We start from the raw sequence: 69,969 nt of genomic DNA on the forward strand, positions 1-69,969 counted from the left end.
AATATAATTAAATAAGATTATATTAATTTATGAAGTTGCAGATTCAAATTCAATATATACAAAAACCAGTATTTAGTCATTAAAAATCATGAGCTCAAGCTCATTTGACTTGGCATTTAATTAGTCTGTGAAAAGTGTATTAATTTATCAATGGATTTACCAGCTAAGTCTGAAATACAAGTCTTGATAGAATTGTTAGACTTGGAAATTTGATAGCTTTGATCTTATCCCTAACCAGATCATATGACAATGATCATTATGCCTCTATACATATCTTCTCATTTTCAGCCATGAATGCATGACTTGACTTAAATTTTTGACATATATATATATATATATATATATAATATAATCAATTAATATGATTTAGATATGTTTTTAGACAACATGTAAATGCCCCTATAAAAAAGACATAAGCTTTCTAAAATGAAAAGTCATAAATATGTTTTTTGACAACATGTAAATGCCCTTATAAGAAAGGCATAAATATGTTTTTCAACAACATGTAAATGCCCCCTATAAAAAAAGGCATAAGCTTTTTAAAATGAAAAGTCACAAGGAGAGAAAGACCAAAACGGTGATCACTATAAATTTTATGAAATAATATATCTAATATTAAAGACCAATATGGCAAGCTCACACCACTTTTTATTTTCTTTTTTAAAGTTTTAATTTTACTATATGATACATGTACTTACATCTTTATTTCAATGTACACAAGTTTATTTAGGGACAGATTCAGAATTTTTTTGTTTATTAGAGAGACAAAGTTTATAATATATTATTTTTTTATTTTTTTAAATTTTAGTAGGGATGAATAGTAAAAAATAAAAAATAATTATAAATACAATTTTAATTTTATGGGCATAGTGGGTATTTTAAATTTTAGTGGGGACAGCTGGCCCCCACTAGTAAACATGTAGATCTACCCCTGAGTTTATTAGTGATTTTTAACCAAGTATCTCTACATACCATAAATAATAAAAAAACATAAAAATTCAAGGAATTTGTAGATTTTATTAAAAAATATAAATAAATAAAATATTTTTTATTTAATATTAAAATAATTATATTTATGAATATTTTACTTTTTATTTAGTTTATGTAAAGGTAAATTATCTGAGTGACTACCGAACTTTGCTTTTATTTTAATTTGTATTAAAATAAACACTAAATTTTAATTTCATTTCACCAACAATGTAATTGGGGCTTTCCAATAAATCTTTAGTGACGATGAATACCGGAATCTTTAATGTGGCACACTCCATATAAATAAGTGCACATGAACAATAGATATCTATGCAGACATTCTGACTAACCTAAAAATCTCAATTATCCCTATCAGTGAAATAAAATCAAAATTTTAATATTTATTTTAATATAAATTAAAAATTAGTGCTGAAATTGGAATAAGAGCAAAGTTAACTACTCATATAAATAAATAAATAATAACCATGTAGACTTTCACATCTAATCATAACTCAACAAACGTTATTTGAAAAAAATAAAAAAAAATATATCTTACAACAAATTTTAAAAGTACATTATGTGCCACTTTGGTTGCCGGACAATTATTTCCTAGGTATCACCTGTGTTTCTTTTTACAGTAAACTTTCACCGTGCACACTTGTTCGGAATTAGTCTATTTGCTTTCCCATTTTTTTTTTAATAAAAATATAGTTCATATATTTTTACTAATAAATTAAAAATACTCACTTTTACATTAACAGTAGAGAAAAATACAAAAAATAAAAAATAAAAAACTTAACACCGTTAGCAATTTTTTTTATGCCATGTGGTATTTTTTTTTTGCATGAATGAATGATTTTGCCCCTGCTAATTTATTAATCAAATTATGCCACAATCAACTTTTTTCTCACAATAGTGATTAAGATAAGCGGTTTGTCTACCTTACTATTTGGCTGTAAAATTTAAAAATATGGCATAATTTTATTATGTAAGAAGTGCAAGTGATTACTATAGAAATTGTGGCATATTTTATTCTTATAGAATGAGTATTTGTAGATATCTGTAAATGATAAAAATAAAATAAAAGATAAAAAACTTGACAACCATAAGTGAGTTTACAATATAGAAAAAAAAAATCCAAATTAGAGTTTCCAGTTAGTGCGTAGTTTAGATATTAATCTAACGATGTCTACGGATGTTTGCAGATTGTAAATACGGGCTATATATATATATAAATATATTATAAAAATAAAAATTAAGAAAGAGAATGATTGAAGGTGGTACTAATTGGTGAAGAACAAAAGCGGTGGCATCATCTTGAATGGAAAAAGACCCGCGAAAGGTGTCACCTTGTCATTTTCCCAGGCACCCCCACCAAAATGGGCCCCACATGAAATCCCAACTTCATACCCTTCCAACCAATAGCATCACGCCCTATTGGATACCCTCCTCCTTCCCAACCAATCACCTTCCAGATAAACCCTTCTCGTGGGCCCCAAAAGCATCCTCCTCCTTGCCACGTCAGCCCAAAAGCACACTCTTCTGTGCCCCACCATCACCACCACACTCTACCAAACTATTATTATTATTAAATAATTAAGTTAATTTTTTTAAAAAAAATACACATACACACACTATATATATATTGTACACTCTTAAATAGTTTGATATTTTATAAAGTATATATGCTTGTCAAATGCTTAATGATGTTGACATTTTACTTAATTATTATTCCCTCCCCCTGATATTTACATGTACATCTTTATTTCTTAACTAATTCACATCAATTAACATAAAAATAATTAAAATTAATAATTATCTTAAATTCATAAAAAAAAATTATCAAATTTTGAAAATTACCTTATTTACAAACCCATGAAAATTTTCTTAATTTTTTCTCTCGAAATAGTATTTTAATTAAAAAAAATCATGACAGAGAGTGAGAGTATATATATGAGATAAAATTTACAAAAGGTATATTTGTAAATTTGGTATTTTATCAGGGCATATATGTAAAAGCAATATTACTTATTGCAAATAAATAATAAATAATAAATATATATATATATATATATAACAAGAACAGGCAGCGTGTTTGCAGACCAAGTGTTTGTTAATATGCGCGAATGAGTTCGCCCGAGATGCAGCAACAGCAGCGCACGGCCGGCGCACTCGGCAGCAAGACAGCGCGCGCGTGCGACGGATGTATGCGGCGCAGAGCGCGCTGGTACTGCGCGGCAGACGACGCGTTCCTTTGTCAAGCTTGTGACTCCTCCGTGCACTCCGCCAACCCACTCGCCCGGCGCCACCAGCGAGTCCGGCTCAAGACCTCGGCCCCGTCCGTTCTCAAGCTCGACGATGGCCCTTCCTGGCACCAGGCCATCACGCGCAAGGCTCGGACACCACGGCCGAAGCCTGGAGTCATAACCAGCGTCAAGTCGGAGCCTGTTGTACCTGACCTTGAAGCTGTGTCGGCCGATGAGAACAACGTTGGTGAAGAGGACCAGTTGGTTTACCACCGCGTGCCGGAGTTTGACCCTTTGCTTGCTGAGTTTCGCTCGCCGGATCCGGTAATTGGTGGGTTGGATGATGTGCATGGTTTTGGTTCAAAGACGGAGGAAAGAGAGTTGCCGGAAAGTGGAAGCTTGGCCGGGTTTCTTCCGGCGGATGATGACGTGGATTTGGCTGAGTTTGCTGCTGATATGGAAACGTTGCTGGGAAGAGGACTTGAAGAGGATGCGTTTTGCATGGAGAGTTTGGGAATTGGTTTTTCCGGCGAGGAAGACAAGACGATGACGATGATGATGAAGATGGAGATGAAAGAGGAGATGAATGAAGAAGAAGATGATGATGAAAGAATGGATCTTGATGGAAGAGAGATGGTGTTGGAGTTGAATTTTGATTCCGGATCGACGGCGCCGGAAGAGGTGGAGGTGGAGGTGGAGGAGAAGATCGTCGATGATAAAAGAATGAAATTGAGGTTGAATTATGAAGCTGTTATCGACGCTTGGTCTTCGTCTTGCCAGGGTTCGTCGCCGTGGACCGATGGTGATCGGCCTAAGCTCAACCCTGACGAGTGCTTACCTGAGTTCAAGGTAATACACAAATTGTTAGATGCAAACCAAACATATTATTAGAAAGTAGTAATACACTACTACGGTGTCATAGATCTTAGATTCTAGTATAAAATAATTAGAGAAAAACAAACTATTATTAGATGCAAATTAACCATATATAGACACATAAACTACATGCATATTATTTGTGTTTGATTTATTGTTTATTAGTGTTGATTTAGAAAATAATGAGAAAACTGTTAGAAACTCAAGTGTTGATCTAATTAACATGCTCATAAGATAATTGAATATTTTGTTTTTGGGCTTGATAAGAGTTAGATGCAATCCAAACATATATTATATGAACTACTAGATTTATGATTTATATATGTATGTATGTATGTAGGGAGGGATGTGGCCGGTGAGCGGACAAGTGACCGGACCGATAAGCGGAGGAGGAGGAGGAGGTGATGGAGGGAGGGAGGCAAGAGTAACAAGATATAGGGAGAAGAGGAGGACAAGATTGTTCGCGAAGAAAATACGGTATGAAGTTCGAAAGCTCAATGCAGAGAAGAGGCCGAGGATGAAGGGTCGGTTCGTTAAGAGATCATCGTTTCCTGTCGTCGGAGCAGGTGTAGGACCGAGCTTCGGCTTTTGATGGATTTGGATAATAGTAATGATAATGACGATAAATCGGATTAAATGGATCAAGCTAGCTTCACCATTGATATGTAAAGCTCTAGTGCTAGTATTTGATCCTTGTTTTAGTTAATAATTAGCTTTGTTTGATAAATGTAATCATGTAGCTTGAGTCTTGGTTTTTGTTGGTGGATTTCCATCCCTTTTTGGTCTTGAAGATGAAGATCAGTGAAGATGAGAGGATTGGTTTAGATTCATCCTGCTCCTTTGTTTGATAGATGGAGATCCACCAGTTGGCAATAACATAGCTAGTTAGTTGTAGATATATATATATATATATATAATGTATATGTTATGATGTGTATAGAAATTCTGATTAATTATTTATAAACTTTTTATTGTGTCTAGTTTTCTTGGTGTTTTTAAAGTGAATGATCATATGTTGCTTTTCTAATTTTTTGTGGTCTTTCTTTGCATGGTTTGCATGCACTACATTAAATAGCTCTACTCTTCCAAGCACTACTATTATGTGGCTGTGTACATATTGTGATGAAGAGTGAACTTGAATAAGATTTTAGAGTACATGTTAGATTAATTCTGTTCCCTTATTCTTTTGCACTTACTCATTGTGCTGTGTTTATAAAAAAAAAACATTGGAACTATAATGAGAACTACTTGTATTTTTGAAACTCGATCTAAGAAGAGATTTATTTGAGCTCATGAAAATTAGATTCTTTAAAACAAGCACTCAAAATTCTCCGAATCTTGATTAATTTCATTGCAAACAAAGACTGAAACTCACAACTTGGTTCGACTCATTTACACTGCTGCAAACTATTAATTCATCCCATTTCTGGAGAAGATAAAGCCTATGTTTAAGTGTAGACGAATTAAAGTTCATATCATATGTGATGTTTGTGTTCAAATTTGATACATTGATAACCATTTTACAATAATTGAAGAGAATGGATGAAAGGCAACATATCCCATGCTACTTGCTTAGCTTGAATTATGAGAAGCGACAAACTCGACAATCTACAAAAAAATAAAGTTGCAGAAAAAAAAAATTAAATAACATGTTCACTCAGAAACCGCGTTTTCCTTTTTCTTGGCAAAGTACTCCTCCGCGCGGATGAGGTTCTTTGCGACAGATGGTTTTACCCACTTCCTTCGGCCTGGAAGCACCGTTAATGTGCAACCGGAAGACTCAAGCTTTGCTTTTGCTGCTGCTGAAAAGGCTCGAGCCTTTATGTTCAACTTGACACTCAGATCACCGTCTCCCAATATCTACAACAAAATAAGGAAGTTGGAAACATCGGTCTCTGCTAAGATAATGAACATAAATACTTGTCTGATCGATACTACAACTGTTTGATCTGCTTATTTTGTGAACAACAGAAATGATAGTAAGGGAAACATAAGCAAATATGATGTGAGAAAGGAAAGGCTAATAGCTAAAAGTCAGATATGTTCATAGTGCCTCTTCCTTGAGCTATTAGGTTTAGTGTTTGGCATACACTGAAAAGAGTTTAGTATACTTGTAATTTGACCATGCTTCTTCTTTCAAACAATAGGATTGATTCAGGTTTCCGCCTGCTAAAACTGATTTTGTGATTTTCACCTCGAGTAAATTTGATCAACTACATTTATCAATCCTCTCAATGGAGGGTTTACTGAAAGCTACTTTCCTTGTGCTTGCTCAGAGTTCATAGACAATGCTACACACCAGCCAGATCTGTACCAGCCATAATGTAACATTACCTCAACAAATAACAATTGATCAAAATTTCTTGATAAACACTGGAGGAGAACATCAAGTGAATATCTAGCATTTCAAAGGAAAGCATTTAATTGTAAAAATGACACTATTACCTTTAAAGGTAGACTTCTTTCTCTCCCAGATGGATTTATTAAGCCCCTCTCCTTCAAGCTTTCTAATGACACTTCATCACCATCTTTAAACCCGGCAGTTTCAAGGTCTTTTATGTTAAAAGGAACATATTTTGGCAACCCTGCATGCATTCCTGATAAAAAGGAACCAAAGAAATTAATATTGAAAAGACTGTCAAGCAATATGACTAAAAGACACCTTCAAATAAATATTAAACGAAAAAAAATCAACGTAACCCTACTCTAATCATTAACCATGTAGACAGACATCGAGCTATTATATAACCTTTCCATATGGCAAAATATATCTACCAAGCCCAAGCATGAAACGTTCATGAATATTCATGATTCACAAATACAATTAGCTGCCAGATAGCTCAAAGGAATGATAAAACAGACAAAAAAAAATGTTAAATGTGAGAACCATTATGCCATCATTGAAAAGCTAAATGATTATATCAAATATCACTTGGTTGATTAGCATTAAGAGTAGTTGTACGTCTTTCCAAGTAAATTATGGACAGATAAAGGACTGGCATCAAGAATCAACAAGAGACCATGATATACTAATGAGAAAGAAGAAGAATAATGGAAAGTGCACATAAATAGTTATGGAACTGACTTGTGTAAGAGAGGAAAAACAAATGCAAACAGTTCTGGATGTGTGAGGAAAAAATAAATACATCCAAAATAAAGGATATACCACTAGATAAATGGTTGCACAAGAGCGAGGAAAAATTCTCGTTTTTGCAAACAGTGATAGTATCCTTGGAAGAAATGTGAAAGATAAAGTGCAGCTTGCCCATTATATATAAATATATATATTGTTGGTCGAATTCCTTAAAATGGGTTACAAGGGCCGCATGACAAAAGAAAAAAAACAAAATTCAAAGAAATCAGCCTTCATGGGTTAAAATGGTAAACTACTGTATGTGTGAGAAATCTAGTAAATATGGAAAAGATAAGGATCAATTTGATACTATTTAAAAAAAATGAAAAGAAATATATGAAATTCACAGATAAACACTAAATAAATCAATGCAGAAAAAAATATAGATCAGTTCAAAATGTAATAGGAATTGAATGATGATGGCAATAAAGATGCTACATAAGGCATCATTGCAGGCGGGTTTAGGAAAAATATGGCCTTCAAGAAATCCCCTACCCAAACAAGAGGAATAACAGGTGACAGAAAAGCAACAGTCAACCAAGCATGATCAATAAATGACTTGAAACTCCGTTAATGAAAGCAGAAGGAAAGCAGTCCACCAAAAATCTATATTCCTGCCATGCAGGGTTGGCAGCATGTCCGAAGACAATGTTGGTTATGATTCTCCAATAATGTAATAGATTGGTGTCTTAAAGTAAAATGTTAAAAAAAATCAAGCCACTTTTAGGTTTTATCAAGCAAGGAAAGCAAGTCCTTTGATGATAATAAGGTATTCACCTCCAGCATTACAAAACATGTGCCACTAGTAGTTTATTCTCCACCTACTAAACTAATGAGGAACAACCATCAGAAATGTTTGCTGAAAGTGGCTTCATCCATAACAATCAAGGGACTTCTTGTCTCCATCATGAGTTCTAAAGTCATCCTAATAAATCAAGCGCTTTATGTCTCTATGGTTCTAATCAATTTGAGTTTTATCAGCAGTCTACATAATATAGAAATTTATTTTTTTTTAGCAAATAATACAAACAAACATCATCCCAATATCACAAGAATGCAGTAAAACAGCTCAAAAACCTCACATTCAATAGTATCTATCTATTTCACATAATAGAAATTCTCTCAAAAAATAAGTTTTCGAAATAAAATCAAAATTTGAACCAATAATGGAGACGCAGCATTCATACCTCCAGCAATACCGCGGAGCTTAGGGAGGCGGCGATAAAGCGGCATCTGCCCACCTTCAAAACCCTTACGAACACCAGGACCGGACCTCGACTTCTGGCCACGCATCCCGAATCCGCAGCTGTTCCCCTGCCCGGCAGCGATACCCCGCCCCTTCCGCTTGTTCCTCTTCCTAGATCCCGGCTGAGGGCCAAGATTATCAAGACGGAACCTCGCCGGAGGAAGAACAACGGGAGAAGAAACAGAAGCGGCGGCAGCGCGGAGGGTGAAGGGCCGGCGAGAGGATTGAAGGTTTTGAAGGGGGAAGCGATTGAAGGTAGTGAGGAGAGGGGCTATGGTGCCCTTGAAGGGAGTGAGAAGGGGATGAGAGGAAGGGGATGGGGCAGAGAGAGAACGGAGGGACGCCATTGATGGGGCTCTCTCGAGAAGTGAGTTTAGTCAGTGGATAGAGCACGGATAAAGAAAAGGAAGTGAAGATTGTCCAAAATTGCTTTCCAGTCCCTCAATTTCTGAAAATTACGCACGTGCCTTGTACTTATTTTAACAATGGACCTTTTGAAGTTTGTAAAAAACATGAAAACGGGAGAGCTCACTCATTTTTTTTTTTTTAAATTATATTTTCACCCAATTTGCGCATTCGGATAAATAATGACAATATTAAAAACCTGAAGAGGCTATTATAATTTAATAATAATAATTTAATATCTTCATAAAATTCATATTTGTTGCACCAGCACTATATCTCAAAATTCAGTGAAAATACTTCAATTTATTTATTTATTTTTGAGGAAATACTTCTCTTTATTACCTTGGTGGTTTTTTTTTTAGAAATATGTATAAACACACACGCATTTTATTAGACAAAGTTATCCTCATGGGGAACCCAAAACAAAGACATAATTAACTATGGAAAAATTAAAAATTAAAAAAATAAAATAAAAGCGCATAAAACTACTAATAAGAAAAATAATACACAGGCAAGAGAAATATAAAAAAAAAAAAATCAAATATATGCATGAATAAAAGAATAGAGCAAAGTTTTCACCATCATCCATAATACAGATAATCCATTCCATTATTAGTGATTCCAGATTGCTGTGGGAAGAAAACCATGCAGTCCATGAGAGTTTCTACTTACACAAACATTTTTCATGATCAGCTTCTTTTGCTTGTAATATATCATTTTACATGAATACCAAACATCAACAAGAAAACCAGACTTTCTCATCACAAAAAATCAGAGAACTCTCAGCCTTATGTACACATGACATTGTTTATAGTCTTCATTAACATATCATCTCATACAGCATCCAGTTACCAGTATATATGTATATGACCCCAAACAGCTGTTCCAGAACTTACCAGGTTTACTAGTGTCAATGAGGAAGTGTGTGGTTACTGGCGTCGACAAAGGATTTCCTCATGTCCATGCGTTGTACTGCAGGTAATGTGATGTAGCTGAATTACATAGAGATCGTATTGATAAAATTAGTAAAAAGAAATGTTCAGTTGGTCAATGGATCACCTGAGATAGCTCAATGCTGACATTCTGTAGAGACATGTGAAAACCAAGAGGTGTAATCCAATGGAGTAGAAGAATATAAATGTTCGAGCGTACCTGTGCGTGAGAGCAATCAGTGAGTGGGATAACAGAAGTAAAATTAAGAATCAGAGTAATGTCACATTTGTAAAGCATGACAAAGAAAAAAGGAAATGAGTTTGATATCGATTTATGCTTCAATATCATTTCTTCAAGCACCAAAGAGAAACGGAGGAGAAACAAGATGTAATGCTTTAATAGATAGATAGATAGATAGATAGATATTGTGACATTTTGTCTCTTTCAACATGCAACATGACGGAAACTTTGGAAAGGAAATAATCATACTCGAAGAAATCATGGATTGAGTTAAAGGGTCTGAACTTTTATTGGTTTACATTTCTGTGTATTCATTAGTGAAACCATCCTAGAAGCTCAACAAAATATTGCTAAAACAGTAAGCTGCCGATTACTATATCCTAATAATTGTGGACCCATATTTTTGTGTTTCGCCCAGTGGTTTGGGGTTCAAATTAAGCTCTTCAGGGACTTTTAGTGATTTAATTGTTGTTTGGCTTCTCCAACAGAAAAGCTGTTTTAATCAACAACAGTCACAAACAACAAAGCTGTTCTGCAGAAGCTATATTACAGGAAACTACGTGAGAAATTCTTTTAGACAAAATAATGCAAGTCAATAGGGGCTTACCAGCATGTTAAAAGTTCTCAATTATAAAAGGAATAATATAATATCAAATTTCTTAATTTATCAAGTCGGTATCTGATAGTCCACTAATTGCTGTTTTCACAACTTCAATTATTGATGGGAATAAACTCTGTTAGACAGGGAATTTGGGATATATTAACTGAAAATCACAAATGCGCTTAAAAGAAAAATAAATAATCAGAGCTAAATGAAAATTAGAATGATCAAACATGAGATGAGAACCAATAGTATTAGTTATTGCTTTTGAAAGACAGATTTGTAAGAGCGTACTTGTTGCCAAGAAGGAATCGACCACTGGTAAGTGTGATTTTATCTCTAAAACCAAGTTCCTTATACCTTTGATCTCTTTCCTGATACAATTTGTACATAAGATTGACATATTAGAAACTTAACAAGTAACAGAGCTTATCACACAAGGAAGCACAACAAAATATCGCACAAAAAATGAAGAGACAACATGACTGCAACTAGCCACTACTTGAACATGCTGCTACAACGACAGCATCAAATGCAGAAAGCACGAGAAATTAATTAAAAAAAAAATCCAGCAAAACTTTACAAACTTTTCTTACCCCACTGGTTCTCAGGGGTAAACATCACAAATCAAGTTAAAAAAGCATAAAAAATAAAAAGAAAAATAAAAAGAAGAACACAACAACAACAACAACAACATGTAGCATACATAACTAAAGGAAGGAAGAGTTCAGTACCCTCTTTGAGAAAGCAGCAAAAGGATTTATATCATCCTCATATATCTTCTTGTACTTGGATTCAACATCTGAACTGAAACCACTCTCAATATCTTCTGCATACTGAATATATATATATGATGCAAATATTTATATAAGACCAAATGATCTTGAAATAAGGTAAAAAAAGGCACAAGCAGTAGTCATTAAAGGAAATCAACAAGAAAATGATAAAACTAACCCTTTTTGGTCCTCTAGAAACAATCTTCTCATGATTGTAGTCTTGTACATAACGAATCTTCCCATAAAGCTTTACATTATCTGCTTTTGTTTTTTCAAGCTCCTCAGTTAACAACCCTACTTTCTCCTTCAATTGTCTTACTTCCTAGTATAGTTTAGAATAGTAACAATTAACAATAACAAATCAGAACCGTGTGCAGAGGCAAAACAGAGAATGGTTTTCCAAGTAGTCTTAAAAGTCATACCTCTTCTGTTTCTCGCAACCGATTTCTGAATCGATCACGCTGACTGCATATTACCTTAAGCATAGAACTCTGGTCTTGATCAGATGATGCCTGTCTCTGCTCTGAACCCTGATCGTATAAGAAGAAATCAAGAGGAAAGAATAAATTCTGGTAGCTTAAACACTTGAATTTATTTGCTCATTGTGCAGTTAGAGGAGGAAATGCACAAGAAGATGTGAACCTTATAATAAGTTGCAAGGGAAATTGGAGAATAGAAAAATGTGTAGTCATTAAACTATGCCCACAACAGCAGTCTTCAGATCTAAACCAAGCCAAAGTTTAAAATCTTTTACAAACAAAACTTTCAGTTTATCTGAGACTAAACATGATATTAACAAATCAGTCATATATTCAAATTGATTTAAAATCACTATTTAGCTTCCTTAAAATGATATGGAGCTAAAGTCACATAATAGTTCTGGTATACATGGACGTGAAAATAAATTTCTGTCACAAGAAATATAGCAGTGCTCAGCAGTTTCCTTAACTATATTTGACACAAAATCTCAATGCACTCTCCTGGTGTTTATGTCTGCAAATGTTTTGTCTCTTAGAGGTGAAGATCACTGTATTTGGACATCTACATTGCATTCCCAATCCGACCACTGATCTTGATCCCTTTGTCTAATATAACTATAATTCACAAAAAATCATAATATTGACACAAATGGATTCAAACTATTTTACAACTGAGCACTTGCAGCACAACTCTAAACTTATTCATGCCAAGGAAACAAGAGGTTTGACTTTGACATCTCCATAAAGGATAAACCAGCCTATTTAATGAACATGAAAGATGGCCAAAGATCAAGACTAGAACAGATGAGAAGAAGAATAACACTGTCCCCATGGTGCTCAGGAACGATTAAGTTTACCTGACTAAAACAAAATTATATAATAAATATTTCAAAATCACTTTTCAAAAGCAAAGGACAAAAATAGCAGTAGACTTTTATAATAACTGCATCAGGGAAGCCATGACACACAGATGAAAAGCAATTAATAGAAAGTATCAAATGAAAATTACCCCAGGCACTTCAGCTGCACCAATATCCTGAAGATCCCAATCCGTCAAAACTGAACCCTTGCGTTCATTCGAGCTGTAACCCTATGTCAAAGACAACAACATCAGGAGCAAAAAAACTTTGATACAATCTTAGAATTCTAAGATGTTGATGACAGCAACAAATGGTTCGATAGAACAAATTAAGCTGTAGATTTGTTGAGAGTATGTCATAAAACAGATTGTGTAAGAAGCAAAACACGAACTGAGGTTAGCAGTTCATAGGAATGAACTAATCACTATGGCTGTTATACACTAAGAGCTTTTGTCATTGTACAAAACTAAACCTTTAATATATCATCCTCAAGCTTTACAATCAATCCTTGTTGTTCATTAACTTTGGCAGTTAGCTCCGCAATCTGGGCTTCAGCTGCTTCAAGCATGCTTGATTTTTCTGAAAGTTTAACCTTGAGGAAAAAAAAAGTGTTGATAAGAGAAGCAGCTAACAATCTAAAAATCAATGAGAAAAAATGTTGTAAGAACTGTTTGCAAATAATTGCAAATATCGCGTATAAATGACTCTTGTTATTAGGCAAAGAAACAAATAGTGGATTCATATGCCAAAGCCAGGTCAGACCTTCAATTGTGTCAATTCATGTTCCATTTTCCGATTTTTGTCTAATAAGAGGGACTCCAGCTTGCTCATTTCCTCTTCATTTGTAGCCAGTTCCCAGTCTTCAGCCTCAATTGAATTATATCCAACAGCCTATAGAAAGAAGAGTGAACAGTTTCTCCCATACTTTAGCAAGCAGAAGGATATACAACTCTTTGAGAAAGAATTCAGGAGGAAATGGTACTCAAGTTTTTTTGTTCAATAGCATCAAATGTAAAGAAGGTATTTTTGTCAAGCAATGTAAATCACATGAAACAGTCTGTCTTGGATGACCAAAGTAAATGAAGAATTGGACAAAGGTAATTAACAATAATTCATTGGGTGGATTTAGTAAATAGTAAATAGTGCATAACCCAATAAACCACAGATTCAACACAAAACGATAGACAGTATTGATGAGAATGGACCAGAGTCATAAATTTGAAACCATCACATATTATTGATACACATAAATCCCTGTAGCGGACTGCTAGTTTAGTATGAAGTGCAATTTAAAAATATATTCCATGTACCATGTTCTCAAATTATGATAACTTTAATTTTACCAAGTCTGTATGGTAGTGGTAGTAGTAGTAGTGCTGAGCTTAAAGCTTGGTTAAATGTTTCATCCATGATTGAAAGATAAGTAAAAGAACCTGCAAAATTTTGACTTTTTTACGAAGATCCTCAACAAGTTTTGCAGTCGGTCTATCTTGAAGTTCCTTTTTGATTGTCATTATAGCAGCATCCTGTCATCCAAGAAATGAAGTGAAGATTTAGCGGCAACCAATTGGGCTAATGTTCTATCAACAATATAATAAAAGGCTCATGCATTTGATGAGCCCAAGAATTGAAAGCCTACTCAATATTAAGTTGTGCATAAATTTCATCCCCTTTGACACATGAATCAACCATAACCTCTGAAGAAATAGTAAATGTATCCAATTGTTGAAAAAATCTAGAAACATCAGGGGAGAGGAAAAAATAAATAAATAAAGCAAACGGATTCCACGACCATTCCAAAAGTTTGATTGCATAAGCAACAGGCATCAAGTTGTAAACATAGATAGTGTCACCAGGAGAAAACCTTCTCATTTAGCAACGCATTTAGTTTCTTGATTTCATTCATGTGCTGCTCTCTTTCATTAGACAAAGTGGTCTCCACATTACGAAGTTCTGTGTTCAACTCAGATATTAACTTCTCCTTTGCATTTAAAGAATTTTCAAGCATATCACTTGACTCCTGATAGTCACTGCAAAAAATAATTCAACATTATTGTCTCAGAAACAGCAAAAGATTCACGAATCCAAAGTCAAGCATCATAATATATTATCAAGGATAAAGATTTCAGAGAAGGGAAACTGATTAGACCTAACACCAAGCCGGATTTAGATAATTCAATAAAATGTCAAAAGCCAATGGAAAATCAATCCCCATTCTCAAAAACTTCATATCACAAAATGTCTTACAAGCACTGCTACAGGTTCATGACAGCCCAAGGTTTCCATGGTAATTGGTGTAGGGCTAATAGTAAGCACCTTGCATCAAATCACAACTCCATATTTATGTCTTGCCTCATATCTCATGCCATGGCAGATAATGTCCCGCTTTTGCTTTAGACCAACAGCCATAAAAAATCATCATTTTAAACTTATGGCTTTTGTTAATCTGAAACATCATTAGGCCCACATTAACCATCATTGTCAAATCATTAACACGCATCAGAAATGCTTGAGCAATAGCCCAAAAGTTCAAATCCAACTGTAACTGAATGAGGCCACCATCTAGATGAAGCTCTCTCCATACACTATCAATGCTGAAAAACAAGTGCTCAATGAATAACTAGGCCAAAATTAATGTTGCCTTAGGTAAATTATATTGAAAGGACTGGTTTCATTGCATTCTTTCATATATATGGAGGAGAATATATAAAACAACTGATGGTGCAAAGCAAAAAATCGGCATGGAGGTAGAAGTTTAGCTCATAAAAATGAATGCGACTGATTCAGGTTAAGTATTGACTTCCATGACAAACTTCAAACAGAATGCAAACAACAAAGGTTAAAAATAGTTCAAACTTACCCAGATAACACAAAAAAGAAACTAAACTGAAGATAATGAAATCACCAATAACACACGTTCAATTTGATGCCAAGAAAGATCACACATACAAATCTAATATCATTCATCACGGCCAATCTCAAGTAATAATTCACCTTTTAATGCTTGATATCTTCATTGAATTAACTATATGTTGATGGTATACTCTGTCATCAATATGAGCTAATGAACAATGTAATTGTTTGGGTTCATGACCACAGATACCATAGCAATTCAGAAAGGAAAGTTAAGAAGAGATCAAAAATGTCGCCCATGTAGAATGTTCATATATATATAAAAGGCAACATAACCTAAATATTGAAAAAATAACACATAAGAAAACTTTGATAAATGGCCTGCAAAGCAATTATAGGAAGCCTTACGATTTTGCTATCTTCATCTCCTTCATTTGTTGACTGCAATTGTGAATGCAAGAGGCCCTTCAAGAAAAAATCCATGATAGGTTAGCAAGTAGTTCTATGACATAACAATAAACATAGTATACAATGGAATACCTTTTCCCTCTCAAGACTAATTAGACGAGCCTGAGCCAGTTCCACCTCATTCGTAAGAAGATTGACCTCAGCTTGCTTTGCAGCTCTCTCCTCCTCTGAAATTTTCAAAATGTCCTAATCAGACTTTTGTAAAATACACAAGAGCATAAGCTATCATATTTCCAATTTTTTAAAAGAACTATTCGCCTGCTAGCACAATGATAATATGAAGAATGATCCCTCAAAGACTATATATCATAAGCATGGGACCTATCTTTTGCACAGGTTGACTATTTTAACATAGTACAACACATTCGCATGTCTATATTGCTTGCATCTATGAAAGGTAGCACAAGGACAGAGATGGGCACGAAATGTTGGACTCTTTTGAAATGAGAAGACGAAATCATGGGGGCAAATTGTGTGTAAAAAACACTTGTAATCAACAGGAATGCATCAACATAAAAGAAACAATGACACGGCCAGTTATTAATATCTCAAAATCGTGCTATACAGATTTAAACACAAGATTTTGCAACAAATAGGACTTACTAATAAAAGTACAAATGCTGGTGACATCATAAAGCATAAAGGATACAGGAATTGATCAAGATATCATGCGAATGATTTGAGTTCCTTTTAAAATGGAAAATTTTATTTTAGACAGAATTCCAAGCAAATAAGCACATATTGGTGCTAATGCACCAGCAGGGTGCATGACACCATCTCTCATGTATGTACAATACTAAGTGCTAGCAACAAGGAAATGCATGACAAGAGCTTTAAAGATACAAGTCCTAGACAAAGAAAAGACAAACCTAAAGCAGTTCAATTTAGTTCATACAAGAGATTTACTTTCATAGAGGAGATTTACCGGATTGAGCACGCAATTGGAACAATTGGTTTTGGGCAGATTCATGTATTTTTTGCATATTCATAACACTCTCCTTAGCTTGACGTAATTGATCCTGTAACAAGAGCTCCCTTGAACAGAAAAATTAAATGTTAAAAGTTCAGATATTAGGCAAACTATACCAAGTCCTAGTTAAGTAAAATTACGCAAAATTATGAATTCATGTCAAGCCTCTCCCATATAACACTTTCCGTAATTCATAAATAACTTAAAACAAAATTTCCATATTATAATTGAATAAAAAATAATTGTTGCACTTTCAAAATATGAATACATGATACCTTTCTTTAAGGACTTCAAGAGTTTTCTGATTTTCTTCAGCCATGCTTCGTTGCTTCATCTCAACAAGCTCCCTAACCTTTTCCTCCATCTGAATTCTCGAAATAAAATAATAAATCAAAAATCAACAATGCAAAGGATCAGAAATTCATGCTAGTATAAGGTCAATAATGAATGATCGCCAGAATAGTAACTGTTAGTTTTATCCCATCAAACTGGTGTTTAAAGAATTACACAAAGAAATGCATAAAACAAACTATGTAATCACCTATAAGCCTAACTCATCAAAAGTGAAAGATCATGCATGGCTGAAAATACTATTTATGAAATATTTACTGGTAAAATCTTTAAGCTATTTCAATCTTTTCACCTATTAATGAGCTTTACTTTTATTTCCTAAATTGGTATAAATTTCTCTTACAAATGCTGACAATATTGGTGAAAATTATCTATATCTTTCCATTGTAATATATCACCTGATCAGCAAATCTAATCAGTAAAATCATCTTTGTTTGCTGAAGGACCAGTAACCTTATCAAGGAAATGATGAAAAATCAGATGGGACAAATATTGACATCAGGTACGAACAGACCAGCCAAGGATCCATAAAACTAATATGCAATATTACTCATCCTATATCACATGAAATCATATAATATACAAGCAATGAAGACATTGCACAGTGAATGACCACCATTAGGCACCTGCCATGACACAGTTATTATACTATTCTTATTCACACCTCCGTTAACTAATGGAAACCACAAATGCCAGAACCAGAAAGATTATAAAATCACACATACAGAAGAAATTCTACTAGAAACAATTAGGCAGATGAATTGCTGCAAATTCAATAGAGTGCAATGGGAAACAAAAACAGTGCATCCCTACCATGGTAATAAACAAATGTTAAAACAGGATGTGCACACATACAGAGACCAAGCATTAACTAACATATGGTCATATGAAGCATAGAAAAGAACAAAAAGATAACTCATATATTGCAATGAGAAGGTGAGAACATTCCAAAAGTTGCTAACCTGTTGCTCTAGCTGTCGGTTACGCTCTTCAAGTCTTCGTATTGTAGCTTGCTGATTCTTTAGATGAGTAGCTTCAGTCCGGTACTCTTCAAGCTCAAGTTTCATCTTCCGATTCTCAGACTCAAGTTCAGACAGCTTAAAATCTTGCTCCTGGATTTAGAAAAAAATAAAAAGAAAAAAAAAAAAATCAGAAATTGGAGTAATGGAAAATCATTATGTGCACCAAAGATGAGTAATTCTTAAGAGTTGCTACTCACAGCAATAGAAGCAAGAGCTGGATATGGATCTGGAGCTTCATAAAACTTTTGGTAGATGTTAAGAAAAGCATTTTCACCAAACTTTGCTCTCTTTGTCAGATTATCAACTTCTTCTTGATAACCCTTCAGTAAGGAGTTGAACAAATTTAGCTTCTCCTCTGCTGATGCTTTCTTGAAATCTGTTCATACGAGGAAATATAAACTTTGTGCCTGGTTATTTAGAGCTCAGGAAAATGAAGTCAGTGAAAAAGTTTTAGATGGAGGTATAGTTGTAGGCGGAGCAATACTTTAGTAAAATATGACATAAAGGTTACCCCTGCTTTGTTGTTTCCTAAGCATGGATATACTATCTAACAGACTGAATGGCATGTCCCCCTTGGATTGAAATCAATCAATAGATCAAACATCCAGCTCCAAGGCAATCAAAGCAGGAATGATTCTCAATTTTTGGAGCAAAGCAGAAGCCATATTTGCACCAGGCAACAAAGAATATGCGAGTCCTACAATTATATTGTGCAAGGCATAAATAAGAGAATATGAAAAATACCTCGAGTACTCTCTGCAAGCTTTCGCCTGTTCTTCTGGCTATTTTCCTGGTTTTCAGCAATTTTTAAGCCTTGCTCATCAAGGCCACTTCTTTCTTTTTCCAAGTCAAATTCTGACAAAGATATAATGATTTTAAACTAGGTTTCTCAAGAATATTTTTCTTTATTCAAACAACAACACTTATCACTTATACTAGAGGTGCCAATGTTTGCATATAGCGTAGACTCCATATGCTCAACAAAGAGCATTCAAGTAACATTTAAAATCACAATGAAATAAAGACACAAACTTAAAAAAATTAGACAAAATCCACTACTACATCCAAAAGCAAACATGAATAAAAATTTAATGGACATACAATGTTACAACTAGGACATTAGGATCGGAAAGGTGCCCAAACATGCATCTTGCCACGGAAACATGCATTTCAAATTGGTTCTGATAGACTCCACTTCACATCATCTATTCTCTGTTGATTTCCACCTAAGCAATAATTACACATTGCAAGCTAGCATAGCATGCCTCCGCAGATAGCCACTCTAATCCAGTTAAACATGGAACTAGTTGGTTTAATCATCTAAATTTAGGAGAAGGGTCCACTCTCATCCAGCTACAACCATCAAATTCCTCATTGATTGCAGTGGAAAATGCACCCACTATCAAAGAAATTTCTATACACGAACCAGAAGAACCACATCCAAAGATGAAGTACAGAATCAATCTACAGAGACATTTCTATACCAAAACTGGACGAATTACATCCAAAAAAGAAGTGTGGCCAAATTTGTACTCGATGCTAACAGTAAGAAGATCATCAAAAACCTTCACATTTAAGCCATCGATACCTCCAATTCCCAATCAACAGAACCCTATCACTAATTTCTCGAGAAATAAAAAGAAATCAAGAACGCAATGCTAATTCAAACAGCTCCTAATCCAGAACCGCCCAACAACAAGAAAACCAAACGAAATCCAATCCGAAACCCTAAATTCAAAAGAATCAAGAGATTTGAAAATAGGAAGATGGGATGAATCGATGAGTACCTCTCCAGAAGCTAGAAACGGCGGCGATGGGGGCGCCAGGCTTGTCACGGTCGGAAGAAGGCTGGGAATGGTCCATGGATGGAATGGAAGTGGATCTGAATGCGTCGTCAATGGCGAAGAAGGGAAATGGAGATGGATCTATGCGATGAGTCGAAGGAGAAGAGATGACTTCGAGATCACGCTCGTGCTGGTTAATGAAATGAAATAATGAATGAATGAAGGAAAGGAAAACAAGAGATCTTGCTAATAAGAAGGAACTGGGCCTTTGTGGGCCGGGCTGGCATGTTTAATGGCCCGTATTGGATTTGGGTTCATTGCGTCGGATCAAGACGAACCCGACTCGGTGACTTGACTGGAACATTGTGGTTTCCGGCAAATTTTTTATATTTAGATATTGCACAACATCATTATATATATGTAACAACAGGGATTGGTTTAAGTGATAAAGATTTGGGTTGATTAAGTAAGTGATTTTGAGTTTGAATCTTTGTGTATGTAAAAAAACAGCTGTTAAAAGAGGTATACCCTTTTTATAAGACGCCTACATGTTATCCCGATTATTAGATATATGTCACATGCGGTACATATTTATTGGTTTCGCATAAAAATACCAAGGCGATTGCCCTATTTTATGATATTGTTTTGGTGATGAGTTGAAATAGAAAAATTTTAAATATGAAAAATTAAGTTTAAAGTATGCTTTTAGTATTTATATTTTATAGTTTATTTTTTATATTTTTAAAATATTTATTATAATTTTGTGTTTGTTAGAAGAAAAAATCTTATTAGTGAGGGTGGTGGGAAAAAGCTTATTGATTTGGCAAGTTAGCATTTCGCAAGTTAGCTGGCGTGCTATCAAATATATACATACATACTATAAAATTTATCCCCTTAAAAGCTCTTAAAGCCGTTCAATGCCATTTAGAGCATGTCAATTAGTGTTTTTTTTATTTTATTTTTCAAATTATTGTTATTATGTTAAAATTGATTGATGAGTCATAATTAAAGGGATGTAAGCCTAACTCCTTTTCCTATAACATGTTTAGCATTGGGGAATTGCTCTTAAAGACCTTCAATGCCATTTGGAGCATGTTGATTAGTGTTTTCTTATTTTTCTTGTTTGTCCCCTTAAAAACTCTTAAAGCCGTTCAATGCAATTTGGAGCATGTTAATTGGTGTTTTTTTTATTTATTTTTTAAATTGTTGTTATTATGTTAAAAATGATTGATGTGCCGTGAGCCTAACTCTTTTTCCCATAACCTCTTCATCAATAAAGAATTGCTCTTAAAGCCCTTCAATGCCATTTGGAGAATGTCGATTGGTTTTTTTTTTAATTATTGTTGTTATGTTTAAATTGAATGATAAAGCATAATTAAAAGGATGTTAGCCTAACTCCTTTTCTTATAACCAATTAAGCAACAAGGAATTTCAAAAAAAAAAAATTAATAAACAAATGTTTAAAAGAGATGGATTATATAGTACATATAATTAATCTTCCATAACAATCCCTTTAAGCCTCTCCAAATGCCATTTGGACCTTGGGGATTGGTTTAACAAAACACATGAAAATGACTTAATAGCCTTGGTAGCTTCTCCAAAAGTCATTTGTTCATTAGGGTTTGTGTTGTTTTAAACGTTCAAGTTTAAAATTAGATTCTATCATTATGTTAATAAGAAATATAAGCCAAGTAAAGGTAAATGGACTTTGTAATGGAACTAGATTAATAGTTACACAACTTTGTCCAAATATTATAGAAGCAAGAATAATTTCAAGTTCTAACATAGGTGAAAAAGTTTACATACCTAGAATCATTATGCCTATGCAAAATACTAAATGGCCTTTCATAATATATATGTAGGAAACAATTTCCTATTAGAGTTTCATATGCAATGATTATAAACATAAGTCAAAGACAAACGCTAGAGTTAGTCGGCCGATATTTACCAAGACCTGTCTTCTCACATGGACAACATTATGTTGCTTTGTCAAGAGTTACATCATTTGCAGGATTAAAGATTTTCATTCTTGACAATAATGGCAAAAATATAAATAAGACTAGAAATGTTGTATATAGATAAATTTTTCATAACATCTAAAATTTATTATTTGTAATGGATTATTTAGTCTGTTGCCTTTTGAGAGGATTGCAATACAGTTTTTTTTTAATTTTTTTTTTGTTAGGTTTCTTATTTAAAAGGCATTGAAAATTTAAGAAATTAGTGAAGAAAACCAAGTTAGACTTTTTGGCCCTTTTTTTATTTTTTTTAATCCAACTTGAATAGTTCTTATTGTTGCACATACATGTATAGACATAGAAAACATTTTGTGTATTTTATTTGTTAGTTATTTGTATTTTTCCCCCTTATGTTTGTGTGTATGTTTATTTCTTAGACTATTTCAATTTCAAGGAATGATACATATATATATATATATATATATATATATATACATATTGGGATGCTTGTCTATATAGTATCTATATATTTATACATACACACAATGTTAATCATGATTAATATATCCATGATTATTTAAATGTGAATTCAAACTTCAAATATAAACACCATGAGCATTTTTTTCTACTTTGGAATCTCCATAACAGTGTTGGTTTAGCTTTTCATGATCCACAAATACATCTAAACAACCTTTACCTTGGTTTGGGAAAAAAAAAAGTATATATATATATATATATATATTGAAAATTAGTTAATATGACGGGAAATTTGAAATATCATTTCGTAATCTTATATGGATCTTTTCCCAATTACTAAATTATGTATTATCATGAATAATAACCATCTAAAGTCTTTGGCCAAATAAACTCTACATATATATATATATATATATACATATGAATTTATGAAAAAAAAAATTGTGAAAATCAAAAGCAAATATGATCTTCTTCTTAGACGAGGAATTGACAACAAAATCCTTGATATCAAAATAAATAAATTACCAAACAAATAAAGAAATCATAACAATGGCATTTTAACCATTGCTTCAAAATTCCATCACATATGGGATTCATTCTAGAAATGACCCATATAACACTACATTATATGCACAAACAACTACAAAAAGAAAAAAATTAATAGAAACATTACAAAAGTTCTGTAAACAAATTAAATTCATATTTCCATCTACAAACTTAACTGCAAAACTCTCTCACTAATCCATCTTCACCTAACCATTCATTAGAAATTATATCATTGGTTTTTCAATCACACAAATAGCTCTCACACTCCCATCCCTCTTTTGCGATCCATTTACTGTCAATACTCTATACTATATCTCTAAACAATTTTGCTACACAATGTCTACAATTATTTATTGTATGATTACCAAATTTTTTTTCTTTCTAATGGTTTTGAAATATTATCAACTTTTCCATTAGCGACCATGTTGAGCATTGTCATGCCAGAATGACGGGTTTCCTTATTTTTGTGCAAAAGAATCCCCTCTGCATAGCTAGCAAGTAAATGGCCTTTAAAAGATGAATTTGTGATATGTTGGATGCCTAAACCCATTTTCAACTGGATACATTCTATTTGCAAAAAAATGTCAAAATTTTTTTTTCTTTATTAGTACTTTAACTTATTTACCATGAAAAATTTTTGAATGATAAGTTTTTCACTAATCCAAGCACCAAGCTAGCTTCCAAATTGTCTCTCCAGGCACAATTTTGAAGAAAACTAATATACTCCTTCATGTCAAGACACTATAAATTATCAACTCGCATAAATTGTCCAATTTTGCGACTTTTAGATGCTGCATAACAACTCTTACAACTCTAAAATACATATAGTCATAATTCAAAGAAACAACGATGGCTTTAATGCTATGAATAATGAATTACATTACCAGTCGCGTAACATTTTGAGATCATGAAGAGATCTAGAAGATGTTAAAGCAGTAGATGCAACGACTTCTTCGATAATACTTTGAGGGATAATTTCAAGAAAAAAGTTACAAGACTTCTCTCCCATACTAACATAATAAAAAAATAATAATCATTAGGAATTTGAGAAAGCAAATGGAAGACAAACAAAAACTAAAGCAAAGCATTGGAGGAAAATACATAGAGAAAAAAATGTAAACCTAAATAATGAAGTAAAAACATTCTAACAAACTAGAGAATAAAGGTTGCCACAAATGCAAACTCCCAACCTTAGTTGTCATAGATGGATGTACATACATACATACATACATACATACATATATATGTATGTATGTATGTATGTATTGATGGAAAATGATATAACTATGAAATGGTTAACTCAAACACAAAACCATAATATTTGCCAACTAATGGTTTGAGAAAATAATAGGTAAAAAAACATTTATAAATTTATTTAGAAATTGAAAATCAAAAGCAAATCTAATCTTCTTTAACAATAAGCTGACAACAAAATCCTTGATATTTATGACTAAAAATGCAAACAAATTACATAAAAAGTCATATTTGAAAAACCATAACCCTGAAGTGTAAATTGAGACTAAGTGAAGGAAAATATATTAATTAATGAAAAAATATGAAAATCAAAAACAAATATTATTGTCTGCAATAAGAAGTCAACAACAAAATCCTTGATATCTTTACTAAAAGATGCAAACAAATTATATAAAAAGTCGCGTTTAAAAAAACATGTCAAGAATGATAGCAGAAAAGACCAAACACACACACACACACACATACTCTGTGTGTGTGTGTGTGTGTGCGTGTAACTATCATAGCAAAACAACCGCTTCATTAACTACTACTACTATGGCACTCTCCCCAAACAATGCTCCTCCATCGATCTGTGAAAAAAAAAATGATGAAAATATGTGGCATTCTTTCGTTTGTGTGTTATGCGTACATTTCGCAAACCAATAAAAGCCTAACTTTGCATTTGCATTCAATTAGTCATTTATTCACTTCTTAGCTAATATTCATTCTCACCACTTAATTTATGATATATATATATATATATATATATATGATATCTGATTCTTAATGTTTTAATTGCAAGAGATCGCGGAAGATTTTTACGATCACCCAAGCATTGCATAACAAAAGCGCCTATTTTTATACCCGACGAGTGAATCAAGTGTAAAAGCTACAAAAGCGAATGAAAAGAAAACTGATGAGATTCTAAACTCTAAAAAACTCCAACCAAAAGATAAATGCAAATTTTCTTCAACATCCACACCTATGGAAATCCCAAAAGGATGTAATGAAGGGTAACATCCACTTTAACCCTAAGAAACTTTTTTTTCCAACTTATATGTCAAAAAGTTTCACTTTAGCTATCGCCTTTCTAATAACATTTATTGCATTATAATTCACATGTGAAATCCTCAAATAAGAATTATGGATAATGTATGAATTTTGATATGTTTATATTCAAATATAAAGAAATCCCAAACACCGAACCTCTGATCGGATGTCTGATCATACTTACTCAAAAGTTTTGAGCTATCAAATTGGAGTACAGGGAAAAATGGATGAGCAGCTAGCTAGAGGTAAGTGATTTTATATATATGGAAAATTATATTAACTATGATATGTATTGTAATTTCCAATATGGTTAATATAGCGATAATACTTGCAAATTTATGAATAAATGCAAAATAAAATGCAAAACAAATGATGTAATGTCATTATGATGTACAAGTGAATCGAACACGCAATGATTCTATAGATAAGTTATTAAATAATAATTATTTGTATTGAATATGAAATAACATCTTCGCTTAAAATTCTTATCACAAACAAAGATTAATACATTATTCTTCTACATGTTGAAAAAATACTACAAAAGTGAATTTAAACACAAGAAAATCACCTACAGACAATGCTCCAAAAAGCTCAAGAAAATATGAACATTGATATGAACATGACAAATTCAGAGATTGCAAAAAAAAAACAATTTGGATATTCAAATGTAGTTCTGTCAGATTTAAAAAAGAGCATAAATCAAATGGGAGAATCCAAAGTTATTGAATTAGGAAAAAATATCTGCATAAATAGCTTCACAAGATCTCACAACTTAAAGTGCAAAATCAAGATACCAAATTAACTACAAAGTAATAATTTTGCCTTAGAGTAAGATACAAACATAATAAAAAATAAAATTTTGTTGTAATTTATTCATATAAAAATAAATCCTTATTTATTATGTAGCTTTGATATTTTTATTCCACCTTATTATTATGTACTCTATATAATAAAAATGATTAACAAATTGAATGATGAAAAAAATTATAATTTATTTATGAAAAATCTTTTGACAAATAGAAAACATGTTCAATACATGTTCAAAGAAAAATGAATAGAAAGTAAAAACCCGCAGTGTAAGCACGGGCCTCCACACTTGTATTTTTTAAATGTTACAGGTTACAAACGCTGGACCAATACATGAGACTGCAATGAATTTTTCTCACAAACATAGAAATCATATTAAATATTTCTCAATATATGAATGAAAATAAATAATACAATCAAATATAAAGACCAAATGCATTAGCACTAAAAATAAAAGAAGGATTACAGTTCTTCATTTTGAAAAATTGCTCATTGGAAATAGACAACAGAATGGTGAACAAGAACTTGATACAAGATATAAAACAAAGATTACAATACACAATAGCTATTGTCTCTTATACAAGCCATCTAAAGGAGTGTTTTTGAGCCTCTATCATCAGAATAGCCAAGCTATTCACCAGTTCCGGCGATCTTCTTCTTTAAATCTTCGATATCATCAGCTAATTCTTTTCTGCTGGACTGAAAATTAGAGATATCTTGTCAGTAGAAGAAAATAACTGATTAAACAATGTTTCCACCGAAGAACTATTCTTTAAAGCATGAAAAAATTTCAAAAAAAAATCATCATTTTTTCTTGCAAAGAAAGAAACAAATACCAACAAAATATAATGATCTCACTAGCTATAAAGTATAAAAAAACTCAAACAAAGAAACAAATAAAGGCTGAACAAGATAAATCACTCATTAAATAAACTGCATAACAAGCATGAAGCTGCACATTCATTTGTCAATGATCTAATTATAGTTACCTTGAATAATAGGTAGCGATAAACAAACCATCCTGTGTATCCAAGACCCACCAACTCCATGATCTTTGGTAGCTGTTCACCAATAAGAAACCAGAAAAGAAATTAATATGTGTGTGCATATATATATATATATATATCCCTGTAAAAGAAATATTTAGCAGGAGGTAGAAAAATAATAGAAGTTGAATGATCACCAGCGGAACAGAGTTGATAGCACCAACAACAATAGAGGACAACCAAATAGCAACTATTGCACCACCTCCGTAGATGAAAACAGCAGACTTGTTCTCGAGAGAATCCCACTGGAAACACCATATAATATGGCTAAACTTTACAGAGATTTTATAAAGAAATACAGTAAAAATTGGTTCCAATAAAGAACGATTTCCTTTACCTTCTGTTTCAAATCACCCAGCAGCTCATCACCTTGGATGGAGCTAGAAGACTCATCCGAGGAAGCTCTTATCTTAAGGGATGAGAACCTGCGAGCGTCTGATGACAATATAAACAAATCAAAACATCACATAAATTGACAAACAAGACTTTCTTGGCAGAACAAACTGCATTTTTGATAGTTAAAATGCTTCATATGAATAACATAAACCTCATCCAACAATGTGCAAGGGAACACACTCAACATTTTGTTTTCATGTCACCCAAAGAAATGGCCAAGAAAGAAGATGGGAATATTCCTGATTGTTAAGCTCCCAATATACACATTTTCATATCTAACAAATATATCGTATTTGATCATGACATCATGATCGAATAATTACTTTACCATCAACATAACACTAAGAAAACTGTATTTTTTTGTATTTTTTTTCTTTTTTTGGTGAGACTTCCATACTCTTATCACCTGCAATTACAACCACCTGTTGCCTCTACTACATTGGACCTCCCATTTCTCAAAGTCCACTGTCATTCATACATCAATGCAATAGAACAAAAGTGTTTTGGGGGAGAAAGAAAACAAACAAGTATCAGGTAAACAAAACTGACAATAGATACATGTGATAACTGATAATCATATGGAAGGGCGATATCTTGAGTGCTTACCAATAGCTAAGTAAGAGCGAATTATTTTTATATAATTTTTTTTATTTGCTATTTTAAGTGAAAGAATGACAAAACAAACAGCACAGATAGCATAGTTTCATCCAACTTAGTTAACACTGGAATGAACTCAGATTAATATATCAATAACAAATACATGAATCTATATATATATATATATATATGAAAATCAGAGTAAATTTTATCAGAACATTCTCTTTTCTTTGTTCCCCCCTCTTTTCTAATGTCCAAATGCAATCAAAGGATGGAAATTGATGCAGCGAAAGCACAAAACAAACAAACCAAAAAGAAAATTAACAAAAATTCTATAAAAAAAATCTATTTTCTTTGTTTTCCCCCTTTTTCAATCAAATTTATCCACACATTTCCTTGCCTTAACTTCTCCTACTAATTTTCTCAATCCAATCAAACAAAAGACAAACAAAAGCACTTCAAAACCCAGACACACCATCAAACAACAAGACAAATCCAATAAACAAAACCCTAAAATCCAAATCAGAGAAAAGCCAATACCTGAGAGATTCACTCCGGAAAAAGCGATAGGACGGCGAGGGACAACGAAAGAAGGTGATGGGTAGCGAGAAACGGAGAACACCGGAGATAGTCTGACGCCACCAAGGACGGCAGTAGCCGTGCACGCCGTCACCGCCATGAAACCCCACGCGAGCTTTCTCTCTCGTTCTCTCTGGCTCTCTCGTGGCCGGTGTTGACCTCTCTCTCTCTCTCTCTTTCTCTCACTCGTTCTCTGGCGCTTTGATTAGTTTCGGATGTGGACTAGGTGGTCAAGAGAAGCTCTTATCATACACATTGACACGTGGCAGCTAAGGACGGCTCTGATTGGATGTGAGCCTATCCTCAGAATCTAGTGGAGTGCCTTTCCCTTTTGTTTTAGGCCTTTGCTTTTTCTACCTTCCTTCCTAAATATCCATTGAAATATTCATTTTATTTATTTATTTACTTTTATATAAAAGAATTCGACATGATTGACCAATTTTCCAAATAAAATAAAATAAATATATAATAAATAATAAGTTTTTTTTCATAAAATTTCTCAAAAATCCCTCAAAGGTTTTTAGTTTTGGAGTAGTTTTTATCACTGATTTAAAAACCAGACCGGACCAGCCAGTTCAACCAATTCAACAAGTAATTGCCCGGTAAACCGGTGCGATTAGTCATATAAAACGCTAAATAACTGGACCGGCTAGTTCAACTGGTTCAACTGGTGAACCAATGAATCGGTTGGACCAGACCGACTAATTTATTAATTTAAATTATTTAATTAGTTTATTTATTTTATAATTAAAAACTTAAATAAAGTTAATAAACTCATTAACTCAGTCCAAATTAGTAGTAGAGTGTATACTTGTATTTTATTTTATTCCTCATTTTTTATTGTTGTTGTTGTTGTTGTTGTTGTTGGATACTTGTATACTTGTATTTTATTTAATTCTTTATTTTTTAATATTTGTTGTATAGTTGTATCCTTGTATATTTGTATTTTGAAAATTTTAATTTTATGTAAAGTTGAGACTTTGTGACCTTATAAAGGTAATTTAACTCTGCAATATGTAATTTTGTATTTTTTTTATTATTTTTTCCTTATTTTTGAAATTATCTTTTTACTTATTTTTTAATATTTTTAATATTTTAAATATTTATTTATTTGAAAAAATTAAATCAGGTTGAACCGACTGGTTCAACCGGTTCAACCGGTTGGACCAGAATCGGTTGCCTAACCGGGTCAATAACCGGTCCGGTTATTAAAATATTGGTTTTTATAGATTTTTTTCATGTAAACTTTTGACTTCAATTTTTTAAAAATTCTAAAAACACCTCTATTGTTGATGGCTAATGAGTGCATGCCCATATAAACATTTTATATATACCCTATTTGCATAATTAACTTGTTTTTTAGCATGTAATTGTGTGTAATTCAATACTATTTTGGGTATTTGTGTTTAATTGTGGAGGCAAATAGGTGTTGGGGGCAAGAGAATGAGATTTGAAATGAATACGACGCAAAATGAGCTCAACCGCATTGTAGCACAGGAAGCACGGTCAGAAAGCACGCCCATGCTTCAGCCTCTACAAATCACATGATTTAGTTGAATTTTTCATCTAAAGAGAAGCACGGTTTCAAGGGCCAGAGCACGGCCATGCATAGGGAAGCACGGTCGAGAGCATGCCTGTGTTTCCACCCAGTGCCGATTATAGGAGTTTTCACAAGACAAGAAACACTAGAGCAAGGCTCTGAGCATCGTCATGCTTATGGAAGCACGCACGTGCTTTCACCCATGCAGATTATAGGTTCTCTATTCTTCGTGCCCAAAACATATCCCAAGACATCCCATAAAGAGCATGGTAAAGAGTACGCTCGTACTTCTATCGAGAACAGCTTTTTTAAGCCCAAAGTTAGGGTTTCGAAAAGGGAGGCTATTCTTATTCTTCTGGATGGTGGCTACGACTTCTCCATCGAGCAATTGGAGGTAGATCAAGGATGAATGAACACTAAGGGAGTGGAGTGAAGTCAGTGTCAACTTCATTGGGCATTTAATGACGAGATTTGGGAAGCAAGAAGAGAGTTCATAGATTCTTCTTTGTTTACTTGCTTATATCTTTACTTGTTTTGTAAGACCATGAAGGGTTAATAGTCATTTGGTGCCCCAGGATATGAACCTTGACTTATAATGCTTTGATCTCCTAATGTTTTGACTATGCTATTTTCTTGTGATTCCTTCTATGTTTTATCCTGTAATGCAAAACTTCGATGTGTATGATTGTCCTAGTTGTAGTTACAAAACTCGATGTGTAGGTTGTCATAGTTGCATTGGCAAAACTTGATGTGTATTTTTGCCATAGTTGTAATTGCAAAACTCAATATACATGTTTGCCATAGTTGTATCTTGGGCAGCTAGGTGATGATTGAGAAATCCATCTGGTTAGAGCACACATAGGAGAAAGGGGTCGAGTGCGTGCCTAGAGATAAGGCTTATGGTGTCGAATCCTTCCATTTAGGGTTTTCCCCTTGGTCAAAGAAGACGTACTGGATAGTTAAAATAAGAGTCATTGCATTTGTCGAGGGGAGTAGTCTTGGGTGCTGCTCTTCCGATCAAATTTTCACCCAATTTCTAGTCTCTATCTAATTCTTTCCTCTTTTTTGTTATTTTAGTTTCTTAGTTAGAGTTTCACAAACCTTTCGTTTCAGTTAGATAGTAGAAAATCAATGAGTAATTAGAGATTTTCAATCCCTATGGATTTGACTACCAGATGCACTTGGGTACAATATACTACTTCCTACAATTCATACACTTGCAGATACGCAAGGGGCGTATCAATGACACTGTCATCGGTAAGGGGGTGAGCTCACCCTCTCTGATAGGTTCCAACTTGGTGAAGAAGAAGGAGATCTAAATGATGGCCCGGTCTTCACGACGTATGATCTAGGTTGAGGGATAACTAGCTACGAACAGCCGGGGATAGATGCGACCGATACGTTGATGAGAGACGATCCGAAGCTTCAAGAACTCTGACCCGCTGTCCGAACAATCACAAAACCACAAACCAAAAACTAATTTACACAAAACACCCAGAAGCATAGAGCACGAATTAGTAGAAAACCGAAACTTTCCTCTCGCGAATCAGGGAGAACTCACAAGAACAATGGTAGTAAGACAACTCTTATTTCGTGAATAATAATCAAAGTTCTATCTTTCAAAAGAGAAGGTACAAGGCTATTTATAGCCGACATAAACTTGGGATACAAGAAAACTATCTTATTAAAATTATATATGAAATCAATCTAAAAATAGAAAATGAAAATTTTCTAGGAAAACAATCTAAAAATAGGAAAATAAAATTAGCTAGAGAATCAATCTAAATATGGGAATAGTATCCCGTGGGTAATATAGCACGTGAAGATGGCAGGCGAATTTCTCCACTCTTAATCTTGGAATGTTTGATTTCCTGATTGATTTGGATTTGATTTTTTTTTTCTTTCAGAAATTGGGTTGGTTTAGGAAAGAGATATTTTGGGCTGATTTGTCATAAAAGGAAACCACATTTCCCTTTGTTTGTGTGGGGCCAGCGAAGATAGGCACAGTTTTCTTCTTGGACGTGCATGTGAGTGTGAGGCCCACATGTGGCGTAGCTACAAATGTTTCTCTCTTACTATCCTCTTGTTTGACTAAGTCTGGAATTATGTCCTCACTTCTGGTACACCTAAGTACAATTAAGGTAGAAAAAATTGGAAACACCACCATATCAATATAATTTAAAAAATAAGCTTAACTTAGCGTTCATCTGGTTTTGGATTTGTTTAGCACGAGTTCGTGTAATTAGTCCTTGATATGCTTTCTCTTCTATACCAGCTAAAGTATTACTATTTATAGGTGGTGTAGTTGGCATAGGAGTGATGTCCTCATCACTCTCTGACCCTGCTACTTTCGGGCATACGCAGGCATGAACAGGAGCAAACTCACCCCCACTTCAGCATGTCTGCAATTGACATGAATAGGGTGAGCTCAACCCGACTCATACACACCTAGGCTTGAATGTGAGGGATGAACTCGGCTCTTACAACACTTGCTAGTTGGGGCCACTGCATCGACTCACTTGCACTTGACATAAATAAGGGGAACTCGTCCCCCTCTCTAATGTGCCTACCCTGAGGCTCTTCTGAGTTCAAATCAGTACTAGTTCTACTATTGTCTATTGGTGCAAGTGCCAGTAAGTAATGTTATGAACATACATACATACATACATACATACATGCATATATATATATATATATATGTTAATCTAATTTCTTCCAGTAGATAATTAAAAATACGAAGAAAAAAAATTACTTATTTAGGTATTTATTATTTTGCAAGAGGCTATGGAACCCTTGAAGAGCTTTTTGAAGTGATTAGTTGGGCACAATTGGGCATACATAACAAACCCGTAATTTGAACTCAATGCTCTATATACACAATTGAAATTATAAAAAAGAAAATAACTAACTTATACTTTGTTTCAGATTGGATTGCTGAATGTTGACGGATACTATAACTCGCTTCTTTCATTCATCGATCAGGTTCTAGAAGAAGGTTTTATCAACCCAAATGTACGGCATATTATCATCTCTGCTTCGAATGCAAAAGGAAGTTATTGAGAAACTCGAAGTAATATTTAATAATTTTTAAAGTTAAATTACTCAATGTTCTATCTCAACCATTATTGGTGATTTTCTTGGATTGGATTGTGATTATAAGAATACTCCCCATGTCATGAAGAAATTGCAGCAAAACTAAATTGAGAGTTTGAGCACCTTAGATAATGCTAGATCAGTGGCCTCTCTACTCAGAAAGAAAGATATGAAGAACAACATTATGAATGGTTTCTGGCCTAACTAGATGATGAAGAAGAAGAAGACCATTGACAACATTGTCTCAAATAATTACTTCATCTTATGTAAGATCAAAATCATATATATATATATATATATACAAGATTTTGAAGCTATATATATATATATATATAAACTCAGCTTTTCTACCACGTTAATAAAAAAATATAATTTAAAAAAAATCAAAATACTAAATTAAATACAAATAACCCTTCACTTAAGCAAGATGCAAGCAGAAAAGAAATGAAACCCTATTCTAATTCTTTAACATAATAATAAATATTATTAAATATGTAGATTATATATTTTTACCAAATTATTTATTATGTACTCTTTATAATACAATTTACTAATAAATTTAATATTTTTTTTTCAAATATAAAGACAAACTATTTCTAATAAAAAAAAATTACTTATAAATATAAAATAATAATAATAATAAATAATATATATCATTTACAGGGCATTGTAAAGCCAAACTTACTTAACATATACAAACTCGCAGCATAAGCACGGACCTCTACCCTAATATTAATTATATCAATTGAATTCATATTTAAAAGTAAATGATTTTAAAAAAAATTAGGGATATAAAAAATAGGAATTTTTTTTTAATTAATTATGTAATTTCAGTCTTTTTAGCCCTTCTAATATTTTTAGGTACAATTAAGTCCTCATATTTGATCATTCGAGTCCACTCTAATATTTTTAGGTATAATTAAGTCCTTATAATTTACACTTACTCATCCACACTACGGACTCGAATGACCAATTTGACTAAATATGAGGACTTAATTGTACCTAAAAATATTACAAGGACTAAAAAGGTATAAAGTACACAATTATATGAATATGTACAATAATTAAACCTTTAATTAAAGGATTATTATATGGTACTTTTATATTTTAAATAAATATATAAATAAACAAGGACTAATTTGAAAAGCAAATATAACTAATGGGTCGCCGTTGCCTGCTCACGACCTCACTCTTCTCCATGCGAATCCCTTCGCTCGCGCGCCCTCTTCCAATGACTCCTCCATTGGACCTCTCCTTCCACGATCGCCATGGCCGAGGAGGAGGACGAGCTAGTGAAGCCCAAGCCCTCGTTGCCCTACTTCAAGGACGCACCCTGTTCAGGGACGTCCCTCGCTACCCTTGCCGAGGGCTTTGAGGATCTTGCTAGGAAGCTTGAGAGCGGAGATGATGATCTCCGATTAGATGCCTTTTCTTATGCTTGTTCTCTTGTCTCCGTATTGTTTGGATGCCTTGGCATTGCGTTCAAGTTTGCTGAGATTGAGTATGTTTCCAAGGTTGGTTTGAATCCCTTTTGTTCTCCATTGAATTTTGTCATTTTTGAATTTCTTAGATGGGGATTTGGAGCCTAACGTGTGTGTGTGTGTGTGTGTGTGAATGAGTGATGAATTCTGATAGTTTTGAATCTAGTGGAGTTTCATGAATCCTTGGTTCTTCGAAAGATGAGAATTTGGCTGGGAGGGATGATGATTTTTATAATGTGAAACTGATGAAGTCTGATAATTTTGAATATCGGGGTTTTGGATGAATCCTTGGTGTTGCGAAAGATGAGAATTTGGAAGTGAGTGATGATGATTTTTTGTGTGTGAATGACGAATTTTGACAATTTTGAATCCTGGGTTGTTTTTATAAATCATTGTTTTTGTGAAAAATAAGAATTTGGCATGAATGATGATAATCTTGTATGTATGTTTGTGAGAGCACATGTTTGAAAGTCATAATTAATGATGGAGAAGTAGACAAAGAAAAGGTGAAAAAGGAGCTTCATCTTTAGTTAGTGCTGTGGGTTCATTTAATTATTGAAACGTTTATCATCCTACGCATAATAAGAGCTTATTTACGTCAAATTCTTTTGTGAACAATCTACAAGATTTGATATTTTTGCTTTTCCATTGCAATGAATTTATGTAGGTGGATGAACTTTATGAAGCTTCAAAGACATATGATACTTTAAAGAATGTGTTGGACTATGATGTTGAGCAAGATACTGTTAAAAAGCCAGGTAGCCATTCACGCCATCTGCGTCGAGTGAGATTGGGTCTTGACCTTATCAAAGCTTTATTCAAGCAGTTTTTATTGTCCAAGTAAGTTGAGCATTGTTACACTGATGCTCTCCCTATGTTTATCAGCTTCTTACTGTCTGTTTATCTCTTGGAGATTCCACCAAATCTTGGTTATTAAGATTAAGAGTCATGAAATGGTTTTTTGGTAGGTGAAAGTTGATTTCTTTTTCCTTTTTCCTAATTAGTTATGTGGTTTTCTAATATGGCTTTTCCCTGATATACCTTAATTAGTCTAAGGCAGCTTAAACTTGGTAATTAATATGTTTGATCATTATAATGATCATCCAATTCTCTAGGTTTATTTTACAGAGCAAGAGTCACTGGCAGAATATGGCATGTTACATCTTTTAATGAACCAGAAGTTCTTAAAATTCCTTTGCATAATTCTGTTGCGCTTGTAAAATTATATAACTTAAAATCATTCACTCTTGTTGTTTGTTTTGGTGATCTTATTCAATCTTTTTCATGCGTTTCAGTGATAACTCCCTAAGAGAAGCTGCTTCAACTGCTTATGCACAAACTTGTGCTCCATTCCACCCCTGGGCAGTCAGGAAGGCTGTTGGTGCTGGGATGTATGCTCTTCCGACAAGAGAACAACTGATGTTGAATTTGAATGAAACTGGTAAGTTAATCATGTATATTTATAATATTTTTTGCATTTAATAGCTCCTGGATTAATGAACAATCTGTTAGTCATGTAATGCAGCTGTCTTTTTCATTTTTAACCTTGTGTACTTCTTATCTGTCGTGCTTTTACATAGTTATATCGTAAGGAAATTATGGAATACAATATTAATGATAAAGTTAATATTTATATGCACATGTTAGAACTTTGACAGTGCAAGAGTCAGTTTGGATCACTTCTCTCTTGTTATGCTCAGTGCTTCAACTATAAACAAGTTCTTCTCACATTGTGACTGTGAATTTCTTCATGTCAACAATACAACGAGTTTGTATTATGTTTGTTTGCATACATGAGATGTATTCTCTGAACAATCCAAATGAAGAAATTCAATGTTGCATTTCCTTTTTTTCTGTTTCAGCTCAGAAAAACCATTTGTTTCATCTGAATCATTCTCTAGCACCCTACCATGATTCATGCATTGTTTTGTCGTATTTCTCTTTATGACATTGATCCATGAACCCCCTTAAAACAAAGTTGTCAAGTTTTCTCATTTAGATCACTTGTATTAATTTGTGCATTACAAACTCCATTTTACATGTCAATCAAGCGTTCTGGTTGGCCTAATTATCGGAAGTTGTTGTTGCAGATGATTCTATACAGAAAGAAATGACAAGATATATAATCGCGTCTAGCTCCATTATAGATTACATTGACAATCTTTATACTTCAAGGAACATATCTTTGGATTGGTAAGAAACTCTCATTCTGGAGTACATTTGTTGCTGCAGTTATCTAGTTGCCACTCTGCTGTTCCAGTTTTTGCTGTTAGAATTGCTCTTCTTGGACTAGAGGTTTTTTTCCTCCTTTTTTAATTTTAATTTTTTTTTTTTTTTTTTTTTTCTTTTTTGGCACTTTTTGGTGTGTTTGACTATGATGATTCAATCATAGGATATCCTGCTAAATAAAAAAGGTTTTGATTTATTTGTAATTGTAAAGCATGTTATGAAGAAAGATAAAATTATATTCAATTTTTTTTTTCTTTTTATGAGCTCTAAGTGCAATATTTATCTCTTTTATTGTGTTATATCTGTGATTGGTCTCTCCATGTCTATGGAGTTTTGTGGGTGATATTTGAATAGGGAATAAATGAGTAATTTTTGAGAGAATTATTTTTTTGGCCAAAGTATTTTTTTATTTATAAGGACCAAAATGATTTTATTAATTTTCATGAAAGAATAAAAAATATAAAACTTTGGGGTTTTTTTTTGTACAAAATAAATGTTTGGTTGTAGTTTCATATGAATTGAATTTGACACAGTCATCTAATCATTAAATAATTTTAATCGAATAATTTCACTAATTATAAGTAAATTATAATTTTTTTTAGATGGTTTTGCCTTGGCAAAATTTTGAAGACATAAATTTTCTTCACAAAGAGATATATAAGGAATTATATTATGTGTGTGTATACATGTAAGACAAAAGATGGACGACATACATTATAAATTTTATTGGCTTGAAAAATATACTTTTTAATAAATGTAGTATAATGAATTATATGACTTGGACTCTTTAAAACCCAGTCAACTACGTGTTTAATAGGGTTATTAGAAACCCAACTTATCAATCTCACACCCATACATACAAACCCTAAATCATAGATGAATTCATAAATGAACCACTAAAGCGTAACAACACTCAATAAAGTTACTCGTCTTTAAACACTTAAACTATCAGTAATGTTTATATGCAAGTGATCTCAGCGCCCATATGTGTATAGACTCCACCCCAACTTGTTCCCCTGAGATTTGTGCACATCCCTGTTTTCTTAGCGGTCTAGCCGCTCATCTTGTTAAAAAAAAACTCCAACACATCATCATCGCCAATACAAACATATATGAGTGAGCTTACACCTTCATGTATCCACTAGCATCTACATACATATTCTATTGTCATTAACAATTCATCACCAATCCATACTTCATGTTTTACCCTTGGGGGCCGTTTGGTTCGCGGTAATGATATATTACCACGTAACGAGATTACTCGTGGTAATAAGATTGGGAATGTTATATGCCCATGAATGTTGTGGTAATTCATAATAACCATGTTTGGTTAGAAACTCATGTTATATAGTAATCAACTTGGTAATATTCTAAATTTCCCAAAATACCCTTGTGTCTACTATTTTATGCAAGTTTAAATTTAAAATAAAATAAAATTTTGGATAAAAATTAAATTTTCGAAGCTAAACATATTCCAAAAATAATGTTATTTAAATTTAATTTTTTTATCCAACAAATAAAGTATGAAAATTATTATATTTAAACAAAGGGCATATTTGTCCAAAAAATATTTCAGATTACCACCCACTTGGTAATCCAACATAGCCACCTATTTTGGTGGTAATGGGATTACCAAGTTTCTTGGTAATCTTCCAAGGTTAGTAATCACAGATTACCATCAATATTACCACTACCAATAATCCAAACATGGTAATGTGAAAAGATTACCACGTAACAAGCGGTAATGTGCAAACATTACCGCCAACCAAACGGCCCCTTGTAATTAAGCATGCAATTACAAAGAGCTCATCTGTCACGCCCCAGCCCCAAAGCCGGACCCACTGACAGATTGGCCGCATCCAACGGGGCTGGGCCCCACTAGGTGCAAGGCCTCATATTTGACCTGGTCAGAATCAACCCTAATAAGCAGAACAAGAAACAATATAAAATGGTACAGAAATACAACACATGCTTACATATACAAGAAACCAAAGTAAAATTACAGGTTATCAAAAATTTACAAGAAAACGACAACAACCCTAGTGGATCCATCCTAGCACTGGCTGAACAACCTAAGAGTCCAATACCTGAAAAGATAGAAGAAGAGAGGCTGAGTAACTCGGTTACTCAGTGAATGGGGCGAAAACAAGAGGAAAACTCATAAATACCAGCAAAATACGGAAAATGGTTATTTAAACCTTTCCAAAACATAATATTTTCAAATTAGACTGTAACAGGAAATTCAAAAGTGGTAAAACAAAATAATAAATAAATAAATGGCAAATAGTAGAATAATAGTTGAACGGAAGTACTGAAAATGCTCAGAATACAGACAGACTAATAATGGAATGAAAATACAGAAAATGCTCAAAATACAGAGATAGTCAGAAATATAGAAAATACCCGAAAACAAACATGTACATCTCCCTGACTAATAACAAAAATCAACAGCACGAAGCTGGATCATCGACTATGAAGTCAAAACAGAACGGAATATCAACAGCCGTAGCCGGATCTTCGACCGCAGTCGGGGGTAGCGCTACTACAGAAAACATGTGCACATGGCTAGGACTTACTCCTCCTAGCTGGGCGAGCCAGGAATGGAGATGTACTAAAACCGCAGAAATACAGAGTACAAGTTCAGAAATTTCTAAATTCCATAAGTTCACATATACTCATAAATACTGATAAATTCCAAGATTTCACTTCGGGAGCAAATAACTAGATAAACAGAATAAATTATATGAAAGTAAGCAAAACGATACAATAAATCATTCAAACAAAACATCATAGTCGAAATACAGAGTATTCACAAATTCCCCCAAGTACTCACACGAACAGAAATACAGAATTTCAGGATTCCACTTTAGTGAAAAACCAAACAAATTTTAAGATAACAAAATAGCCTATAATGGCTAGAATAGAGTTGCAAGATGGGCCGACCCGGCCCAGCTTGCAATCGTGCTGGGCTGGCACGGCCCACAGTACAGGGGGGTCAGCCCAGCCTGTGGCATAGCCCAGGGGCCGGGCCGGTCGGCCCACCTTTTTTATTTTAAAATATAAATTCTTTAAAAATATTGTAAATATTGTAAAAATTGTATAAAATACTTTAAAAATACTAAAAATTAAGGAAATTTTTTAAAAAATAAGTTTCTAAATATCATAAAATATAAGTTTCTTGATTGTAAAAAATATACAACACATAAAGACTATAGAAAAAATAATTAAAAATATGCAAAAATTTAAATTTACATGAATACAAAAAAGATAATTTTTTTAACATAATAGAAAATAAAATTACATAGAAAAAATAGAGATAAACTAAAAATAAATTACAAATAGATATAGGAAAAAAATTGTCATTTATTTAAAAACTATGAAAACAACTTAGAAAATTACAAACTTCGAAACAATTTAGAAAATTACAAACTTCGAAAATAATTTAGAAAATTACAAACTTCAAACTTCATTTGATTAATCTATTTCTTCATCAACACGGGTTGAAGTTGAACGCTCGGATGGTGTAAGGCCCTCTCCGGTATCACTACCTTCTTCATGTATTTGTTGTTCTTGTAACATATATTCTGCTTCTAACCAATCCTTCAGACATATGCACATTTGCACTGTTTCTTGGTTCATGCGGCTCCTCTTATCATCGAGTACCCTTTTACCTGCACTAAAACAAGACTCCGACGTTATTGTAGACATCGGTGGAGTTAGTAGCTCACGTGCATGGCGGCTAGCACGGGATAATTATGAAACACTTGAGCCGAATTTGACAAACTTCAAATCTTGAACTTGAAGAGATTAAGAACTAAGAGAGCTTGGAGTCTTCAATGCTTGAGAGATTAGAACAAGAATGAGTAATTTGGTGTGGAGAAATATGTAAGTGTTTGAGGGTATTTATAGGTTTTTTAAAATTTTCTAATTCCCAAAATACCCTTATAAACTAGCCGTTTATTGTTGTTAAAAAGGGTAAAAAAGTAATTATATTTTAAAGTCTAAAATAGCCTTAAAAACTAGCCTTTTTATAGTTGTTAAAGGGGCTACAATAGTCATTTTCGAATATTTAAATTAGTTAGGGAAAAAAATTGAGGGCAGTCTGAGCCCACGCAAGCGATTACTGTGGCGGGGTCGTGTTGGGTTGGCTCGCGTGCTTGGGCCAGCACGGCCCATGGCGGGTCGCGGGCCGTGCCGGCCCGAGGGCCACCAGGCGTGGCTGCGATGGGCCGTGCCGGCTGGCCCGTCTGCGTGAGATGGCCGTCTTTGGGTTGTGTCGGGGCTCGGTGCAGCACGGCCTGAGTTTTACACCTCTAGGCTAGAACATCAAAATCCTTCCATCAAACTTCGATCACAATAAGTAGCTCATAATTAACCTCAATGCCAAGGTCATAAACACCAACACACAAGTAAATTGGCCGGTTATGTTACAGTGATAGCTACAGTAACGTTGACCCTTAATTCTCCATATCCATACGTATATCATCAATCATGTCTCTCTTTTATTTCCATACACGAGAATGCTCAACCATTGCATAATGAGAGTATTACATTGCCAATAGATACAATTACATATCCAATCCACACCCATGGTTTTTCCCATCATTTCAATTTTATCAACCATTTGTCTTATCAAAATTGTCAAATTAAAATGAGTTAACAATTCAAAGACTATAAACCTAGTTTTCCCTTCCATTATTAAAACAACCCTTGAAACACCATACAACATCAACCAAAATAAACTATACAAAGCACTTATCCCAATTTTGATTTAACATTAAATCAAGATTACCTCCAATATCAAAGATGCATTGACGCTAAGTCAAAATTACCATCCTTTCAATTCTTTACTGAGTATAATTATCATACCACCTCATCGCTAAAATTTCCTCAACTCTAGATTCATACCACTCCATTCCTCTAGATTAAATTGCATCTCATATTACTATTTTCATTCTTGAATATCCGTGCTTTTGCATTTCTTCACATAAGTTTCCATCCATGCCTTACATTTTATCTCTCCCCTCTCTCTCCCCTTCAATACTCCTAACCCATCAAAAACATATACAATCTCTCCCATATCCAAACATACTAATTACATAAGTATAAGTCCCTCACATAATCAAATTTCATTTGGCTACATGCTCAAACACTTGTAATTTACATCCATAAATAAACTTGCACACACTCTTCACAAATCTAAGACTATTTTCCACTTCAAATGTAGATATAGGGAATAATAAAGTCTTCTTTCACCAATGTACCAATGTACCAATGTACCAATTTTATAATAATAATTTCAAACACACCTCATATAAGCATATACCCATGTCATTAACATTAAAATACAAAAATCTCACACATAGCATCATCTCCAACAATCCATAAACTCATATCATCATATTCTAACAATCAATTAGTCATTGCTTACATATTGTCCTTAAAGCATTATATCAAATACTTTGCATCCATCAACCAAATACCATCTCATGAATTCCACATAAGTCAAGAATATGACCAATTTACATACATCATTCATCGAACATTTTACCGGCATCAAACAAACCTCTAGATTAGCATACCCACTTGTATGCCCACATATAACATCTACAATGTAAAACATCATCTTCTCATAATTTTTACATTCTAGTAATTTAACCAATCCATAACATGTATATAAACACATTTCCTTATCTCTTGATTTCAAGCCAATTCCATAAGATATGCATATTATCATCCACACATGAGGTCAATCAAACACATTTAGAAATTACAACTCATATTTAGTAATAAACACGAAATCCACACTTATCATTCCTTCATATGTATGAGTGCTCATACAAACTAACAACTAAGTCCATCAATACCATTAAAGCCATTAACAAAATTAAATCCAACCATTCTCACAATTATGTCCCCAAATACTTGTATTCAACACTTTGAGGCAATTTGTCAAACATCTTGTGTGCATCACCCAAATTCCATTCCATGGACTCTAACATAACTCATGAATACGATTTCTTTACAATTTATTCTCCACTTGCATAATTCCAATAAATCTAACTCCCAAGGTCTTAAATTTTCATGAACCCAATTAGCATCAAGTATGATATTGTAACAAAACAATGCCAAGTTTTCAATCAACATCAAAACATGCAAATAATTTGCAAGAATCAAAATAAATCAAGCATGATTCGGTTAGCCACTCACCTTGGAATCTTCTCTCCTCATCCTCTCTACTTCTACTAATCTAAGGAAAACAAGAGAGGAAACAAGAAGAACACAAGGCATAAGTTATTCTAAGGTTATAATCAAGAACACAAGATAAAACCCAATGAAAATGAAAATACTTAACTACCTTAAACCATCAAAAGGCAAGAAAAGGAGAAAGAAATGGCTAGGGTTTCCAACTAGGCATGAATAAGAAATAGAAGAGAAGGGCTGAAGCTTTTTTTTTTAAAAAAAAAAATCCGGTTGCTACAGTGTTGGACTTTAAAAAGCTACAGTAGCATGCCTAAAACAATTGGGTTATGATATCATTAATCAAATTAAAACACTAGTTTGAAACTAGCCATACAAATAAATTTGTACATACACACGAGTAATATTCCTTGCAAGGTGTCTCAGTGAATGCAATTATCCTCAGCCCTTTAAAAGGATTTGCATGAAGATCATACATGTTTGACATCACTTCATGGTTCCAAAGTGAAAAATACAAGAGTTGAATCTTATCACAAATTTGCAAGGAAGTAATATAACACAAATGGATAGTGAATAATTGAGCAATAATCTAAGGGAACAAATTGTCACCCTTTAACATGTTCAAGCTCCACAATACACCAATTTCCTCACATCCTCTCCTTTGTTCTCTTTATAGAGAAACTACACTAAGATAAGAGAATTAATTAAGAAAGAGTATTTCCGGAATCATAATTCATTTTTTTTAAGTGGCAATAGATTTTTTTTACTTGTTAAACTTTGTAGAGATATTATTATATATATATATATATATATTATAAGAGACGATTTGTAATATTTAAAACAATTAAATATCTTCCGAAGATAATTAGATAAGTACATATTTAGATAATACTGTGTTGATTTGCATTATGAAAAAGAAAAAAATACTATAAATTTGTAATTATTTTTTTAAAAAGTAACTACATGGCAGATTGATTTGACCAAGTATGTAATATTGCTCCCATAGCATGAGGTACAAGAGATTTCATCACTTTTGGTATATATTAACAGTGAGAAAAGCTGAGATCTCTTATTAGGAAATAAGTGAAAACATATTCTCATCTTAGGGGGGCATTTGGTTGTCAAGAGTGGAGTATGAGTGGGAAAAAACATGTGTTTTTGGCTTGTAAAATTTGAAAAGTGTAATTCATTGAAAATAGGAAAAATATAAAAATAAATATAATAAAATAAAAATGGTGCCCTTATCTAAATAGATACTATTATATATATAATAATGAGTTATTTTTAATTATATTTTTTTAAAAACATTGAAAAATGTAAACAACAGCTTTATTTATTAATTTATATTATTTTATATTTGATGTTGCAACAGATAGATTATATATATATATATATATATAAATTCCCTATTTGATTCACATGATAAACAAATTTATAAAAATATTGTAATATTTAGTTCTTGTTTTATTTGTATTTTGTAATTAAAGAAATTTAGAGATAATATTTTAGTAATTTTTCTCAAACCTTTCAAATTCACTATTTAATTCGTTTATTATTAATGCAATTATTGTTTGATAATTATATTGTTTAGTGTTCTAAATTTATTGATGAGTAATTGCTTATGAAAACTATTTAAAGAAATTGAAATTTTCATGAAAAATTCATTAAATTTATATATTCATAAACTATAGAAATTGGGCTAAACACATTGTATGGCGATATTATAATATTTTACTTTAACTAGAGAATTATATAGTTTGGTTGTGTTGTATTCAAATGAATTTCTATAACATGTTTTTAATAGTATAGAAATTTCATCAAGTGGTACCAAAATCTAATAGTTCTTTTTGTGTGATATTCCTACTGTATTAGTGAATGGTGAGATATTTCATCAAACCCTCTAGATAGTGTTGCAATTTTTTTAAAATCAAAGGCATACTTCCTGCATCTCCCTGGATTGCTCAAATAGTTTGTGTACACATAACCATAGAAGTCTTTTATAAAAGGGTGTGGGGGTTACTTGCTAGCTTTTTTTTCCTCATATGTTGGTTAAGCTTGCATAATCCTGCAAATAACTATGTTGAAAGATTGAAGAAATGATTAAATTGAATGAGATGTTACTGTTGCATTTGAGATCCAACAACAAAGATACTGATAGAAAATATAAAAGCAAACTTCAAAACAAACACAATGTTGTGCCCCTCATAACACAATTCCCATAAGCAATACAGTCCATAAAAGCAAACTTTAAAACAAACACAATATTGTTGCAATACAACATATACAAACTCCCTAATTTGCAACATTAAACTTTAAAACAAAAATCATCATCCAATCAAAGTGAAAACCTCAACCCCACATTCCATCGGAGAGAGATATTACATGAACCTTACAGAGTTGTTTGGTCTCTTCCAAAGGACATAAACAAAGAAAATGTTTCAGCTGAGTTTGTGTAAGTGGCTTACACACTTAATAACACTGAATTATTTGACATCATGATTCTTTTCTACTTACAATACTGTGAATGCACAACTAAATCTGCAACATCATTAAATTATTTTAAGTTCTAAAAATTCATAACCTATTTAGTTTATTTACATTTCTAGATAAATTATGATCGTTCTTGGCTTTAACTATCTTCTAAGTTTGCGAAGGTGAACTTTTTCACATGAATTGACTTAATTTCTTGACCAACTAAACTCTAATTTGATGCAGGAATAAATTTATATAGATAACCCTTCCTCAACATTGAGAAATAAATGCATTCATATATAAACCTCAACTATTATAGTAGGAGGAGGTGCAACATATAAACAAATAAAAAACTGGTAGCTCATATTCTTACACGGAACTGATTAAATTGAGTCAAAAGATTGACACATATAAACAAGGAAGCAAAGAAACATACAGGAATCCCAATTTTGTGAGCTTTCCAGTGTCAGGGATTCCACCAGTGAAGCTGTTTAAGTAGAGATCAACAAAAGCACCAAAATTGAATCATCTAAACAAAAAATAAAAAACAAAATAAAGAATGCAAACCAAAACCATAGCGCATATAAGTAAAAGTGGCATCAAAATTTACCAACAAAAAAATGAAATCCGCCCAAAATCAAGCTGCTGATGAAGCAGAAGGAGCCGTCAAGCTTTCCATTCTCCTCCTCCTCTGATCGGAACCGAGTCGAGGGTTTCCAAAGAGTGAGAGCTCGAAGATGGAATTTCGGTGAAGTTCGGGAGTCAGCGAAATTCACAGTGATTTTTTTAATCTAGAGACATATGGGTCATTTCCACCTCCAGAATTGGGCAATCCGCCTAATTGTGTGGTGATTGAGACTCACTCACATGGGTAAGTCCCACTCCCTCCATAATCCCCTCTCACTCCCATTGATGTATACACAAACAAGGGGTTACATCCAATCCTCTCTCACTCACATTGATGTATACACAAATAAGGGGTTACATCCAATCCTCTCTCACTCCCACTCCACTCTTGACAACCAAACACCCCTTTAAACCTAAAATATTATCTCTTTCTTTGTTAAGGTCTCCTATAGTAGATTCCTCACTGCTGCTATTTCTTGAAATTAAAGTAATTAGATACTAAAAAACCCAAACAATCAACTAAGCTTATGAAAATACATAAACAATAAGTACTTTCAAAGACATTGAGCCACAAAATAGAAACGCATAGAAATCATTCAATGTGACTGCAAATGGACAAAAAAAAATCTAAAAATAAGAACTTCACTTTAGAACAATGACAAACAAAAGCAATAATCAAGTATTGATACACCAACTCATGGCGACAAGCTATAAACTATGGCATAGAAATCATTCATTGTGAATTTTAGAAGCTAAAAAAAACACAAATATGTATATAAAAAAAAATAATAAGTCATAGATAATTAATTAGCACCATGCACACACTTGCATATTATACTTCCACTGACCACTATTCTAAATTTATCCAATCTATTACAAGAAAATGCCACAATAAATCTTATCATTACCAACGTCAATATATAGTGATGTTATAACCACTCATGCAAAAGATAGAGTGTATGTAAACAAATCTCATTAATCAAAATTAAAGCATGCATATATTACAAACTCTAATATATATATATATATGCATGCATGCGTCTTGAACAAAACAATAAGCTAGGAAATTAGAGAACTTACATTGGTATATATAATTATTAAAATCAATAATATATATGAAAGAGAGAAGTATGAATGAATCAATCAAATCAAAGATGAAAAAAAGTCACAATTGGTCATTCAACAAATCAAATTATCAAAACTAACTTAGAGAAAATTAAAGTACTTGTAAACAACTCATTGATGGAGCAAACCTAGAGTTAACTGAAGATAAAGTTTGTTGAAATAAATACCTTCCCAACTTCCAAGATCGAAGATTATGTAGAGGGGTTCAGCGAGCAACCGGTAGTGACGTTCTTCGGATCTCTAAGTGAAGGAGAAGAAGGAAAGTAGAAGAATGGGAGTGTTCTTTTATTATAACTGAATAGAAGTTTTAATTATTAACTTTGGAATTCTATGAAACTCGTAAAGGTATTTTTAAAATAAAAAAATACCAAATCTAAAATCTCCCCAACCCTTCAATTTGGAGGGTTGAGAACCACTCTCAACTCTTACCTTTCCTTAAAACCCTCTCCCCAAGCATGAATTTTTAAAAACCCTTCTCTTATCTTACCTCCAAATATATCCTTCCAAACAAAGCCTAAACAGTATAGATAAACATTATAAACACTTCAAAGGGTATACAAGCAATAAAGAATACTAACAGGGGCCTAAAAGAAATTTCCTAAGAAACATATAATTTGACACGTGATTTTTTTTTTTTCCCAATATCTATAAATAATAATAATAATAATAATAATAATAATAATCATAAAAGAAAAAAAAAGTTTCAAGAATCAATTCTTTTCTTTCTTCCCCGCTACTCCCAAACCCTAACCCTAGCGCTGCAAATCCCTTCGAATTCTTCTCCGATTCGCCCTACGCCGGCCATGGGAAGCGAAGAGACTCGATCTCCTCACTCTCGTAGCAGGTGCCGCAGCCCAGAGGACGGAGCCGAGGGGGAATCGAAGCGCCGGAAGCATCGTCACCACCGCCACCGTCATCGCCACCATCGAAGTGGGCATGGACGCGAGAGGCATGAAGGTGAGGCCCTTGATCTTGAGGCGGAGGCAGGTGCAGTCTCCGTGGGAGCTGAGAGGATTGATGAGTATGAGAGGGAAGAGGGCGAGATTCTTGAAGAGGAGGATGGTGTTGAACCGGAGAGAAGGGATTTGGTGCATGGAGATGAAGGGGTTGAGAAGGAAAGCAGGCGTGGAGATGTTGATGAGAATGATTCGAGTGGATCCCGATCGAGATCTTGGGGTTCTGGGGAGAATTTGCATCGAAAGAAACGGAAAGGCGAGCATGGTGATGAGGCTTTGCCTGCAAAGTTGGGAAAACTCTTGCTGAGCAGAGGCTCTGATTCGCAGGATGCTGGAAGGAAGAGTTCGGATAGAGATGACAAGCCTGGTACATCGAGGGATCGTCACAGGGATCGATCAAGGTCCCAAGAAAGGGAAAGAAGGAAAGATTCTGAGCGAGAGAATGGTCGGGCAGTTGATAAAATTCGTTCAAATGAAAGGAAAGATGACAGAGAAAGAGAGAGTAGCATTCATAGCAGGCATGAAGAAAGAGGGGATAGTCGTGATGTCCGTGAGAGAGATAGAGAACGAGACCGGAACCACCGGAGGAGCTCCTGGGACAGAGATAGTGTTGAGGTAGGAAAACGTAGCCGCGGAGAAAGAGAAAGAAGCATTAGTCATAGTAGGCATGATATAGGGGGAGATAGGCATGATAGTCAAGATAGAGAGTATGAGCGAGAGCAAAGGAAACATAGTCGTAGTTCTTTGGATAGAGATGGGGAGCGACGGAGAGCTATGAGTAGGGAGAGATACAGGGAAAGGGAGAGTGTGAGGGAGAGGGAGAATGTGAGGGAGAGGGACAGAGATGGCAGTGATAGAGATAAGAAGCAGCTTAGGGATAGAGAAACACTTAGATATGATGACAGGGAACGAGGGTGGCATGCCAGTCGGGACAGGCAGAGGGATTCTAGGAACTCAAGATATGATGAACTCGAATCCCGCAATGAGAGAACAAAGCCTAAGGAGCTCGTGCGGGAAGTAAGTTCTGCTACACGCCCAACTGAGGAACTAAAGGGTAAACCTGTGAGGTGAGAAGGATGGAGTTTGTGTATGCTCTAAATTTAAGTGAACGCTGACTTTGAGTATTTTGTGTCTATTTATTATTTTGCTTTGTTTGCTAGGGAGGAAGAAGAAGAAGATTATGAGGAAAAAATTGAGCAACAACTTGCGCAACAGGATGAAGATGACGTTGAGAAAATTAAGGAGGAAAGCAGAAAAAGAAGGTTGGCTATCCTTGAAAAGTATAATAAACAGAAACAATTGGCGCAACATACTGAAGCTGGACCTAATAATCATGAGAAAGGTAACTCCTTGTTGTGTTTGGATAGCACTTTATGGTATTATTTCACCTTTTGTTGTGGTTGCTTTTGCGCAATCATTTGTTTTTATTATTTTGACGTGCTTGTTTTATCTATGCCATGAACCAGAGGAGAAGCAATCTACTCCATCTCCTGACAAGGAGAAAATGCATGATCCGAATGATAATGCTGCTGCTGCTGGACAGGCCCCAACTCAAGGTCTAGAGAATAGGCATGATCCTTCAGATTTATATATTGCTGAGCCCTCATTTGCTCTAGGTAAATCACCTGTGCAAAATGGAAAGAGTACTGTTGATAATTCTGCCGTTGCTCATGGACTTGGTGAGGGCACTCCAAAGGTTTGTAACTTCTGTACCTTGACATGATTGTGGTCGTTCTCATAGAAATTCTTTGTTTTGAGTGGTTCTTCTTGTAATGTTTTTGAGCTGTGAATTAAATAAATTGAAATGCTTTGATCTAATTTTGTTGTTTTTGTAGAGTGAAAGATCAGAAGACATGTTTTGTGACGACATCTTTGGAGAATCTCCCACTGGTGTTCGTAAATCGGTATGGTTACTATACATCCTCATTGTTTTTTTTTTGGTCTACTTGCTGCCATTGTTATTTTAGTTTGAAACTAAAAAGCTGAGATGATCTTATTTGTTCAATTTGTGCCACTTTGTAGAGCAGCAGAATATGCTTTCACCTATGATTTGAGGTTTCTTTATCAATTTGGATTTATTGATGGAATCTGAGTATGTTTTCAATGATCAGTCAGTGAGAAACTGCTAATTTTCATCGATTAGAAACCATTTGTCATGAATATCCTTGTATTGTCCAAAATTTGTTCCATAGTTGATTGAATGCCTCTAGATGTTTAATGCAAGAACGATTTGGTAGCTTCTTTTCTTTACTTTGTAGAGCTTGTGTTGCTTTGCGCCATACTTATTATTATAACCTGTAACTTTTACAGGGCAAGGTAGATGGTATACAGATTGAAGGAAGTGGTCTTCTTGATAACTGGGACGATGCAGAAGGTTACTATAGTAAGTCTCATTGTTCCCCATGACATTTTTCTTCATACATGACATGGCTATTTTTCATTGCCTACTAGCTATTCCAAATGCTTTCTTATGTTTGGTTATCATAGTTCAAGCACACTTCTGTTGTCAGGTTACAGGTTTGGGGAAGTGCTAGATGGGCGTTATGAAGTTATAGCATCTCATGGGAAAGGTGTATTTTCTACTGTTGTTCGTGCAAAAGATCTAAAAGCAGGCAAAGGAGATCCTGAAGAGGTTGCCATAAAAATCATTCGCAACAATGAAACCATGTGGGTGCCTAGACTTACTGTTAATTGAGATGCCTTTTTGTATAAATCCCTGTATATATGGCTAATTTTGTCATCCAAATGATGCAGGTATAAGGCAGGTTTAGAAGAATTGACCATACTGAAAAAGCTAGCAGGCGCAGATCCTGATGACAGACGCCATTGTGTTAGGTTTATTTCAAATTTCAAGTATCGAAATCATCTTTGTTTAGTTTTTGAATCTCTTCATATGAACCTTCGGGAGGTTCTAAAGAAATTTGGTCGTAATATTGGACTGAAACTGACTGCTGTGAGGGCATATGCAAAGCAGCTTTTTATTGCGTTGAAGCATCTCAGGAATTGTGGAGTTTTACATTGTGATATAAAGCCTGATAATATGCTGGTATTCCTTCTGGTACTCTTTGGAATAATTCTCTGTTCATTGTATATTAAAGCTTCTTCCACATGTTCTGTGTCTTTACACATGTAACTGCAATGATTTTCGTAAAAGCTTTGGGTTTATATCTAGCATTAGCTCTTGCTAGTAATGAAGTAACTTGATCGGAATACTGCAAAATTTTTGCATGTAGGTAAATGAGGCTAAGAACGTGCTAAAGCTTTGTGATTTTGGCAATGCTATGTTTGCTGGCAAAAATGAGATTACACCTTACCTGGTTAGCCGCTTCTACCGTGCTCCAGAAATAAGTAAGTTTATTGTTAATGCCTTCTTTTGTTAAAGACCCAAATATCTTTGATTATCAAGGATATTAAGATTTGTTGCCAGGAAGACGGACTTCCTCTGCTGATGCGTCAATGATTATTCCTGCTATTGTACTCTAAAAAAGATTTTCTGTTGCAGTTCTTGGATTGTCATATGATCATCCCATGGACATTTGGTCAGTTGGCTGCTGTTTGTATGAACTATACTCTGGAAAAGTTCTCTTCCCTGGCCCATCTAACAATGACATGCTTCGGCTTCATATGGAATTGAAGGGGCCTTTCCCAAAAAAGATGCTCCGAAAGGTGAGATGATCCAGTATAAACTATATAGATCTCATTATCTCCTTAATATTACTTCAAATGATTAATTTTTTTATTTCTTTTTTTATGTTGAATGGGAAAAATATGGCACCAGGCAATCCACTCATTACATGATTTAGCCTTTAAAAAATTGTTTTGTATACGTTGGCTGATTCACTTTCATCTGTTGCAACAGGGTGCATTCACTGAGCAGCATTTTGATCAGGACCTGAATTTTCATGCAACAGAGGAGGATCCTGTTTCCAAGAAGGCAAGTGATTTAATTTTGGTATTCCATGAAAATTCAGTGGCATTCTCTTATACACTCTACATCTGAGGTGATTAATTTTATTGTTTTGTAATATTTTATGTGTTTTTAAACAGATTATAAAGAGGCTTCTCCTAAACATCAAACTGAAGGATATTGGCGTGCTCATTTCAGGGTCCCCTGGTGAGGATCCTAAAATGTTGGCCAATTTCAAAGATCTTCTAGAAAGGATATTTGTGTTGGACCCAGAGAAGAGGATGACCGTATCTCAAGCTTTGAGTCATCCATTCATCACGGGCAAGTGAAATAAGATGCTGATTTCTGAATGCAGAAATAAGATGTTGATCTATGCCTCATCATTGTGGTCTAATTTGTTTATAGTCATCTAATCATTCCATCTTTGTCTGTCTTATCCCTGCATTGATGGCCGATAAACATTGGTCTCGGAGTATGTCGCACAGATGAAAGCTTGGAAGGCGTAAATTTCAAGATCATACTTCTGGCTGTTCTTAACAGTGGGATGGGTTCTGTTTCTTGTAAGACAACTTGCCAAAGGCGTTTCTAATCTCTTGTAAACATTCTTCATCATTGGCTTTCAAAGATCTACAACCTTAATTCTATATTTTAATTTTTTCTGTTCAAACTTCAATTCATGCTTTTAAGCTGAATTGTATATTAGACGTGCAAGGGAAATCGTAGTTCATGAGTATTTGATTTGATCTGACTAAACTATCCTCTGCTTCTGCACTTGGGAAATGCTGGTCACATCTAGGAACTTGTCCATGTTTTATTTACTTGTTATTTGCTTGGCTGAAGGGTGTATTTATACAATTTCCTTTTCTTGTTCCACCTTTTCATATCATTATTTGAAGTGTAATTGGATAATTGATAAGGAGAGTGCTGGAGGTTAATTGTGTCTTTTGTTATAAGTTTATATTCTTTTTCCACAACATTCTTTCCATATTTAGCAAAATTGCTTGTGCCTTGGAGAAGCTAATTTTGTCTTTCATTCAGGGTTTCTGCCAGGATATGTGGCTGTTCATTTGATGCTTTAAATGGCTAGAAGGAAGCCAAGAGAAGGTACCCTGGTTGTTTGCTGGGCTAGTAAATGTGTTTTGAAATCTCATAACTGACAATTTCTAGCTGATGTGATTTCTTATTAAAACTCAGGGAAAACATTCTTATGGTGACATATGATGAAAATAATCTAAATCTTCTTATAGTAGTTGAATGAGCTTAAACCAATCATTATTCTTGTTCATCAAATTTTGTTACTTTTATATGTATATGATATAGCTTGGGAAGAGTACATGAAATCTGATCTATGCTTTGGTATCATGGAGGCCTCTGCTTTGGATATGGCTGGATGCGTGGCTTGTGCACTGAAGTTTTTTTTTTGGGTAAAGTTTTCTTGTTCTCCTTGAACTTTCATTTATGAATTGTGACATCCCAGTTTGTTTAGAATTGCTAAGTATATTTGTTTTAAGCATATTGTAGGTGTTAACTTTTGCTATCCAAATAAGTTGCATTAAAATAGATTTTTTTTTTCTATTTTGCTCTAGAGTGATGTGGCCCATCTTCCCGGAAATTACTGTAAGTTTTCTAGTTTACTTGTTCTTAATTCTCATTTTCCTTTTATGGTTATGCGCAGCACTCAAAGGTAAGTCCTGCTTACAAATAATTTCAGGGAAAATCCTATAGTAAGTTGGTATTAACTTCTGTTGTAAGTTTTTTATTTTAGGTGTTAATTTGTTAGCATGGAGATTTTTTGAATGGGTATATATGCAAAAATGCAACCCCTGGATAGGAAGTTCATCTTGAATATGCTAATTAATATTTATTTCTCCATTTCTAATACCTTTAGTTTTAAGTTGTTGCTTGGCCTGCCTTGATTTGAAGTCTCAGATGTACTCTTGATTTTCATATCTACGCTTTCAATCTTTTTGCAAGTGTGTTTAATTGTAGAGGAAAATAGGTCATATTACTCAAAGCAGAGCACATTAAGCTGTTCACAGTTGTGTACATTATTGAAAAGTACACTGATATCCTGTGAAAGATGGTATATCTCGGACTCTCAAACAATTTTATTTATATTGAAGATTCAAAATATCCATAACCTAGGCTGTGAGATAGCATTTTTGTCTTTTGTAACAAGCAATGCCATGTGTTGAATGTGAAACTTGGTTACTGCATTGCATGAATTGGTTATGTTCCCTGTTAGTGTTTCAAGGAGCAGCACATTTTTGAAGTTTATCATCTTTTGGATTTTATAATTTTCCATTAGATATGTCAATTCATGTCTGGCCTGATAATATCTTTGTTATTAGTTGATAGTAGTGTTACCTGCCTGTGTAAGGGAAAATTGCATACATACATTTTCGTCAGATATGCTACCTGAGATTGCTTGACCTTGGTTTACTTGGAAAAAAGTTGTCGGTTTCATTCATCTTCTTTGCATTTCACTTCCCATCTTGATTTCATTGGTTTTCAATATGAACTTTATGTTTTTTTATTTGAATTATTTTTTTTATTCTTATCTTTTGAAACTCCATAATTTTTTTAATATATTTTTTATCTTTACAAATTGTTTGTTCATCTTTCAAATCTTTTTAAGGGTCCGTCAGTACAACATGGTTGAGTTATAACACAACTGCTTATACTGTGCTATCTTTGATGTTTAATAAATGACATAAAATTTTGTGCTGTATGTCGTTCAATTTTTGTAAGTAATGGACAAAAAATTGCAAAATTATTGTGATATCCTTGGTATTCTTCTATATTTATTTTACCATAAATAAATTCAAAGGATAATGTTTTATGAATTTTTCTCGCCTTTGCAATATTCACTACTTAACTTTTTTACGATTAAAAAATTATTACTTCATAATTAGTTTTTTTGTAATTTTCATAATATATTGATTACTAGTTAATTACCAAAAATATTAAAAGTAAGAAATTAGATTTCCAAAAATAATTCACTATATTTATTTATTCTTAAGTTAAAGCAACAAATATTAGTTCATGATTCATTAATAATTTATTAGTTGAGCACATAGAGAAACATTTAATTAAAGGTAAATTTACCTATTGGTTGTTGTACTACTGTAAAATTTTGTGCGATGATTTTGGAGTAAAAAATTTTTCATCAAGTTGTATTGAGTACTCGGTCGCCTTTTTGTGTTGTTTTCTTAGTCTATTTGCAAATCGGGGATAAAAATAAATTATGTTGTGGTGTACTTCAAATTTCATGTGTTAAATTGACTCTAGCAGTGATTATCATGATTTTTAAAAATATATTTTATTTTAATTTAAACTTTAATATGATTTAAATCCCTTATTCTAAGTTATATTTCTCTAAAAATAACTTAATATATGGCTATGTACACACACCTAAAAATTTGTTTGTTAAAATGTTTTCTACTTTTTTTAAAGACAATGTGGCCCACGTGTCTATATATATAGATATGCACATTTAACATTTATATATTTATTTACGTGTCTACATATCTCTGATACTTGGACACTTAACACGCATATCTAGATCCTACTAACATTGGTTGGGGCCTGCTGTGGTTTGAACTGTACTGGTTCACTATATAGCAAGAATTAATTTAGACTATGATACTTCTCTTTTGCCTGATGTTTGTTTTGTGTTTGAAATATTCCAAGTTGAATACTGACATTTGGTTTAAGCCACGTTTTTTTGGAAGTCCTATGGTTAATCATCAGGGTGTGGTTGATTTTGGTTGTTAGGGATTAATCCCTGAATATGTTCTGATTTGATGTCATATTTGATGTCATAAAATTAAAATATCAAATACACTTCATTCCCCTTGTGTGAAAATTGTGAGAATCTGTTTGGGTAGTAAAAGACTGAAGAAATTGCTGAGGTCTTCAAGTTCTCTTTTTTAGTCTTTATGAATCTTCTTTTGCCTTGAGAAGTTGACAAGCTATGTTTAATCGACAAGAAGCAAATCAAATTTACTGCTATTCTATGGTTTGGGACTGGATAATTGAATTTACTTTATAGAAATAATCAACCTGTAAAATTTAACTAGAACAGACAAATCAAAAATGTAGGATGAGAGTAAGGTTATAAATTTTGGGCTTATCTGAATCTAGTTAAGGTTGATTGAATTTAGACTGAAAAGGTTTAATTTAACTAGCCAACTGTTTCGTTAGAGAAAAGGCCTTTCTTCTTTGTATATTTACTTGTTCTTTGCTTAATTGTGGCCACCTTAACTATGAGAGGAAGTTTTCATATCCTATTCGTATAATCATGTGAATGTCTTGTGATTGAAGGACATGCTTATACATGTAATTTGAGGGAATTTTTCTTTGCGCAATGCTGAGACCTCTCATTTGTAGCTGTTTCTTGATTTTAGTTCAAAATATTTTTGTTTGGAAGCTTATGTGTGCATTAAATTATCACCTCTGTTCCAACAAACACACTTATTGAAACATGGGTTGGGTGAAAACCTTTAAGCCTTCTGCAACTCTAGGCTGTTGATTTTTTGTAAATTTTCGCCACACTAATAAGAAAGGACAGCTATATATGTTGGCAAATCGATGATGGTTGACTGGTGTTTCACCTTGAGTTCTAGATTTTTATGATCTAATTTGATACTAGTTTTCAAATATTACTAAATTGACTATTTATTTTGAAGTTATAACTAATATGTGTTAGAAAAGAGAAATTGAGTTCAGAGGAGAGAATTGCTTTATGCTGGAAGCTTGTGCATGGTTTCAATAAGTGCACAAATAACTGTTGAATCACACATGATAAATCGAACATGTTACTATTGATTGTCTATTTTCAAAATAGAATTTTATATTGTTTGGTCAACTATTTTCCTCTTTATTTATTTGTTAACATATACTTTGTGGTTCAATCATGTTGTATGTGGTGTTTGAGCAGTTAAACCTTCATTGTGGTGAGGGGTTTCTGAGTTCTATCCAACAATTCGGGGTGCTGTGATTGAATGTTTCCCTGCATATGTTAATGAGCCATATCAAGTTTTATATGTAGGCACAGCTTCTAAGATTTACAGCTGCTTCATGAAAACAAATTACGTCTAGAAAATTACAGTGAGATGGAAATAATTTTTCTTTGAGTTGAGATAGACTATAAACTTTTAGAAGTAAGGTCACTCACATCACAGAAGGTCTGAAGGTGAGCATGAACTCATAACAAATGGAATGAATCTGCTTGACATTTTACCACTCCAATACATGACCAATGGTGCTGATTTGAAATATTGGATTAACTATTGTGATGGACTGACTAAATGCATTAGCATCCTGCTTGCAAGGACTATGCTGGTGAAATTTTTCCCCAGGTATCACAGAATTACGTTATTTATTTATTTATTTATTTTTGTGTGAAGGAGCACTTGCTTTTTATACTAACCAAGAGTTCTTGTGTAGGCCCTGTAGGGTGGTTTTGTGATCTGTTCATGTAGTTTACACAGTTCATATGACAACATGGCTGCTTATTAACACTTAATTTATCGGTTATGATGTTCCATTTAACTGACAAAATTTGTTTATATGGGGAATATAGTGCATTAAGTGGAGACTGAATTTTTCCTTTTGAGGACAGTGAGATACTTGAAAATTTGGGTATTTTTTACCATAAATTTTATTGTGGATCCTTGAAATAGTTGTGGGTTGTGGCTGAGGACTTTCTGACTATTCACATTGTATGTTGGAAAAAGTTGACTGGTTTTTTTCTCTTCCTAATTATATCCTTGCTTCTGCTCATAATTGCTTGTACTTGGGAATTGGTTTATTTTGAGCTTGGTGTCTCACAGGTCATGGCTTATTTCACTTCTTTAGGTTGTGTGTTGACTTAATAATATGTAGTTTATTGCTCATTATTTTCTTTCACTTATGATGCCAGCCTTATATCATAGGTTGCTTTAATTTACCAACCATTTGGAAGTTGATAACATGGTTTCATAATAGTCTTACTTCTCAAGGTGGTGCTTGCATTTGTTCTTATAATTCATATGTTCTATGTGAAGTACAAAGCTCTGGCTTCCATGTTTTATTTGTCTCCAAGATTTGATCAATTGCCCAACTATGCATGTTGTATTCAGTTGTGTAATTTCTTGATAACAGTCATTAATTTTTAGGTTGTGTTTTTACCTCGCCAGATGCTACCTGAAAAATATTGAATTTTTTTTTTTTTTCCGTCTCTCTACAATTTTATTTTATTATACTTGAAAAATAATTTTTGATGCTTTAATTTGGGTTATAATACGATACAAATAAAAAATTAATTTTTTATTATGTGAAATTATTGTATATAATGTGAAAGGGTGGAATCTCTCAGAAGTCATTAGGAAGTCTGCTATTTTAACCATTTGATCGATTTCCAGCAAATACTGTGTCTGGTCTGTCTGAAAAACAATAAAATAAAATAAAAAATGACTTATAATTAGAATTTCAGCCTTACAATACAAAATCTCTATTGTGAATTAATTAAATACTAAAAAGAGGTATTTTGTTTCTGTGGTCATGATCCAATTGTTTGTAAATCCTTAAAACCTCTGGGCTTTTCCTCTGCACCCTTTATCATAAAATTTGTTAAATATTTTAGTATGCAATTAATACAGATGGCTAAATCATCTAAAAGCGCTCAAGATATATATATATATATATATATTTTAAAAAATAAATATTGACGGTATTCTATATTAAAATTTATAACACTCTAAAATCTTTTCCTTTCTATTTGACGACAAAAATATAGCAATTGTCCCAATGTTTTAGAGGTGTTTGTCACCAAGGGTGGTGACAAATATATAGTTTAGTTGTGTGTTTTCAAGTAAAAATCTAACACTCAACCAACAAGAAAATTTTTTTACTACTATTTGTTCATCTCTATTCAATCACCACAGTGGCACTTTCGAAAATAAACGTGAACCGTGAGGGCATAGAGTTTAATTTTATAACCCCCATTTTGGCGGGAAAAGCAAAATTAAAAATATAATTCCCAATTTTCCATTCCTCTTCTTCTTCTTCTCCTTCTTAGCGTACGAGCTAAGAAACCCCGCCATCGCCGAAGATGGCTCCCAAGTCCGAAAGCGTTGAAGGTCCTCCTCCTCCTCCTCCTCCTCCTCATTTGTCCGATTTTCTCTTTACTGCTGATCATCTGACGATTCTTTCTTTCTTCGCCTTTCTTTCGGATTCCAGGCATCGTTCTGAGCTACGTCAACGAGGTTCGCGATCTCTGCCTTTCCGGTTCCCTTTGTTTTGTTTAATTCTAGTTTTTTTTACTTGTTTTATTCTTTAAATCTGTTGATTTTTTTTTTTTTTGAGGTTTTATATCTTGAATTTGGGGTTTGATCTGGAGCTCTGTGTGATTTGTTGCGTTTTTTTAATTCTCTATGAACTGTTATTGTGGTGAAATCTCTGTTAATATATGTAATTTTTTCTTTTCGAAATTGGGTGTAAATCTAAGTATTATGCATTCGTCCTTTCTAAATGTTCTTTTTTTTTAAAAAAAAAACATTCTTATTTATGTTTATAGGTCTAAATCCAATTCTCATCCATGAAGTTTTTGGTTAATATTAAGCACAGGATGCGGGAAGAATTGTGCTCATATTTGATTTTTATTATTTCCATATATTTCTGTCTGAAATGATGCACACTATAAGATTAATTGAGATTAATCATCTCCTTTGACACTCAAATTCTTCTGCATTGAGTGTCCTTATTTCAATTCAATTGGTATATTCTTAATGTATATGCTTGAATGATGCTTATTTTTTCAAGTATTTCCCTGATTTTATTTATTTATTTTTTTTTTAAAAGGTTGTGCTTGGAGGTTAGTTTTCATTGTGTAATAGTACAAATTAGTGTATCCAATTCATGAGTATGTTGCTTGCTTATATGGATTCTTTATCTTTTTTTAATCCAGCAAAACAGGCCATTGAATTCCCAAAATGTTGCTGATGCGCTGCAAAAATTCAAACTCAAGAAGACTGCCATCCAGAAGGCATTGGATACACTCTCTGATAGTGGACAGATCTCATTCAAAGAATATGGTAAACAGAAAATTTACCTTGCCCGGCAAGATCAGTTTAACATACTCAACTCAGAGGAGCTTGACCAGATGAAGAAGGCAAACAGCAAATTGCAGGCAGAACTTGAAGTTCAAAAGAAAGCAATAGTTGAGGTTGAAGCTGGTATGTCTGTATTCCCTTCATATGGTTATGATTACTCATTTCGTCTTAGATTTTGTAATTCAAAGTATATTTTCAGAATATCCTTTTTATTGTTTTATTGTTCTATTGTTTGAGTGATTTGTTCCGCTGATCTTTCAACTATGTTTTCCATGCAGAAAATCGTGCTCTACAATCAAATCTAACATTGGAAGAAATAAGGACCAAAGAATCCAAACTAAAAGCAGAGGTGGATGAATGCCTGTTTGTCTGAAATTATCAGTAGTAACAAAGCCTGTTTTGAATAAATTGTTGCTTATCTCAGTAGGAAGCTTGTATCCATTCCTTTCCGTTTTGCCCTTAGCCAATATGAAATTGTTATGCATTTGTTTATGGAAAAAAATTTATGTGGGAATCCTTCTATCCAGGTTTCTTTAATGGAGGAGAAGCTTGAGAAATTGCGCACTGGAATTGTTTTGGTGAAACCTGAAGACAAGAAGGCGACTGAGGAAGCATATCGAGAGAAGATTAACCAGTGGAGGAAGCGTAAGAGGATTTTTAAAGAGCTCTGGGACACCTTGACTGATAACTCACCCAAGGACTTGAAAGAATTTAAGGTGATCATATTAGCGACTACATTTTTAAATTTTAATATACACTCATAGATTCTGGATACAGGCTATTTAATATGACATAATTTTGTCTACAGGAGGAGCTTGGAATTGAATTTGATGAAGATGTTGGGGTTAGTTTGCAGTTATATGGTGACTTAATGACCTCTAGGAAGAGGAAGAGGGCATCCTAAATATGTCCTTTGTGGTATCTGCTTTGTTTAAAGCATAGCTTAGTTGTTCAGATGTTGTCCAAATGCAAAGCAAGCAGGCATAAGATCTGTATATTCGGCCAAAGATGACAATCCTTGCATACCCGTTGGAACAAAATGAATCTGCCTTTATTTTTTTCAATATTGATGATAATGAAATTAATTGATTTTTCTGACAAAACTTTGTGCTCTTGTATTGATACCTGATTTATAGAACTCACTGTGGCAACTTTGAAAATCCACCTCATTTTCATTGCCGAAGAGGACACTAACCATTCTGACACTTGTAAATATGGTAGGGCTGAGTTTTCTTAGAACACCTTTCTTCTCATCATGGAAATCTTCTTGGGGTCTTCTTGGGATCGGGCTTGTTTGTCATCTTTGACTGCTGTGGATGTGAAGTTGTTGAATCAGGATGGAAGTTATTGGTTTGGGATCTTTCTTCATATACAGGACTGCTGTAATTTTTCAATTGTAATGCATTCTTATCAATCTCATAATTTAATGAAATGTGTTTGAATCTTCTTGAATTTTTCTTCTGCTAGGGAGTTGGATGGCTAACTTCTTCATGCTTGTCATGGAATTCTTCATCTAGAGCTGCATTGATCAGGCTGTGCAAGTGGAAACTGTTCCTGGTTATTGCTGCAAACCTCGTCAGCCTTCTGTTTGGTAATGACACAACCCCTATTCCATATTTTTTCTCAAATTGGTTTCCTAAACTATACGTCTTCTGATCTTCACTTTCCTTCTCTTCAAGAACACTCCCTGTTGTATTAGATCCTGTGGCATGTTGTTCATATAAAATTGTCCTCTTTATCTGAAAATGAGGCTTGTCTAAATCTAACAAGTTGAAACCAGTTGATGATCCCTCGACCTGTGGTGGTACTACAAACTCTTCCTTTGATTTTACCATATCAAGCTTAATGCTGTTTCTTGAAGACAATTGTGATTCTCTTCTGAAACCAGAGACTGTATGAACTGCAATGTTCTCATCCTTGTTCATCCTCCTCACTGAGCATTTTTCCCTCAATTCATTGCTTGGGTAGGACCAACCCTCTGTTTCTATATGCTTTGAGTTTGATAGCCCAACAACTTCCTTTTTTGCAACCACTGTTCTTTGATCAGTGGTACTGCCCAAATCGTTGTACTTTTGTCTAGCTCCCATTGATTGTAAGTGAAGCTCAACCTGATCCACTCCTGATGAATCGTCTTTGTAGTGTCTGGACAAATTTCTTCCTATCTTGCTTGTGCTCATTTTTGTTTCAACCTGTACAGAATGGAAGTTCAAGAATTAATTTTCAAAGATAAATTTTCTGAACGAACCTAGATGTGCATTTTGTTTTTCATTATATCCTGACCTCCTTGATCTCAACAGGAAGTTCTTCACCATTCAATTGAATCCCTTTCTCCAAAGCAATCTCTCTTATTATTCTTGACTTACTTTCTAGGCTTGGCTGTCTGGTAGATAGCTTTTGTATCATCTGCGTTTGATATCAGAAGATCAATGTATTCTTTAGCTTCTGTTTAGTGAGTGTCAGCAAATGGAAGATAAGCAGAAATCCATGCATTCATTCTGTTTTCTCTTTTAGGTACTTCACCATTGGATTCACCCTGCAGTTGCTTCGGAGGTCCACTGCAGCAGAGGCAAATTCCCTACCGAATTTCACTGCAAACTTCCGGCGGATATCCTGCAGTTCCGGCAACTCCCCGCTTCTTGAGGCAGCAAAAATGAGGCTTGAGATTGCATCTATCAACTCATCTGGGCATTCACTGTGCAGGGAGAACTCGCTGGATTAATAGAACAGAAGACGGTAGATGAACAAGACGAAAAACAATACATACATTTGGTACTCTAGGAGGGCTATCCTTTCTGTTAAGAGATTGCAATACCCTTCTATCACCACAAAGACATCCAGTAAGTTCTGCTCCTTGATTACTTGTTCAGCCTGAAACAAATGAGACCAGAAGAATAAAAAGAAACTCATGTATGCTCCTCTGATTGATGAAAGGAGCTTAATGTATTTGGTTTCAGGAACAAATAAAGAAACCACTTTACACGAGAAAGAGCACGATCCTGATGACCAAGTTGGATGAGCTGCGCGATATCTCCACGAGCTTGTAAGCATCTCGTCTGGTGTTGTTTGCGGAGTATGGCTATCCTTGATACACAGAGGCCAAACAAAGCCTTCAACTTCGATGTTTGCTTTGTACTCCTTCCAAGAACAGCGTTCAGCTTCTTCCCCATCTCTTCCTCTTCTCCACCAGTGACTGTACTGTAAGTCCAGCTGCTCTTTGCTTACTGTACCACGTTGATACTATAAGTTATAACCATGGTTGATGCAAAGTATTCAGATTGTGTTCTCTTGACAGCATCCTTTGTGTCTTTCAATTTTGGTTTTGGTAGTTGAACAGGATTTAATTGCATTTGTGAGTTCTTTTGTTGATCAATAGGATTCCAGATGGCACTTGAACTCATTCTTTCATCTTGTTGCCATTATTTAAATGAAATTGATTGATAGAATCGAAATGTTTGATATACACATTACACATAGAAACAAACTGTGAGGGACCTAATTATGTGTAGCGTTCCGATTTTTGCTTTTATCTGCAAGATGGCCAATACTGAAATTAAATCTGAATAAGAAATTAGAGTTTGATGCTTTGATTGGGTCATCTTTAGTGATATATTTTGATTATTTTGGGTATTCATTTCTTTTGATTAATGTGATATTAATTCCATTTGTTGTTTGTGAACATTAGTATGACTTTTGCATTGGTGACATCGACTAAAATTAATTGTAGGTCTTATTCATTCTCACATTGAAAAGGATAGGAATGATACTAATTATGATGTTTATTTGCATTCTTTTTGTAGTCAATAGACCGAAGTTTATAACTGATTTAATACCTTTTGCCGTATATGACCTACCTTTTTGGCTTATTTGGCAATTTGGATGTTGATTTAATAGTAAATTTTGATGTGTAACAATTAGGCTTTAATTAAAAATCAAAGTTAATAGGCCAAATTCTTGTAAATGCATTGAACTTGAATGAACTTGGCCTGATTTAAGCTTTTGTCTTTTAGCATTTTGTATTTTGATGATTGATTCTTACCTACATATGTAATGGATCTAGTATCTTAAAAAACAAACATTCAAATGCTTGTGGACAAATTTAGCTCCAATGAACTTAATTTGAAAGCTAAATTTGAGTTTGATTTGATTGAATTTCAGAGAAGTTTAAACTCAATTTAATTAGAATAAAAAAATAAAATAAGATTGACTTTATTTCACAGTATCATTGCTATTATTCATTTATTAGAAAACTTAAAAAAGAAGCTTCTAATCAAATAAAGAGATTTCATTTAATTACATCACTAAAGTTGAGAGTGCTTTAGTTTAATCCAATTTATTGTTGTTAAGGATGATTTGTGGTTATGTTATTGATGATTTTCATCTTTTTATTTTTGCAAAGATACCCATGAAAAGCCTTAGAATTGCATGTATGCCCTTGCGAAAAGTTGTAATTCTCAAACCATAGCTCTCAGGTTTTTTTTCCCCTTACATATCACTAGGTATTTGAGCGTATTTTGCATGTCTTTTGGTAGTTAACCTTGTGTTATTACACTAATCATTGAATAATTTTATACAAGTAACCCATTCCCCTATTTTTTTAGGTTAAGTTTTCATGTATCTTATAAATCTACCATAATCATATAGATAAATATATCAATATGTTTACACATGAACTTATATATATATATATATAGCTATAATTAATAGAGAAAACATACTTTGGGGACGTTCACAAGAACGCCCCCAGAGTTTAAAAAGGATGAGAGAAGAGCAACGTGAGAGACAAGCACATTTTACTGTAGCAGCTGGATGAACAGTACCAACCAGACGGATGTTGTGTTGCCCTGTCAGTTTAGTTTTACCTTCACTATACGAGAGAATGGTTTAATCAAAATATTATGCATCACATCACTTTTAACTGTATTATTATTTATAAACATAGTGGTAAAAATTCAAAACTTAATATTTTACTATTCATAAGCATAGATTTCCATCTGAGCGTGTGTAGATTTGAAGTCTACGTGTGTAGATAATTCATTCTCAAATTAATATTTATTTTTATATATATATAACCTCAGAATTAAGCAGGGTCAAAGTTAAGTATACAATAAAGACAAAGATTGGGTAGAGGAGATAGTCCACCATGCACCAAACCTTTGGCAAGAAAGTTTTTTTTTATTTGTTTTTTTATACTCAAAAACAAAAACAAACAAAACACTCAGGTTGGCCAAACAGGACTAGGCAAGAAAGAGTTGATGATGCCTATGTTCAACAAAAAAATCACCTGAAGATAATAAAAGAGGAACAGGCTAAAAATTTCACTTTAGGCAGGTGTCCACGGCAAATGACAAGAGGCCACCTGGACTTATTGATTGAAAAGTTTCCAAATGAAAAATTGTCATTTCTTGCATTTTTGAGAAGTTACTCCTCAGGTAAAAAACACAAAACAGACTTCTACTTGGCTGCAAAACTCAAACCCCATGCACAGATCTCCGGTGGCCGGCGGCCGCACTGGTTGGCCAAAGAGGAGTTTGTCAACATAAACTAATTAGAGTGTTAAGTTGTCAGGGTCCTCAATGATCTTTGCAAATGTCTGGAGGAAGGCTGCCAAGTCCGCACCGTAGATGATCCGGTGATCTGCTGTGACATTCACCTAAGAAAAAGAAAAAAATTGGATCTCAACTTGATACTGAAGAGAATGTTATTTTGGACTAATTGGAACATTCTTTGACACTAAATACTCATATTCATTTCATCCGGAAAAGAGGAAGAAACTAATATATTAAATGTCACCCAATATTTTGTTCCACAACATATTCTAATCAGAAGAAAACTAAATGAACTATACATGGACATCTTCAGCTTAAAGCAATTGAAAATTCAGATAAACGCCGAGGAACTCATGCATTGATTGTTCTTGTTCATTTCAGAGTTTAGAGCTCCAACTAGGAAACACAAATTGAATAAGATTTGGGGCTGAGTTGGAACCAAACAAAACTTAAGCCACTTCAGAGAAAGCTAAGGAAGAATATAAAACAAACAGTTTATGACATGAAGTGTTCAGTTCACTCTTCTCTTCGTCTGTTGATTTGAGATGCTGATAATTGTGGTGGGTATGGTAACAGAATGCATAAGTGTGCATTTCAAGATTTGATCAGTAAAGATTCCAGCAGACAATTTAAACATCTGTACCCAACCATGTAAGTGCTCAACTTTCTTATGGATTTATTCAAAGGTAAAAGTCCTTCGAAACAAACTTGACGTTTAAAGTAGAAGTTGAGAAGGGTTACTCTGTTCTTCACTTAAGCCACCTTATTCCACAATAACACGTGAAGTCTTTATCAAGGGTGGTTCTTATCTTTCAGAAAATAAAAGCAACAAAGGTGCAGAATTATTGAAAAAGCCAGCCAGTTTGGGTATAGAAATAGCATCAGCTGCTAAAGAGGCGGGTTCAAATGTGGTGTGTTTAAACTAGAGACTACAAAGGAGAGTAAATTGGAGAACAAGAGAAGCTAACAACGAACCCGCCATGCAACAGTCTCAAACAATAACCCTTGACCTTATTCATTTGAACTTAGACAACTCAACTAAAACAAAATACCTTTGAATAGAAATCTAAGGGTAGCAATTTGTGTAAACGTGTCTAATCATATCATGTCAAAATAGAAATATAACACCAAAATGTTAGACACATACACGACACGATTATTAATTGTGTTTAACTTCCTAAACACATACACGACTCATATGAAGCGTGTAACATGGCACGACCCGCTTAACCCTCTTAACCTGCTTAATCTGTAATTGGATCGTGTAACAGGATATAGCCACTTAACACTCTTATAATTGGGTCGTGTAACATGACAACCCATTTAACCCACTTTTTAGACAAAATCGATGAACCAAAAATGACAATAAACCTAAATTAAATCTAAAATATATTAGCTCAAAATCCAACAAACATATATTAATACTAAGTCCAACATACATAAATACTTAAATATCTAAAAGCCAATTATATATATATGGGCCATAATTATTTAATTACCCATATATTCGTGTTAATCGTGTCTTACACAGGTTGACACGATTACAACACAACCGTTTAATTTAAGCGTGTCTTAATTGTGTCGATCCGTTTGCGACACAAACCTATCTATACTAAACTCATGCACGCTTTAAACTGTTTCGTGTCATGTAATCATGTCGGTACCCATTTTGCCACCCCTATAAAAATCTAATAAAACTTAAGTGATGACTGAAACACCATCACAGAAAATGTAGAATATAAACCCATAATTAGGTTACCACCCAACTATCTGTGTTTAGTAGACTTTGTCCAAATTACTGTCAAAAGTGGCAGAATCCTTAGAAGACCATATACCAAGGACGCAAATACAACTGGTTCCTCCCACAAGATTGCCGGATCCAAAGCACATCACTCAGTTGAATCCCATTACCAATCTAAGGTGTTGTATCTAAAGATTAGATGCAATCTAATAACTGAAGTGTCTAGTCAAATATTCAAATTATGTGGTTGTAGAACAATCACAATTATATTCATAGTGCTCAATCCAACATAGTTTGACAAAAATGTTTACTTAGATGGAATAAGAATGCATATGTTTGGCGCCAAAAATGGAAGAACGTGACACTGGTGACATGCAAGAGGTTTCCTTATACAAATTGCCACTGTCCTCATAAAATGGAATTTTATTATTGAAAAGATAGTGTATCCATAAAATAAATTTCAACACACATGCTTGATGAAATTCTCTTTGAAAGAAAGTGTGCTACTTTGGACGACTTGATGAAATTTCAAGATTTTGAGCTAAAAAGTGTCTAAAACATTTTAGATATTGATCTATGGACTAATTTTAAGAATTTTTTGCATAAAACTCCAACAAGTCTTCCATACTTGCAGTTGTTCCTTATTTCCTATGTGCATCCAAACTCCAAAACTTTTTAATCATATGAGCAACTACCTCCCTTACTTTACCCTCACCAAGATCAAAAATTAATGAGTGCTGTTTATTCCATCTATACGCATTAAGTGTTACATTTTCCACTATCATTCTCAATAACTGAAAGAAATCATGAACAGTTAAATGTTAATGGATCTTTTCACCCCAAATACAATTATGAAGGAAGGGATAGAGGTTTATAATTTAAGCATAAACTCCTGTGATCCTTGAAAAGGGTAAACTTGTCAGTCAACCCTTGATTAGCACTTAGGGTAACAGTCTTTAGGATAGGGAATGGAGACTGACATTAAAGCAGAATTTGCAAAGATGATGATGATCACACAGTCTAGCGATATGGGGGAAATTAGGAATAAATGAATATGAAAGATCTCAAGAAGATTTTGCATGGAATCCAAATCTCTAATATGCCTTTCTAAGAAATATCATTCATACAAAATGGCACTAAAATGTACCTCATAACAAACTGTTGCAGAAAGAATCTTCTTCAACATCAAGCCTTACTTTAACCTAATCATGTGGCTTCAATACACTGAGTTTGATGCACCCGTGTGTGCGCACGCTCATGTGTAATAAATGAAGATACCCATCAATTAAGAAACAAAACAAACTACGGCATCAAAGGTTAGTGACTAGACCATTTTCTTAGAACACCTCAGGATGTCAATCGATTCCTAATAAGCATAACTGTTCAGAATGATGATATCTTAGTGATTGGTCATTTAGCCCTGATTAATTCAAGGCCTTCTCTCTACCCACTGAAGTGGAATTTTTTATGCAAATAATGGCTATTAAAACCAAATCAACAGTAAAAAGAACATCTATGATCAGAGCTAAAATTAACATTACATCATAATGGAAAGCAAATTCCTTGGCAAACAACTACATAAACAGGTCTCTAAGTTATGCTTGACACAGCAAATAATGCGCATGACAGAACATAGGGAAGTTAACAACTAAAGTTGAAAGTGCCAAAACAACTATTTGTTGCTAAGAATAGCTGAGCCTGAAATGCTAAAAAAATAGTCAAATGAATCGATTAATATATACATAGAAAGAAAAGAACATCATTGTATACATAAAAAGCTGACTATTTGTCCCTGCCGGTAATGCAAGATTAAAAAAATGGCGAAAACTTAAATTTGCAAGATGAGGTTTTTATGTAGACAGCATGAAAATCCATCTCTTTAAAATAAAAATTATAAGTGGAGTACATACAGATTAACAAAACTTACCAGCATTTTACTCTTAACAGAGAAAAATCCTTCACTGTCAGCCATAACTGTGGGCTTTGATGCTCCAACAGCCATTATAGCACCCTAAACACAAAACATGTTAGCTCCTAAGAAGCAGAGAATTAAG

General features: G+C 33.7%; 9 protein-coding genes across 15 annotated transcripts in view; 4 read left to right on the top strand and 5 right to left on the bottom strand.

Annotated features, from left to right (window-relative positions):
* Positions 1-3,077: 3,077 nt before the first annotated feature.
* On the top strand, positions 3,078-5,071 carry LOC120283473 (zinc finger protein CONSTANS-LIKE 16-like). The gene is made up of 2 exons (XM_039290167.1): positions 3,078-4,064; positions 4,432-5,071. Exons 1-2 carry the CDS (start codon positions 3,096-3,098, stop codon positions 4,681-4,683), a joined length of 1,221 nt encoding a protein of 406 aa, XP_039146101.1. The 5' UTR covers positions 3,078-3,095; the 3' UTR covers positions 4,684-5,071.
* A 465-nt stretch (positions 5,072-5,536) lies between these two features.
* LOC120283452 (50S ribosomal protein L15, chloroplastic) lies at positions 5,537-8,853 on the bottom strand. Its single transcript, XM_039290144.1, has 3 exons — positions 8,412-8,853; positions 6,537-6,688; positions 5,537-5,951 (listed from the first exon to the last, which is right to left on the bottom strand). The coding sequence occupies exons 1-3, from the start codon at positions 8,815-8,817 to the stop codon at positions 5,745-5,747; spliced, it is 765 nt and encodes a 254-aa protein (XP_039146078.1). The 5' UTR covers positions 8,818-8,853; the 3' UTR covers positions 5,537-5,744.
* A 603-nt stretch (positions 8,854-9,456) lies between these two features.
* On the bottom strand, positions 9,457-20,415 carry LOC120249855 (protein CASP). The gene is given in 20 exon segments (XM_039258532.1): positions 9,457-9,818; positions 9,820-9,847; positions 9,935-10,027; positions 10,944-11,023; positions 11,384-11,485; positions 11,604-11,747; positions 11,848-11,955; positions 12,914-12,994; positions 13,237-13,356; positions 13,527-13,655; positions 14,198-14,290; positions 14,629-14,794; positions 16,027-16,082; positions 16,158-16,252; positions 17,011-17,120; positions 17,331-17,419; positions 18,369-18,518; positions 18,626-18,804; positions 19,173-19,283; positions 20,216-20,415. Coding segments are annotated over 20 exon segments (2,043 nt in total). The 5' UTR covers positions 20,292-20,415; the 3' UTR covers positions 9,457-9,785.
* A 6,289-nt stretch (positions 20,416-26,704) lies between these two features.
* On the bottom strand, positions 26,705-29,110 carry LOC120283324 (protein CURVATURE THYLAKOID 1A, chloroplastic). The gene is made up of 5 exons (XM_039289974.1): positions 28,863-29,110; positions 27,667-27,764; positions 27,467-27,574; positions 27,273-27,344; positions 26,705-26,982 (listed from the first exon to the last, which is right to left on the bottom strand). The coding sequence occupies exons 1-5, from the start codon at positions 28,999-29,001 to the stop codon at positions 26,914-26,916; spliced, it is 486 nt and encodes a 161-aa protein (XP_039145908.1). The 5' UTR covers positions 29,002-29,110; the 3' UTR covers positions 26,705-26,913.
* A 5,600-nt stretch (positions 29,111-34,710) lies between these two features.
* On the top strand, positions 34,711-37,446 carry LOC120250316 (ACD11 homolog protein). Its single transcript, XM_039259123.1, has 4 exons — positions 34,711-35,048; positions 35,683-35,855; positions 36,311-36,456; positions 37,106-37,446. Exons 1-4 carry the CDS (start codon positions 34,803-34,805, stop codon positions 37,210-37,212), a joined length of 672 nt encoding a protein of 223 aa, XP_039115057.1. The 5' UTR covers positions 34,711-34,802; the 3' UTR covers positions 37,213-37,446.
* Positions 37,447-48,370: 10,924 nt separating this feature from the next.
* Positions 48,371-58,353, top strand: LOC120249666 (serine/threonine-protein kinase prp4). Of its 7 annotated transcripts, none has more exons than XR_005532876.1 (15): positions 48,371-49,692; positions 49,786-49,967; positions 50,092-50,321; positions 50,461-50,529; positions 50,936-51,008; positions 51,136-51,292; positions 51,380-51,671; positions 51,859-51,973; positions 52,128-52,291; positions 52,485-52,559; positions 52,673-53,127; positions 53,571-53,636; positions 53,900-53,956; positions 54,119-57,895; positions 57,984-58,353. XR_005532876.1 is itself a non-coding variant. In XM_039258255.1 (11 exons), the coding sequence occupies exons 1-11, from the start codon at positions 48,473-48,475 to the stop codon at positions 52,859-52,861; spliced, it is 2,766 nt and encodes a 921-aa protein (XP_039114189.1). In that variant the 5' UTR covers positions 48,371-48,472; the 3' UTR covers positions 52,862-53,405. The 7 variants fall into 7 exon arrangements, 1 of the variants encoding a protein (XP_039114189.1); XR_005532877.1 differs by having other exon boundaries at positions 54,119-54,149; positions 57,475-58,353; XR_005532874.1 differs by having other exon boundaries at positions 53,853-53,956; positions 54,119-58,353.
* A 1,083-nt stretch (positions 58,354-59,436) lies between these two features.
* LOC120283529 (homologous-pairing protein 2 homolog) lies at positions 59,437-61,575 on the top strand. The gene is made up of 6 exons (XM_039290227.1): positions 59,437-59,656; positions 59,757-59,782; positions 60,484-60,751; positions 60,907-60,977; positions 61,156-61,344; positions 61,437-61,575. The coding sequence occupies exons 1-6, from the start codon at positions 59,629-59,631 to the stop codon at positions 61,530-61,532; spliced, it is 678 nt and encodes a 225-aa protein (XP_039146161.1). The 5' UTR covers positions 59,437-59,628; the 3' UTR covers positions 61,533-61,575.
* Positions 61,576-62,008: 433 nt separating this feature from the next.
* Positions 62,009-63,999, bottom strand: LOC120283527. Its single transcript, XM_039290226.1, has 5 exons — positions 63,607-63,999; positions 63,393-63,496; positions 63,149-63,320; positions 62,909-63,031; positions 62,009-62,817 (listed from the first exon to the last, which is right to left on the bottom strand). The coding sequence occupies exons 1-5, from the start codon at positions 63,793-63,795 to the stop codon at positions 62,092-62,094; spliced, it is 1,314 nt and encodes a 437-aa protein (XP_039146160.1). The 5' UTR covers positions 63,796-63,999; the 3' UTR covers positions 62,009-62,091.
* A 1,891-nt stretch (positions 64,000-65,890) lies between these two features.
* LOC120249806 (dihydrolipoyllysine-residue acetyltransferase component 4 of pyruvate dehydrogenase complex, chloroplastic) overlaps positions 65,891-69,969 on the bottom strand; it is a 5,948-nt gene continuing 1,869 nt past the window's right edge. The window contains exons 5-6 of the mRNA XM_039258467.1: positions 69,843-69,926; positions 65,891-66,278 (exon numbers count right to left, since the gene is read on the bottom strand). Coding sequence (XP_039114401.1) covers positions 66,174-66,278; positions 69,843-69,926 — 189 coding nt within the window. The 3' untranslated portion in view covers positions 65,891-66,173. The remainder of the gene's footprint in view (positions 66,279-69,842; positions 69,927-69,969) is intronic.

This window comes from Dioscorea cayenensis, chromosome 19, assembly GCF_009730915.1.
Source record: "Dioscorea cayenensis subsp. rotundata cultivar TDr96_F1 chromosome 19, TDr96_F1_v2_PseudoChromosome.rev07_lg8_w22 25.fasta, whole genome shotgun sequence".
In the NCBI taxonomy this organism is placed as follows: Eukaryota; Viridiplantae; Streptophyta; class Magnoliopsida; order Dioscoreales; family Dioscoreaceae; genus Dioscorea; species Dioscorea cayenensis.

What these genes read in the sequence shown, in the direction of transcription:
- LOC120250316 (XM_039259123.1), top strand. Translation starts at nt 34,803, where the DNA reads ATGGCCGAGGAGGAGGACGAGCTAGTGAAGCCCAAGCCCTCGTTGCCC. An exon ending in AAGCAGTTTTTATTGTCCAA is followed by an intron (nt 35,856 to 36,310) that starts GTAAGTTGAGCA and finishes CATGCGTTTCAG; the next exon opens with TGATAACTCCCTAAGAGAAG. An exon ending in GTTGAATTTGAATGAAACTG is followed by an intron (nt 36,457 to 37,105) that starts GTAAGTTAATCA and finishes TTGTTGTTGCAG; the next exon opens with ATGATTCTATACAGAAAGAA.
- LOC120283529 (XM_039290227.1), top strand. Translation starts at nt 59,629, where the DNA reads ATGGCTCCCAAGTCCGAAAGCGTTGAAG. An exon ending in TTCTGAGCTACGTCAACGAG is followed by an intron (nt 59,783 to 60,483) that starts GTTCGCGATCTC and finishes TTTTTAATCCAG; the next exon opens with CAAAACAGGCCATTGAATTC. An exon ending in AATAGTTGAGGTTGAAGCTG is followed by an intron (nt 60,752 to 60,906) that starts GTATGTCTGTAT and finishes TTTTCCATGCAG; the next exon opens with AAAATCGTGCTCTACAATCA.
- LOC120283473 (XM_039290167.1), top strand. Translation starts at nt 3,096, where the DNA reads ATGAGTTCGCCCGAGATGCAGCAACAGCAGCGCACGGCCGGCGCACTC. An exon ending in AGTGCTTACCTGAGTTCAAG is followed by an intron (nt 4,065 to 4,431) that starts GTAATACACAAA and finishes GTATGTATGTAG; the next exon opens with GGAGGGATGTGGCCGGTGAG.
- LOC120283527 (XM_039290226.1), bottom strand. Translation starts at nt 63,795, where the DNA reads ATGGGGAAGAAGCTGAACGCTGTTCTTGGAAGGAGTACAAAGCAAACA. An exon ending in GCCCTCCTAGAGTACCAAAT is followed by an intron (nt 63,321 to 63,392) that starts GTATGTATTGTT and finishes CTCCCTGCACAG; the next exon opens with TGAATGCCCAGATGAGTTGA. An exon ending in TTCCTGTTGAGATCAAGGAG is followed by an intron (nt 62,818 to 62,908) that starts GTCAGGATATAA and finishes CATTCTGTACAG; the next exon opens with GTTGAAACAAAAATGAGCAC.
- LOC120283324 (XM_039289974.1), bottom strand. Translation starts at nt 29,001, where the DNA reads ATGGCGGTGACGGCGTGCACGGCTACTGCCGTCCTTGGTGGCGTCAGA. An exon ending in TGGGTGATTTGAAACAGAAG is followed by an intron (nt 27,575 to 27,666) that starts GTAAAGGAAATC and finishes TGGTGTTTCCAG; the next exon opens with TGGGATTCTCTCGAGAACAA. An exon ending in CTATCAACTCTGTTCCGCTG is followed by an intron (nt 27,345 to 27,466) that starts GTGATCATTCAA and finishes ATTGGTGAACAG; the next exon opens with CTACCAAAGATCATGGAGTT.
- LOC120249666 (XM_039258255.1), top strand. Translation starts at nt 48,473, where the DNA reads ATGGGAAGCGAAGAGACTCGATCTCCTCACTCTCGTAGCAGGTGCCGC. An exon ending in CGATGCAGAAGGTTACTATA is followed by an intron (nt 51,009 to 51,135) that starts GTAAGTCTCATT and finishes TTCTGTTGTCAG; the next exon opens with GTTACAGGTTTGGGGAAGTG. An exon ending in TAAAGCCTGATAATATGCTG is followed by an intron (nt 51,672 to 51,858) that starts GTATTCCTTCTG and finishes TTTTGCATGTAG; the next exon opens with GTAAATGAGGCTAAGAACGT.
- LOC120283452 (XM_039290144.1), bottom strand. Translation starts at nt 8,817, where the DNA reads ATGGCGTCCCTCCGTTCTCTCTCTGCCCCATCCCCTTCCTCTCATCCC. An exon ending in GCTCCGCGGTATTGCTGGAG is followed by an intron (nt 6,689 to 8,411) that starts GTATGAATGCTG and finishes CCTTTTTATCAG; the next exon opens with GAATGCATGCAGGGTTGCCA. An exon ending in AAAGAAGTCTACCTTTAAAG is followed by an intron (nt 5,952 to 6,536) that starts GTAATAGTGTCA and finishes ATTTTGTTGTAG; the next exon opens with ATATTGGGAGACGGTGATCT.